The sequence below is a fragment of the Chiroxiphia lanceolata genome, chromosome 16 (assembly GCF_009829145.1).
Source record: "Chiroxiphia lanceolata isolate bChiLan1 chromosome 16, bChiLan1.pri, whole genome shotgun sequence".
In the NCBI taxonomy this organism is placed as follows: domain Eukaryota; kingdom Metazoa; phylum Chordata; class Aves; order Passeriformes; family Pipridae; genus Chiroxiphia; species Chiroxiphia lanceolata.
Genome location: NC_045652.1, coordinates 479,654 through 550,291, shown reverse-complemented (window position 1 = coordinate 550,291; position 70,638 = coordinate 479,654). Strand labels below are relative to the sequence as shown.

At 49.3% G+C, this 70,638-nt stretch overlaps 1 protein-coding gene and 1 long non-coding RNA gene across 6 annotated transcripts; one reads left to right on the top strand and one right to left on the bottom strand.

Moving 5' to 3' along the window:
* Nucleotides 1-32,278: 32,278 nt before the first annotated feature.
* On the bottom strand, nt 32,279-33,971 carry LOC116794894. Its single transcript, XR_004359908.1, has 2 exons — nt 33,457-33,971; nt 32,279-32,764 (listed from the first exon to the last, which is right to left on the bottom strand). It is a non-coding gene; the product is annotated as an uncharacterized LOC116794894 (long non-coding RNA).
* A 420-nt stretch (nt 33,972-34,391) lies between these two features.
* On the top strand, nt 34,392-64,033 carry TBC1D24 (TBC1 domain family member 24). Of its 5 annotated transcripts, XM_032703933.1 has the most exons (10): nt 34,803-35,695; nt 44,462-44,565; nt 45,525-45,737; nt 47,519-48,553; nt 50,727-50,744; nt 55,126-55,284; nt 57,139-57,202; nt 59,236-59,331; nt 60,009-60,243; nt 61,917-64,033. In XM_032703933.1, exons 4-10 carry the CDS (start codon nt 47,595-47,597, stop codon nt 62,069-62,071), a joined length of 1,686 nt encoding a protein of 561 aa, XP_032559824.1. In that variant the 5' UTR covers nt 34,803-35,695; nt 44,462-44,565; nt 45,525-45,737; nt 47,519-47,594; the 3' UTR covers nt 62,072-64,033. The 5 variants fall into 5 exon arrangements, with proteins under 5 accessions (XP_032559826.1, XP_032559828.1, XP_032559825.1 ...); XM_032703934.1 differs by lacking the exons at nt 34,803-35,695; nt 44,462-44,565 and adding an exon at nt 34,409-34,458; XM_032703936.1 differs by lacking the exon at nt 50,727-50,744 and having other exon boundaries at nt 34,802-35,695.
* Nucleotides 64,034-70,638: the final 6,605 nt, after the last annotated feature.

Below are 70,638 nucleotides of genomic sequence, written 5' to 3'. Positions count from 1 at the left end.
AAAAGCAAAGGGTGGATGAATCACTCTGCAGAGTGGGCCCAACAAGGTCAGCTTGGCTTGTTACCCACAGCTGACATACTCTGAGCAGAGCTCACCATGGAGCCAGCCATGGGGAAATAAGAACAGGGATCTGTGTCCAGGGCTCCAGAGCCAGAGGAGCTGGGACCAGAGACACCACCAACACCCTGAGCTCTGCTGCTCAGCTCATGGTCAGACTCCCTTCCTCCTGGAAAAGTTGAAAGGAAACAAAGTTTTTCTTTTATTATCTTGGATCTGACTTGCACAGTGAAGGTGCTCCAAGGCTGCCTGTGCCAGCACGTTCACAGAGTTTCCCAGCAGAAGAATGAAGCAAGACAAGGGAAAGCTCTTTGATCTTTATGCGCCTGATGCTTTGAGCCAAGGAAGCAGCCAGCATGGAGCTGCCCTTCCCATCCAGGTTTGTGATCGTTCCTCCTGGCCATGGCCTCAGGCAGCAGCACCGAGCCTCAGCCCCTTCCCGCTGCCAGAGAGGCCTCACTGCAGCAGGGCTGACCACAGAGCTCTGACCTCGATTCTGCTGCTCACCTCAGTGCTCTGCTTTCCTGGGACAGAAGGGAAATCTCCTGGTAATCCTCTTCCAGGTCTCGGGCTGGAAAGCATATTTAAGTGTGAGGTTCCCCCACTTATATGATGCATCCGTAACAGGCAGCACAGCTGCTTCGCCACCATAAAGCTCTGGAGACAGAGGATGCCAACTGAACAACAGCCTTTTTGGCATTTAGTCCCTTCTGAACCAGGAAGGTCACTTGGGGAATTCAAATTGTAATCTGAATTTTGAAGATTTCATAGTACCAAGGAGGATTCTGTGCTGTGTTTGTCCAGCTCTTCTTGCAAACCCCATCTGCCCCAATGAGAATTTGAGGTTAACCTCCAGAAAGGGAAAGGTTGAAATTCCCAGGCTGATGGCCAGAGGTGAGGGGTTGCTTCACTCTCGTGACCAGTGACAGAACGCGAGGAAATGGCATGAAGCAGAGTCAGGGGAGGTTTAGGTTGGATCTCAGGGAAAGATTCTTCCCCAGAGGGTGGTTGGGCACTGAACAGGCTCCCCAGGGCAGTGGGCACAGCACCAAGGCTGACAGAGCTCAAGGAGCACTTGGACAACGCTCTCAGGGACATGGTGGGATTGTTGGGGTGTCTGTGCAGGGCCAGGAATTGGACTCAGTGGTCCTGGTGGGTCCCTTCCAACTCAGCACATTCTATGGTTCTATGATGCTATGATGTGGACTATTCAAATACCACCATGAAGGTCCCATCCATCGTTAGTGCATGGGTTAGATCACCCAAGGCAAGCAACAGCTCTGGTTGAGCAAGCCAGCAGCTCTTCATGCGGTAAACATGTCCAAAGAGCCTGAACCTTGCCAGATCACACAACACAGATGCTGCAAGCCGTGGACCCTCTCTAGAAACCACCTCACATGGAGAGAGAACTCAGCAGCTACAGCACCAGAGCAAACAGCTCCCTGGAGCGATCCTCAGAGCCTCTGGCTTCTGCCCATGGCATAGCCCTGCTGAGAGCTGCCTCACTGGCAATGGACTGCACCCACCAGGACCCTCCAGTCAGAGTGTCCCCTGGCCACGTTCCCCTGCACTGTGACCACCCTGCACTGAGGCCCCGCTGCCAGCTTTGTTCCAGCATTGGCTGCATGCAGCGTTCCAGGACCTCCTCCCGCTGAGGGATTTGTTTGTGCTATCTGAGCTATTCAACAGGATATGAGCTGCCTGGCCTGCAGATGCCCAGCACACAAACCTCTGCTGAGGGACTGATGCCCTGCGGGTACAGTGCTGGCAGCTTAGGGCTGCCCACCCCACTCCCCAGAGCTGGGAAACCCTCTGCCAGCCCCCCCAAGCCCTCTTGATGTCTGAAGAGCCCTCATATTCTTCAGGACATGGAAAGACTGCTTCCAAGTTGTACTGAACATGTTCCCACATTGCTGCCCAGGGAAAGGGCCAAACGCCTGTGGAGCTGAGGCCCACAGAGTCATTGCACCAGTGGCAGCTGCAGAGCAGCCGGAGGGTGGAGGCAGGCAGAGGTGACCAGCAGCAGGGCTCTGCAATCACGACTCTTCTCAGCCCTTCCCAGCACGTTAGAGGGAATGTGGGAGCCCCGGCCAGAGGTGAGGGGCGGCTGATGAACGAGGTGTTAACACCTCGGCAGATGGTTCCAAAGGCTGCACCACGCTTGGGGGGTGCAGACAAAACACAGAGGTGAAGCCCAGATGTTTAACTTCAGCATCTGGATGTGATTCCTAAACAGAGACGCTCACGTCTGACCGTTCTGCCTGAAAATAGATGGTTTGTTTGACCTTCCCTGTAGCCTGCCCCAATATCTTCTGGGTCTCTCCTAAACACACAGCAGCTGCTCCCTCCTTGCTGGGACAAGCCATGTGCCACACAAGCGCTGCAGGCATCCCTGCGGGCACAGCAGCAGTATGGGTGTGGGGAACATGGCGTCAGGGGCTTCAGGGCAGAGAACAGCACAGAGCAGAGCCACCAGTCCAGAGGAAAGTCCAGTGGGAAGGAAAACATCCCTCTGCACTGCATCGTCCCTGTTTTGAGCTCCCACTCAGCACATTTCAGAGCAGGGTACTAATCCTGGGTGCCCACCCTGCCCAAGAGCCTGGCTCATGGCCTTCACCCTGCCAGGTGTCTGCTCCTGCCCAAAAAGCCTGTGGGAAGAGAGAGGGATGGGACTGTAGAGTGGGACTGGTCTGCAACCCTGTCCTCTTACCTTCAGCCCCTGAAATCCCTGCCTGAGACCCACCAGAGCAGCCCAGCTGCCCGAGCACCCCTGGGCTCACCCAGGTACCCTGGGACTCAGCACAACATGGATCTCATTTCACCTCAGCAACATCCCATCACCTGAAGCAGGGACTACAGCTGGTGCTTCCTAAGACAAGGAGACACAAACCTGCTCAATGCCGCGGGAGCATTGAGCTTGGAGCAAGGACCGGCTTGGGGAGCAAGGACCCACTTGGGGAGCCAGGTCCCCAGGACATGTTGAAGCCAAGCAGTGCCCTTCAGGGATGATATCTAATCTTGGATCAGAGACGCCACACGCCGGAGAATCCACCACACTCCTAATAAATGGAAATAGTAGGCGCTGGGTGGTGCTGAAGCTGACAATGAAGATAATGATTAGTGATGACGGGCAGTACCAATTAAGGCTAATCTGCCTAATGGCCAAGTCTGAGGGTAGTGCAGTGTGACTGATGGTGACAAGTGATGGCAGCTGGAGGAGGCCACAGTGACCACAGAGATGTCAGACAATGCTGGTGGCAGATAGAGTGAACAAGTGGTGACACAGTAATCTGTTACTCGGGTTGTTTGTAATCCTGCAGACACATCTGGCTCCGAGCACCCCGTGGTCCTGCAAGGCTCCTGAAGGATCAAACAGGGAGCACTGGAGGCCAGACCCCTCTCTGCAGCTTCCCGTGGGCAGTGTGTGGTGCAAAGTGGTGGCACAGTGTGGTGTGGAACATCAACAGCCGACACCTTGGTCCACTCCAGCCCAGCTCCACCAGTGCCCTTCGACTCGCCAAGAGCAGGGCAGAGCCAGCAGGGCACTGCAGGAGGTGTCAGACCCCACAGTGCAGCGGGACAGGGACCCTGAGGTCCCACTGAGACCCAGCAACCAGCTGCCCACCACGGGGCACCCACCCTGGCACAGCCCCTGCACCAGCCAGTGCCTCACAGTAGGAGCAGCCCCATGCCATCACCACAACAGCTCCACGAACCAGGAGCAGTGAGTGGGTGCAGCCAGGGTGCCAGCACAGCCAGCCCGTGAGGGTATGGGTGCACTGGGTGCTGTGTGGCTGCTCACAGCCCAGCCTGGTCCTGAGCATGTTGACAGCACCCCTGTGCCCTCCTGCCCTGCCTGAAGCACCGGGCACAGCAGGCAGGAGGGACAGAGGTGCCCTAGGCAGCAGAACCGCAGCGCACCACAGCGCCGGGGCGGCGGGCGGGTGCGAGCCAGGCTGGCCCTCGGGGACTGGGGCAATACTTCACACGGGAGACAAGGGCAAAACATGTCAGCTGGCCACGATAGGAGCAGTCACACAAAGCAGGAGCCACTTGCAGAGCAATGTGTTCACTGTCATCAGCCTGGCAGCACAGCAGGGCCCAGCACCTCATGCCCATCAGATTTATTCTCTGCCTGAAGTTAAAGCAGGGCTCAGGGCCAAACAAAGCTGGGGCAGATCAGCCAAAAGCTGCCCAGAGCTCCTAGCAAGCTCCAGAACAGCTGTGAAAGGCGGAAGCTCCGCAGCCCAAGAGCTGCTCACCAAGCCTGCCAGTTTGGGGTTAGAAAGGCCGGTTTTATGGCCATCTCCCCAGGATGGATCTTATGGTGGTGCATCCTGTCCCCACCTCTCCTCAGGCCAGCTCTGTGGTCTCAGGAGCTCCTGATAAGCCTCTGCTGAGCCAGCTGAGCGCTGAAGCATCCCTTGACCGTGCCAGCTAGGCAGTGAAGCGTCCCTTGACTGTACCAGGACCTTGTGCAAGGTACAGGAAGGAACGATCCTGCCTGTAACAGGAACATCAGCTGCCCAAACAAGGTGAGGAACAAAGGATAAGTAATCAGCCTTGGTAAATCATTTACCTGAATCACAGCCCGAGTGAATTGATACCATTGTTATGAGACCTTTTCACAAAATGAGTCCCAGCCCAAGTGGAACAGTACCATTGTTCCTGGAAAAAAAAGTCCTGTAGCTACCAATTCAGGAACTGGCCAGGAGGGAAACTTACCAATGACTAAAGCCATTCATCTTGTGACCCTATAAACATCGGTCCTAAGTGGGGCCCTCCTGTACCTAAACAGGGCCTATCAGTACCTAAAGGGCTTACAAGAGGGCTGGAGAGGGACTTCTTGCAAGGGCATGTAGTGATAGGGCAAGGGAGAATGGCTTCCCACTGCCAGAGGGCAGGGTTAGGTGGGATACTGGGGAGAGATCCTTCCCTGTGAGAGGGTGGTGAGGCCTTGGCACAGGTTGCCTCGAGAAGCTGTGGCTGCCCCATCCCTGGAAGTGTCCAAGGCCAGGCTGGATAAGGCTTGGATTCACCTGGGCTAGTGGAAGGTGTCCCTGCCCATGGCGGGGGGGGGTTGAAATGAGATGAGCTTTAAGGTCCCTTCCAACCCAAACAACTCCATGATTCTATGGTGATGAACAAGCTCTGCCCCCTAGCAGGACCGGCCTGCCCGTGCTGCAGCTGCATCCACCAGACACTGTTCTTGGCACTTCCTTCTCCAAGAAAATACAGGGAGGCAGCTGATAGAGCTGGGAATACCTTGGTGTTCCCGTGAGGATGTGGCTGTATCCCAGCTTGTAAGAGTTCACAGGGACTTGGAATGGAGGCTGGCAGTGGTGGTACAAGCCCAGAGCCGACTTGGCAGCGCACACCACGTTCCTGGCAGGAAGCACCAGTGAAGGATGCAGGCACCTGCAGCCCCCATAGCACAGAGGAGCCACAGGTCCCCCAGTTCCACATCCCCACAGGCTCGGGGTGCTCCCCGCTGGCAGTGATGGGGATGGCAGGGGCACGGCAGCACAACACTGCTCCCAGCTGGAGCAGGCATCTTCAGAGGGACGTGCCCCATTCTCACCCCCCACCCGCTGATCTTATCTGCCACAAGGCTCCAACACACTTCAGTCTCAATTTTGGATCTGCTCTGGTTTTAATTTGGGGGACGGTGCCGTATCCAGTGCTGCAGCCCTTGATTAGCACACGCACCGACACACACGCACACACCGTATTGCCAGACTCAATCACACATGTTTGCTCGAGACCTTTCCGAAATCTTTGGATTCAGACCAACTTTTCTTTTCTTACATGCATTTGTTGTAGTCCAATATTTATAGTTTACTTAAAATAAATGGCTCCTTATGTTTCCTGCTTCCCGCTCCTTAGGCGAGGGTCTCGTGGGGTTGCTGCCTGTCTTCTTCTCTCTTTCCTCAACCTTCTGCTATTTTTTTCCTCTTCCATAAACATTTTTTGAGCAGATTCTACATTTGCCAGATGCTGCTGAGCCTTGTTCCAGCTCTTTTCAGTGGTTCTGGTGAGCAAGACAGTGGTTCAGATTGAAGCAGACAGCACAGTGCACAGCGGGGCAGCTGTGCCACAGTGCCTTCATGGAGCAACATGCTGGAGGAGGAGGAGGGTGAAGATGAGGAGGACAAGGCAGGGTGGTCTCTGGGTCATGGAAGCCCAGCACAGATCCTGCCTATGGTGCAGACTCGCTTGCAGCACTCGGATGTGAGGATGCAGCACCCGGACTCATGGCTGTTGCAGGGAACAGAAGGGGTGGCAAGATCTCCATACCTACCCTTGCTACCCTGCTTGGGTTGTGAGCGTGGGGCTCCCACCTGCAAGACCCCACTCCAGGAGGGACCCTCTCCCCAGCCAAGGCTGGGGTGCAGGGTGGTGGAGCCTCATGAAGCTCTCTGCTCCCACTTGGGCCAGCTCCGAGCAGGCTGCTCCTGGGATGCTCCACTCAGGTATCTCCAAGGACAGATTCCCACCCTTCTTCATCTGAGTATCTCCAAGGACAGGTTCCCACCCCTTTCCAGGCTCCTATTGCAATATTTGAGCACCCTCACAGTGGCCTTATGATTTTCCCTACAAACACCGTGTGTTTGTAGGGAATTTCCCCTATTCCAGCTCCTGCCTCTCACTGTCTCTCTGTGCACCTTTGAGAAACCCCGGGTGCAGCCTCCTCTTTGGCCTTGGATGCCCAAATGCCCTGTGCCTACAGCAAAGGGGATGCCAGTCCTCAACAAAGGATGGAAACCTCCCAGGAACCTCATTGCTGGGCAGGCAGGTCTGGGGGAGATAGGGAGGGGGAGCCAAGGGACTCCATGGGAAAGGAGTAGTCCCCAGGCTGCCTTGCAGCATCTGTGGGTGCAAGAGGCAGGGATGTTGCTGGAGCATCCCTGCAGGCAGCGGGAGGATGGAAGGATTAAACCAATGTTTGCATGGCCTTTCCCACCCAGCAGCTCTTGGCAGCTCTCTCCATCGCTGGGGCCCACAAGCCCCATTTGTTTTGGAAGAGCTGTTTGTTTTCCGACCCTCTGCTGTGAAGGGAATGCCTTCACTGCAAAAATCATCCTCCCTTCTTATTTCAGGCCCTGGGGCTCCACTAGACACCTTCCACTAGCCCAGGTTGCTCCAAGCCCCATACAACCTGGCCTTGGACACTTCCAGGGATGGGGCAGCCACAGCTTCTCTGGGCAACCTGTGCCAGGGCCTCACCACCTTTCTTGTAAAAAACTTCTTCCTAATATCTAATCTAAATTTCCCCACTTCTCGTTTAAAGCCATCCTCCATTGTCCTATCACTACAGACCCTGCTAAGAAGTTTGTCCCATCTTTCTTATAAGTCCTCTTCAGGCACTGGAAAGGGCTCTAAGGTCTCTCCAGAGCCTTCTGTTCTCCAGGCTGAACAACCCCAAATCTCTCAGCTTTTCGCCACAGTAGAGGTGCTCCACCCTCTGACCATTTTTGATCCCAAAAGCTTCTTCCAGGCAGAAGCCTGGATGTAAAGGCAAGACTGTAGCCTGGCTTTCTCCTGCAGACACACCATCCTGTTGGGAAGTGCTCCCAGCCAACAGCACCACACAGGGTTGGGCTGTTTCCGTCGATCACAGTTACATTTTTCCTTTTCTTTTATCCTTCTTTTCTTTCCGTTCTGTTTTTTTCTTTATCTTTTAATTTTTTTCTTTTCTTAATTTTAATTATTATCATGCTTTATTTTTCCTCTTTTTTTACCTTTTTCTTTTCCTTTTTCTTTTTTCCCCTTTCCCCCTTTTTTTTCTTTTTCCTCTCCCTTTTCCTTTCTTTCTCTCCCTCCTCTCTGCTCCAGCTGCATGCAATCCACTCAAAGACCAGTTGACTTTCTCACACCCATTAATCATTTGCCAGCCTGTCCTTTGAGCGGGGGCTGCACATGATCTCAGCAGCACCACAGGCTTGGGGGGGGCAGCACAACCTGCGTCCCCTGTGGGGTGAAATGCCAGCAGATGAGCAAAAACTCTCCCAAAAATGCTCCTGCAGATTGTATGATGATGGCCTAAATGGAAGTGCCTCCTCCAAATAATCCTGCTGGGAATGGGGCCACCAGCAGGCACTGCCTTGGCAGAGCCACCACACCAGCACCCAGAGGGCAGCTGCCAAAAACCTTCCAATCCCTGGGGATAAAATGTCATTAGCCTGGGCAAAGTGTGACCTCAGCTCTGGGGGTCAGGGTAATTTGCACTGCTGGGTGTTCAAGTGCCAATGACACTTGGTTCACCCAGGGGCTGAGAGTTGTCCCTGTCCAGTTTACCCTAGAACAGGCGGGAGGTCCCAGGGATGGGCAGCCATCAGAAGAACACTTCTTACAGCAAACCCTGAACAAGAAAGGAGCATAGACGAGCCAACCAGTATTTTCTGGAGTTCTTCTGGGTAAAGGCTCCAAGGTTCACGATGGAGGAGGGCAGATGACACCCAGGTCGCTGCTCAGGGCACATCCCAAGCCTCACGGCAAACCAACTCCAGTAGCTTCAGGGTTTATACCCAGGAGCTCAACAAGCATTCAGGTGCCTTTCTCCTGGTCTTCACTGAGCCCCTGGTCCTTGCCCAGCAGCAACCTTGGTCCCAGTAGCACAACCCTCTTGGATAGGGGGCTCTGGGCTGGGTTGATGCCACCATCCCAACAGCAAGAAACAACACCCAGAGAGCCAAAACACCTCGAGTCCTGCAGACTGTTCACTGCGGGCTGAGACCACATGAACCAGGCCTGAGCATGGACTCCTTGGCCACCCTCCATGGCCCTGAAGTCCTCACACAGCCTGGGGGCACCAAGGGCCTCTGCTTCCCCTGGGGAAATCAAGACTCCTCATAGGACAGGATTTGGGATCCCAAGCGAGGCCATGGAAGGCAGCTCACACGTGAACTTCCCAGACCCCTGAGCCACTGTGCAGTGGGATGGCCCCATGGGAGCTGACAGCCCTCCAGCCACTGGGATTGTAGCCAAGATCAACTGGAGCAAAGCAACACTTCCTGGAGCCATGGGGTCAACATAACCCCTGGCTGTCCTGGGCATCCTCATGGGGACACAGCCGAGTGTGGCCACAGTCAGCTTCACACCCTGGGAAATGTCCTCCACCCATGGACTGTGGCACCCCCAATGTGGCCCCAGGGATGGGCACAACACTGCCTGCTCCCCTGGGCCTCTGACCCTCCCTGACTTCCACAGCTCTCAGCTCCTTCTCTTCTGGCACAAGGAGCCTTCAGAAAGGGTCCTGGGCATCCAGTTTGGAGGGAAGCTAGAGCCAAGTGCCTGGGGCAAGCCACAAGGATGCTGAAGCATTTGGGAGCATGGGGGCAGGCCAGCAGGACCTGGCAGGCGATGAGACGGGAGGACAATACAAGAGCCCGTTTGTGCTCCTGGTTCCCAGCCCCCCTGCCCTGCCCCATGCCATAGTAAGGCTGGTATTCAGGAATTAATTGATGTAATTAAAGTGTGGCATGACTTTGCCATGGCCTCCGAAGGCGGTGGCAGTGGGCCAGGGTCTGCGGGTGGAGGAGGAGCCCCTTGCATGCTATTCTTGCTATAGAAAAAGGGCAGATCTTGGGTAGATCTGAGGCATGAAATTGGTATAAAGGGATTGTCAGGAAAGCGTAACAGTGCCAGGCTTGCCGTCATCAGCAGCTGCAGGGTGATAATTCATCCCAAGAGGCTGCTGCATCCCATCCCACCACAGCAGCACCTCTGGCAGGAGGTGCCAGACCCAACACCAAGAGGTGTCCAGGCATGTGCCAACCCAGCTGGGCTCCATGGTTGCTCCACTCCAGTTCTTACTGTAGCTCCTGAGCATGGACAGGGTTTGGACATGGGGCTGGGGGCTGTGCTGGCAGGTTGGGACCATGCACCAAAGGACAGGGGTGTCTCCAGCCTCTCCCTTCCCCTGCTCCAGCTCTCAGAGGAGGCGCGATTCAAGCAGTGACAGTAACAATATCCCAACACTGAGAGCACACAGGGTGAGGAAACAGAGCCTGGCCTTGATTTCTGACCGCTTGCCCGGGTGGGAATAATTTTCCCACTGGGGTTCCTGTGTCAGAGGGCTGCCAAGCCTGGGGCTAGCCATGGCACGCCAGCTGGAGCCCTCCCAGCTCGCTGCCTGCCTGGCAAGGCTGTAAGCAACCCCTGGTGCTTCCAGCAGTCGGGGGAGAATGGAGCACTGCAGCCCAGGGGAAATGGGATGCCACAAAGGGCTCTGTGGTGAGCTGGTGACAGGGGATGCCTTGTTGTTAATGAGGTACAGAAGAGAACACGAGATCCACCCCCTCACCTCCCCAAGAGCACTGGCTCTGCAGCCATCCCAGCAGCTCTCCCTGGGTACTGGAGCAACAGCAGGACAACCCAGCACTCGACACATCTCCCCATCTAAGCACCGAGCACGTCCGTGTGTGCTGGAGGGAGTCAGGGTACAAGTCAGGGTGCTGGGCCACAGGCAAGCAGTCAGATCCTGCTAGCACTGGGGTCTGGTTACTGCAGGGGAGAGGAGTCCATCCCTGTCCCTACAGCACAGTGACAGCATGTGGACGGACCTCTGTCCTCTCCTGAGAGCTCCATGGCTCCTTGCACTGCACCATCTTGTCCATCCACCCTCCTCAGCATGGTCCAGACAACAGCCCAGCCTGGCCAGGAGGAGGGACAAACCAGTCAGCTGGGAGACAAACAGCTCGGGTGTCAGCATCTCACCAGAGTATCCACCCCAGTAACCCCTGCAGCCTCAGGCAAAGGGCTGTGCTCTGCTTTCCCCTGGGAAAGGGAGAAATGAGCATGTGCCAGCTTATTTCAGACTGCCATAGAGGGATCACAGTTGTCCCTGTGCCAGAGTGGCACCTCCAGCCAGCCACTCCATCCCACATGAGCTCTGGGTTGGCAGAGCAGGCAGGACACTGACACAGCTACAGCCACTGGGCTCACTGGGCTGGGGACAAGCCAGGAGAGCAGCACCTCTGCGGACCCTCCAAGATCCAGAGCAGCAGGAGCCACTGGGTTTCTGGCACTGCTCCACCATCTGAAGCAGGAGGGAGAGCAGACATGAGATCAACCTCCAGAGCAGCCACCGTGAACCCAAACAGAGCCATCCAGCTGCACCACAGAGAGTTGAGACTTTCCCCATCCCTCCTTTCCAAACCCAGGGGCCACTTCTCCTGCCACTGCCAAAGCCACACATTGGCTCCTGTGCCTGCAGAAGCCACAGCCCGAACGCCCTGCACTCTCCATCCTCTCCCAGTGGCTCTCAGACGCTGTGGCTTGGCCCGTGCCCTGCAGACTTGCGCCAGTAGCCCAGGGTAAACAAACAGCCCTTGCTCCAGGGCCACTGCCTCCTGCCACCACAGCCACCTTCAGCTGGCCTGGCTGTGCCACAGCACAGCTCAGAGCTTCTGCAGGGTCCAGTCCTGGGGGGGGGCTGTGGGCTCAGGTGCCACCATGGCTGGCACAGAGCAGGGCTGAAACAACTAACAAACAAGGAATGTGGCTTGGCCTGCACACCGAAACAGAGATGAGCTGCTGCAAAAGCTGAATCCCAGCGACACAGTGGAGCAGGGAGGAAGGGGATGGTGGAGCTGCCACACACTGATGGGGAGCAGACAGTCTTGGCAGACACCAGATCCCACCTCTGGGTGCTGGGGAGGGGAAGCACCCCGAGGTGCAAGCAGGAGTGCCCAGCTCCGGCCGTGGGATGAAGGCAGGTCAGGCTGGGCTGGAGGACGTTGTGCCATCCCCTTGTGCCACAGCCAGCACTGCCAGAGGCCACATGGCCGAGCACACACAGTGACAGCAGCAAGGGAAGGGCAGTAAATCATTAAGCTGCTCTGGCTGCTCTGTTAGACCCCAGACTGGAATCTCCGAGCACCTCACCCTGCCCATGACTGCACGAGGGTTGGAGCTGGGGTCTCGGAACCCACCACCCTCTCCCTTGTGCAGACCCTTGTGCTCTGTCCCAGGGAGCAGTTGCCTCACTCCTCGGGCTCATTGTCATTTTCTAAGCAAACAGTCTTGCAAGTGCAGCTTGGAGCAGAGCATCTGCTGTGAAGCTGGGACTGGGTTATGTCTGCAGCCCTGATTCTTTGGAAACTGCTGAAGCAGACGAGGGAAGAGTTCCCGGTCCCCTCGAACGCACTCGACCTCCCCGGAGGAGCTGGCTGAGTGAGCAGTTTGAGCAGGAGAAGACTTGTGCTTTATTCCCAGCTCTGCCATTAACTCGCTGGGTGGCTTTGAGTGAATCACTTCCCTCTGCCTGTGTTTCCAGCCAGGAAGTGCCAGCCGGGGCAGTTGCTGCTCCCCAGGCACAGGGTGGATGTACCTGGCTGGCTGCAGGATGGGCAGCAAGGGCACAGCGTGGTGGAGAGGGGCAGCTCTGGGCTCCATCAGGACCCTGAGGACCAGGACATCCCTGCTAACAGGCCCAAGGCAAAGCTGGCTGACACCCTGAGCCATACCCAGCCTGCTGCAGGCAGAGCGTGGACAACACTGCCTGCCAAAGAGGTTTATTCCCTCTCTCCCCTGTGCCCCCCCTCTGCCATTCCCACATCCCTGGAGCCCATCTTGTCCTTGGACAGACTCACATGCTCCATCAAGCCAGGACAGACAGGACTCCCACACCTTTCTCCCCAATGCCATGAGCCTAGTTGAAAAGATCCAGGTCAGACCCAGCCAGACTGTCCCCAGGATTTCAGATCCTTTGGAAAAAAAGAACCTTGATGCTAGAAATAAAACTTGAAATGTTCTGGACCTTCATGATGACTCAATGCTGCTAATGGTGCACGAGATCTGTATCTTCTGGGCTTCTGTGCACAGATGCACAGCACCCAGGGGGCGGCACCCACAGACCTGTGGAGTGTTGTTCCCATGGCTCTGGGCAGGGCAGTTGCATCCATCAGGTGTTTGGGGTAGGGATCACCGGGTTTCTGGAAGAACTTCCAGAAGAGGGGCCTCTGGGACACTAGAAGGGGATGAAGTGAAGGTAAGAAATGCAGGAACTGGTGGGGAATGTGTATGGGTGTCCCAGGCCAGGGCAGGTCAGGAGGTGCAGTAGGCAGTTGCTTGGAGGAGAACAAGGGTCAGTCCATGAACACAAATCCCCCTGATGATATTGGCTCACAGTTTCCTTCCACATGGCCTTACCCAGGGACATGCAATCCCTGCATTTTCCTGAAGAGAAAACTGTGACAGCAAGAGGCAAGTCAGATATGGAGGTCAGCAACAGGGTGAACATGAGAGCAAGCTTGGAGCACCCTGCCCAGCCCCTCCACCACATACAGCCTTCCCACAAGAGCACTTTTCCCCTGTGCAGGGCACAGAGGTGCCCTGGCAGTGCAGCCAGGCACCAGACCCTCCACAGCTCAGGATGGAGAGCCACAGAGACAGAGAGGGGAAAAATGCACCAGAACACAGGAAAAATGCACCAGAACTTGGGGGTCTTCCACAGATAATGCAGATACTGGGGTCCTGGGGGGAAACAGGACAGGCAGGCACCTGCCAAAGGGAACACACAACAGTCCCAGTGTCCAGCTCTGTCCACAGGACTACAGAGGTTTGGGATCAGCTCTCCTGTGCCCCAGGCTGTGGTGTAGCCCTGGGCACATCAGCCCCAGTCCCTGTGAGGGCACTCCACATACCATGGCAGCTGGGTTCTCTGCCGGAGAGTCTGCAGTCAGCTCCTGGCACAGCCGTGTCCTGGTGGAGCCCAGTGAAGGCTCAGGGCCTCCTCTCGAGGCTCCACGGGAGTCACCTCTGGCAGATCCACTCCCAAATTGAACAGTCTGTTCCCCTCCATTCCCCGCTGGCAGCAGGCAGGGCAGGGCTTTGTGTGCACTGGGCAGGCAGTGGGCAGGGTCAGAGCACCCTCTGTCGCTGCTCCTGATCCAGCACCCAGCTCCCAAACTGGAAAAGGAGAAAAACTCCCAAGGTCCAAGCTTATCACTCATATAACAGGCACAGCAAAAGGAAGTTTTTAAATCCGGTCCACTTCTCTAAGCGGATTTGCATTTGGCATCTCTTTCAACAGGGGCAATGAAAACAGACTTTGATATAATATGCTATCATTTTACAAATAAAAACAGACCACAGTTGCCAAATAGATCTGAGCATCTTAAAAGTGCTCTTTGAATTAAAGAGACGTTGCCAAATTCGAAGGGCAAGTTCTTAGTTCAGGAACTGGCCTGCATCAATTAGACAGGAGGGCAGCAAGAGGAGAGGCAGGCCGAGCAGCCCGGTGTGCTCAGCGCAGCTCTCCGTGCACGCAGCTGCCTGCACACGTGTCTGCTCTGCACCGCTGCTCCAGCAGCAGCATCCCTGGCTGCCGGGAGCATGTCCTGGGCCCGCTCCCGCAGCACACCTGCCTGGGAGGGCCGGGCTCCCGCAGGAACTGCCGCTGGCCGTGCGGAGCCGAGCTCTCCCACGGCTGCGGGGCCAAACCAGGGATCCCACCTGCAGACAAACCTGGGGAGTGAGATCCCCTCGGGGACCGGGCCACGGCACAGAGCTGGGAGCCCTCGGGGTTGGATCAGAGGGGATCTGCACTCGGGTGGAGCAGCAGCTCTCCAGCCCTGAGCATCTGCCGTGACGCAGTTGCTGCAGGGAGGCAGCGGCGAAGCAGAGCCGCCCCCAGGCTGTTCCTGCCCTCCTCAGCTCTGCAGGGCCCGCCCGCAGGGCTGTGGGTCAGAGCATCGGGGCCCTGCTCTGCGGAGAGAATGAGGGCCCAGCAGCTGGGACAGATACAAAGCCTGTCCCTGCACATTTCTGTGTCTGAGTCACTGGCTGATGCTGGCTAACAATACAGGGAGTTATCAAAAAAGCAGTTGTCGAAAGGGATAAGTCTGATTGTTCTTGTCCCTGTCTGCCTAAACCTGTCTGCATACCTTCACACCACGTCGGCACAGTCCCCAAGGCTCTCACTTCCCAAAAGTCAGCAGTTTGGAGGGCTGCTTTGAGGAGTCCCAGCCTCCACTCAGTGTGCAGGAATATGCAAAGGATCAGCTATCACTCCTGCTGGCCTTGTCCCCTGGGGAGAGGGACCTCTGTGCTGGATGGAGTTGCCAAACTCTCTCCGTCCCAGGACTCCCAGTCTCAGCTCCTCACAAAGGGGACTAAAATTGGGAGAGGTGAATCATCCCCTTCCTCACCCCCAAGGCAAAGCTGGTCAGGAATTTTCCTAAAGGAAAATCCACTTGTGCCCAGCCACACTTCTCAGCTCTGTGACCTTTAAGATTGACTGTCTGCTGGGAAAGCAGGAAAAAAACAGATTTGTTTGGTTCAGTTTGATCCGACTTGAAATATTTTTGGTTGTGGTCCTGATCCAAAGTGTTTCATCTCAGATCAGTTCCACATTAATCCATAATTCCCTGGCAGACTCCGCTGCCAGCAGCACTGTAGCTGGGATGCTGCTCCCTCCTGGGGCCCTGCTCCTGTGCCAGGGTGGACCTCTGTGGCTGCCCCTACCAGCCCTGGCCAGGTGTGCCATGAGGGTCACAGGCAGGAGGTTTGTCTGGAGGTGCAGGTCCCCAGATGTGGGTGCAGGTCTGTGACAGCCACCTCACACTGTTCCCGAGCAGTTCAGTGCCCACTGTGCACTGGCTGAGGATTTGGCCTACGGAGCCTCAGGCTCAGCGGGAGGTTCCTCTGAAGCAGCTCCTCACTGTCTTTTAACTTTTTTCACTTCTCTCTGCTCGAGGACCATCCCATTTCTTCCCAGCATTTGCCCCATCCCCAGCAATCTTTGCCTTCTTGACACTGTACCCCTGCCCTACTCATATGGCCCTGTGAGAGCACTGGGGGAACCTGAGCCCTGCGTGAACCGACATAAAACCTTTGCTTCCTCTGGTGCCTGGCTGCTCTCCTGCCGTAAGGCACTCACTGTTTCAGGACACACAGACTGAGGGCACCGTGTCAGAGCTGGCGGCAAACAGGGGCTGCAAACAACGGGGGGCTGTGTGTGCCTGCCCCACAGCAGCTCCCCTGGGCAGCCCCGGCTCCAGGCAGACACATCCCGGTGCAGGAGGTGTTGATGGAGCCACGGGCCTGTGTGGGGCCTGCTCACAGGAGGCTGTGTCTGAGACAGAGCAGGGCTGCTGCAACCAAGGGAGACCTCTGCCTCTGCAGCCAGAGACCCCAGGGCAGTGTGAACCCGGGATGCCACATGGCACATGTGCTGTCCCTCTCCTTCAGTCCTGGGTTTCCTCAGCCACCAGCAGAAAGGGCTTGCAAAGCATAAGGATACTGTCCTTCCCCCTGGTGGGATGCACCTGTGGGTGTGCACACAGAGAGAGCTGCTCTGCAGCAGGGTCAGCCCCATGTGTGTTTCTGCTGGACATGCACACCCTGCCCTGCCCTGAAATCACGAGGGAGGCCTCAAGCATCACTCACCTCACTGCCATTTGCTGCAGAAGTTTGTCCATACATCAAAACATCCCAGCCAGTCTCAGTGGCATTATCTGGAGGGTAGGAAGGAGCATGCCAGTAAACCTCTGTGCCACTAGTTACAGTCTCCTTCCTCTAACTATTACAGAGCAACTGCAGGTAATGTGGGAGCATGTCCTCAGATGGGAGGGAGCAGAAGGCATGCTGAAGATGGGGACAAGTCAAGACAGTGGCCTTGGGTGGAGGTAAGGTGTGCAAGGATCCTGATGAACACCATGAACCTCTGTGGTCTAGCACAGCCTGGAGCCCACAGCCAGGCCAGTGCTTTCAGAGGGGGAACATGTTTCCTCCAGCAATACTTGCAAATTGTATTGCAAGTATTGTAATAACCTCAGCATCTCTGTTTCCCACTATCCTGCAAAATGGTTTTATAAATGGATAGCTCTTGCCATGGGAGACTGGTGTGCACACAGCCCCCAAGAAAGATTTTTAGGTTGGTTCTGCAGAAAAATCTTACAGTCTCTGGGTGTTTCAGCCTGCCTGACTGAGATAACAGGCACACTATCATCTCATGCAGCCGAGGCTCCCAGGAGCAGCATTAGGAAGGCAAACATTTGGATGCTCTAGGTTGCTCTCCATGGCCCCACGGCACATCTTTGCTGTCTGTTTGTTTCTAAAACTCTCCTGGTCTCCAGGCGGCTTCTGCACAGAGCTACAGGACACACATCTACACACTCCAGCAATTTATCATTTGAGTACCCAGCTCTCTGAGCTCATTTCCTGGTAAAAAACTCACTGCATTTCTCCTCTTTGAGTCTGAACACCAACACTACCTGCCACAGGAGGGGAGCATGACCCCGTAGATAAAGACCCCTTGTGCCATCCCACCTCTGTGCTGGAACATCCTCTCCTGTGGAGGGGGAGTTCTTATTTCATGAAAAGGTTGAGGCTGGAAGGGACCTCCAGAGCTCACCTTGTACAACCCGCTCCAGGAGGAGGGAGATCCACATGGAAAAGCAGATGGCTCTAGGGCCAGGCTATTCTGACATGCCCACAGGCAGCTGCCACAAGACAATGGAGCCATGCTCACATGTGACTGTGTTACTGATGCTTGGCACGTTGCTGCCAGCTGCCATCCATGACTGTGTGGGTGCTGCAAGCCGTGGGAAATGCATGGAATGCTGCAGCCATGAGTTGGTTCCACAAACAGCTGTGTGACCACAATGCACAGACCTGCTGAGCAGGGACCTGTGCCAGGAACTGCACAAGGAGCCAGACAGCTCACAGGCAGCGCCAGCGTGGCATGAACCACCTCCATCCACCCCTGACAGCACATCTGCTCCCATGGCAGCACAGCACCAAGGAGGCTGCGGAGGGAGATGAAGGATGGGACAGAAGGGCAATGGATGGGCACAGAGTGGTAGAAGAATCATAGATCCATGGAATATCCTGAGTTGGAAAGGGACTCAGAAGGATCATCAAGTCCACCTCCTGGCCCTGCACAGGACAACCCCAAGAATCCCACCATGTGCCATGAGAAGAACTGTGAAAGGGAGACTTCTAGTGTGATTGGCCATGACAGAAGACAAGGGACCAGAAAGGGTATTTTTTGTAACATAAAAATAAGGTCTTTCAGCTCTTCATCTTTGCTACCTCCAAGGCTTTCAATGCTGAGGACTGAGATGCACAAGATAGTTCAGAGAAACACCAGCTGTGCCTAAACTGTAGGACCCAGGAATTCATTTCAGCACTGGTATTTGGTGGGAACCAAATCACATCACAGTTCCACAGCAGGATAACACAGTCATCCTTCCCACCTGGTGCCAAAGTCAGTCAGTCCAGGCAGCAGGAGCTGAGCAGTTAGGTGCTGTCCTGGACTCACACACAGCCCTAAGCAGTGATAGACCCTGCCTTTAGCAAGACCTCAAGGTGCTGGGCAGATGTTTGCAGAGCATCAGAAACATGGAAATGATGTGCTGGGGAGCTCAGCCAACTCTCCTCCTTCAGGCTTAAAGGAGGTCACAGCCTGCCCAGTTGCTCATGGTGTCTTTATTCTGGCTTCCTCTTAAAATGTTTGCCATTCTTTGTCTAGAAACACCCTTGCTGCTCGAAGCAGTTGTTCTTCCTAACTCAGCAGTAACTCACTTTGTATTGTTCTGTTTATGTTTCCGAGGACAGTTTGACTGGTTGCCCTTATCTCCTCTGTTCTTCTTAAAGAGCCTTGAATCACACTGGGGCAGCATCTCTGCTCACTGTTTTTGTGGTTCAGAATACGTTGATTGTGGTCACTCACACCAACTGTGGACTGTTTGACCTGCCCTCTCCCTTGCTGAGTTTTGGGGGAAGGAAAGATGGGCATAGAGCCTGGAAGGAAACTGTGACATGCTCTAATCCCATAGTTTAGGCATAATTTATTGGTGCAGGGTAAAGAAGCAAAGTCAGGGGAGGTTTAGGTCAGATATGGGGAAAAGGTTCTTCCCCCAGAAAGTGGTCAGACACTGAACAGGCTTCCTAGGGCAGTAGTCACAGCCTCAAGCTTGGCAGAGTTCAAGAAACATTTGGACAATGCTCTCAGGCTCAGGGTGGGATTGTTGGGGTGTCCTGTTCAGGGCCAGGAGCTGGACTCGATGATCCTGGTGGGGCCCTTCCAATTCAGAACATTCTAAGATATTATGATTCTGCTGTGCTGGGGAGGGAGACTGACTCCCAACTTTTACTTTACTGCCACAGACAAAAGTCCTAGGTAGTCAGGAAAGCCAGACTATTTGGGTCACCTCTCCCAGCATCTTCATCCTCCTTGCTGGAGTCCAGTGGGAAGGACCTGTCTGGAGCAAGCCCACCCCACCAGGGCCAGCATAGTCACTTTGAAAGGCTGCAGCACCTCACTTCTGTGTCCCCATTGTGTCAGCAGGTCTTGCTCTCTGTTGTCAGAAGCCCAAGATCAAGCATTTCTTCACTCAGTTTTTCCTCTGAGTACCTGATCTTTGAACCCCCGGTGCAGCAGGATGTGCGGTTTCAGTCCAGCTGCTGAACATCAGCATCTGTTTGCTGGTTCCAGTGGCACAGAACGAGTTTACACCAACAAAAGATCCCATCCAGGAAGCAGGAAGCATTGTTCTCATTACCTCTGCAATGCTTTTGGTCACAAGTTATCCCGTAGGGAATGGTGGAGCTGGTTGTTTCAGCCTGGTTTCCACTGGAAACAAAACTTAAGCAATCATGCCATTTGTGTTTGTTCATCCATCCCCAACAGCTTGGAGCCCATCGGCAAATTTCACCCAAATAACACTGAGATTTCAAGAAGCCGATGTTCTGACTGGACCTGTGACATGAGACCCTGGTGTGACTCGGTGTGTGTGACATGAGATCCCTCTTTTCTACCAGTTGCGTGGCTATGAGAGCTCAGCTTCTATCAGACACCAGGAAAGAACACACAGGGCTTCCCCAAATGCAGAAACACAGAGCTTCCTCATGCAGGAACTTTGGGTGGGACTCACTCTTTCCAGGACACCAGAGGATCCACCAGAGAAGAGAGAGCCCTGGGAGAGGAGGTTTGCTGCCTCTGGTTTTGGACTGAGGATGTCACCACCATAAAACAGAGAAGTTAACACTAATAAACAGAATGACTGAGAACACCTGTACCTGATGGAAAGAAGCAATGCCCCACCTTGGGAGATCAGCACTCAAAAATGCCAGGCAACATCAACCATGTCCCAGAACAGCATAAGAGTCAGGATTTTCTCACCCTGACAGATGAGGTTTAGAAATAATGGTGTCTTTTCTCCAGGCTTCACCAAACACTCACAAGGAAATCCAGGGGAAACGATGTCAGTGACTGATGTGCCCACTACAGTGCTTGAGCTGGTCATAGGAAGAAGCACAAAAATAATACAAGTTCACTGTTTATCTAACATCAGCCACAGGCAAAGTCAACAAGCAGCCTTGGTATCTCTCAGGAGACACAGAGCTGACAGCCCCAGCCTGCCCTCAGCAGACATGGGACACATTGACTTTGGCAGCACTGCCTGCTGCCTGCTGTCATGTCAATAAACATCCCCATACAGATATCTGAGGGAGGTGAATGCTCCTGGGACATGGAGAGGAGCAGTGCTTGCTATAAAAAGGCAAGGGAGGGTGAAAAATCAGTCTTATAAATAATAACACCTCCCTCTATGATGTGCCAGGAAAAGTAGGAGCACTGATGGGGGAGGCAGTCCCAGATATTGTCTGGAAGACACGGTATTGGCTGTACTGCTGTGCAGCTGGGTACAGCTGAGAAGGTGGTGATGCTGCTGCTGTTTTCCTGTGTGCTTCTAAAACATCCTTACCTCACCAAACAGTGTGAACCACTCTGGTTGCTCATCTCCAGGAACACAGTCCCCATATGCCAGTTTGCAGGGAGATGGATGCAGCTCTGTACGAGGCTGTGGCTGGAGATCTAACCCAGAGCAGTGTTCCCTCCAGCCCACACCTCCTCTCAGATCCAGCCCCTTTCCCACCTCGGCCAGCAAAAGTAGCTGACATAGCAGCTTACACGTGCCAATGCTGTGATTACATCCTGGTGATACTGGTACTGTGGGAAAAACTATGGCTCGTGGTGCAAATTTCACTCTCTGAGGTGTGACTAGTCTAACACAGTCCCTTCAGCTGCTCACTTGGAGAAGGGAAGCTTATTTCCACCATCTTTGAAGAAAGAGGGCTGCCTGAAATGGAAGCAAGAAGCAAATGAGCAGCACAGGCGGCAGAGAAAAGCCAGGCCATCAGCCCTGAAATGTTGAGCACAAGACAGGCGACAGCTCGTGAAGTGCCCTCTGAGCAGCAGCTGTGCCCTCTGGGGTATCAGCTGGTTGCCCCCAGTCTCACTGAGAGTGCACTCTAAGCCATTAAAAAGGCACTAAACATTATTAGTCCTGGTGTCAAAAAAGTATTGAATATCTCTGCCTTTTCCATGCTCTTTGTTTCTAGGTCCTCTGCCCCAGGAAGCAGCAAGCCAACACTTTCCTTAGTCTTCATTTTGTGTCTGGCATACTTGAAAGAGGCCCCTCTTGGTGTCTTTCATGTCTGCTGGCTCCAGCACTTTGGCTTTCCTCATTCCATTCCTGGAAGCTCAGGCAATGCCTCAATGCCTGCTGTAGGTAAACTGTCCCCGTGTCTACCACTGCCCCTGTGTCCGCTCTTGGGTTCCCCCCAAGCACTGCTCTTACATCAAGGAAGTTGGTCCCTGTCCAAGATGCTGCTATTTCAGTGGATCCAGGAAAAAAAGGCAAAGTTTCAGTGCAGTCTATCCAGGGGGAATCAAGAGTGAAATTCCACTCTTCCCAAAACATCTAAGCTGCACATACAGTGCAGGACCATTTTAAGAGCAACAATGCCCCCTGCCTGTCTCCATTCCAGTGCTCTCTTCCCATTCCTTTGAATTTTCCACCTACAAATCAGTTGATTTAGATCCCTTCTCTCATACCACAGCTAGGACATGCAACTCCAGGTTTAGGGGAGATGGATCTTTCAGGACTGAATTCTATTTCAAGGTGCTGGAGAGTAAGAGTGGCTTCACTGAAGTTTCTGCTGTTCAGCCTGAGCCAGGGCTTGGTCAGGGACAAGCCAGGTCCCCTTCAGAGGCCGACATCCTCAGGAGCACACAGAAACTCAGCTCCTTCTGTTTCCAGCTTCATATTCCATACTAGTAACTCCATCCTGCACTCTCCTTTCAACTCCACCACCTTTTCCAAACTCCCACTGTGCAAAGAGAAGATGCTGAGCTCTCTAGGGTGCTCTGCATCTTCTTGCTCTCCAAGGGTAGAGCCTTGTCTTGACTTACTGCTTTCTCCAAGGGGGGAACATGAGCAAAGATGGAGGAGAGGCAGGCCCTGGTGCCAAAGGAGGGCTGCTGGGCTGGAAAGGGTTTGTGCAGTGAGGTGATACACTCAGAGCCATGACCTGGGTCCCCACAGGGAGCTGGCTTGTCTAAGTACCCTCAGAAGAGCACTAGGAGGGTCTGAACCCAGAGAAGATCATTGAGACTCCACGGAACAGAGCAGAGGAGCTGCCAAAACTACTCTCTGGACAGAAAAGGGGCTGTGGTAGGATCATAGACAACCCTGACGCAGAGGAAACCGGGCACTGGGAACCTGGAACAAGGGACTGGGAAGCACAGCAAGGGAAGAGTTTGGGGTGATGAGTCACAGGCTGAGCGCAAACACAGGCACAGGCTATCACGCGGTAACCAGTTCCTGCGTGTCAGCGTTGCAGTCCATGTGCATTCGCTTAGTCTGTGCAAATAAGGTCATTTCAGCCAGCTTAGTGCGGTTCTGCCACGTTGGCTAACTCAAATTGACTTGCATGTGCCATGGATTAAGGGTGTGCACACAGATGCCCCCCATGCCAGCTGATGTGCAGCAGTATATTCCTCTGTGACAACTTGTCCAGTCTGTCCGCGCCTCCAGCTTCAGAACAGCTTCATCGGTGGGACAGGGAAGGCTCAAGGAAAAGCGCTTGGGGTATGGTAAGGTGGTTAAGGAGGTCACACAAACCAAGTGGCCAGTCGGGTTATGCTGAAGCACAACAAGGACCCATCCCATGCCAGTTCAGCCTTCCACCTTGGGCATGCCTTCTCCAGGACCACAGCTCTCCATGTTCCTCTCCTAGGCTGGAGCCTACTGGGCTTGGAGATGGCTGCTTGACAGAACTGCCTCGTTAGGAGGTTTCGCAATCAGCTCCCTGTGACTGCATTAAGCGGCCTGCATCATCTGTTTTGACTTTGCTGGATTTGTCTGTGTTCAATATATTTCTCGCAAGGGTCCCAGTTCAGCCCTCATTGACGTCAATGGGAGTCAGTCCATTCCCTTCAGTGAGAGCAAGAGCTGTCCCTTGGTGCTTGTATCTTGGCTGTTCCATTTCAGTACCCAGCTCCGTACACTCTCCTACCTTTCCCATCCTTTCCACATGGCTGGCAGCTCTACCCTCTCCCTTCTGGCTGAACAGCCAGATCCTGTCCCAGACTCTCTCCTTGTTCCCTGACACTGTTGTTCACCACAAATCTTGATTTTCTGAGCACCTTCAGCATCATATTTCCTCAGCTGGGCCCTCAGCAATGTTTCCATTTCCTAAATTTTGCCAAAGCAGGTTTTGTTGGTTGGCCTCTCCACCTGGGCAATGTCCTCCTTCGACAGCACAGTCATCCAGCTGGACAGTAAGGAAGGCTTTCCCTTCAGTTAAGTTTATTTCCACATTAGCTCGAGGGTCAGTTCCCATCCTAACTTAGATCTCTGTGTGGATGATTATCAAAGAGGAAAGCTGGACAGTCACAGGACTCTGAGAATCTGTTTTCAACACCACGCTCTGTTAAGGATACCCACTGAGATTTCAGATAAGCCATTTAAATTCTTCGCTCCCTCCTGTAAAACCGGGAATTGTGCTCCCCTCTCTCCAGTGTTTTTGGATGGTGAGATGTCCTCATAGTACTTTTGAGACCACTACTAAAGCTCACGCAGAGAGCTTTACATCCCCAAGCCTTTCTGAGTTAGCACCACCGCGGTTTCTGAGACACTTCAAAAATGGACAAACAAAGATACAAAATATTTGCTGATCACCCGCTAGATAAACCTTTCACCACATCCATGGAGTGTCAGAGAAGAGGCAGGACAACACACACCATGCCTTCATTGTTCCCAGCCCTTTCCTAGAGCACTCACTCCAGCAATGCTGTGGAGAGGATCCCGCACTCAACAGCTCCATGGCGTGACCAGTGCAGCCCTGCTTACGTTCGCACGTTCATCCTGGAGCCAAACTGTCTGTCTGATTTATGTTATCCTAAGGAAGATCTTGAGTTAATGGCACCACATTTCTTCAGAGAAGACCCATCTCATGGCAAAGGGAAAAAGACAAGGAAAGAGGGAACCACGGGAATTCTTCTCCTTCCACATCCCAGCTGGGCTTGGCTGGAGCTGGCTCCAATTATGCTGGTGAAGCCCAGCACTGCGTGCACTTCTGAGGCTGCCACAATGACTCCCAGTGCCAGAGATGTGCTCTCAGGCAAAGTGGGAAGCAGATGGGCCAAGACGGCACCCCCAGCTCCTCGGGGCAGGCACGGTTGGAGAGAAGGGGGTCGTTTCTATCAGTCACAGAGATTCTGCTGGAAGGGGTTGGCTTCCTGTGGGCTCCAGCAGTGAGGAGGGAATGGCAAAGCACTCAAACAGCAGTCAGCCAGGGTTCCAGGGGAACACTTTCAAGATGTGGTCTGTCCCACTTATAGGCACTGACAGAGAATTCAGCCTCAGGAGCAACCCTATATCCCACCAGATATATAGGCAGATATAGAGGAGACAATGCTTCAAAGCTGATGGTGTCCAGGGTCCCCCTGCACATCTCCCTGAGGATCTGCTGAGGCCCGTTAACTCTGCCACAGGGAAAGCCACTTGGACTGAAGTGCTCACACTCAGCTCTCATCTCACAGGCAAATCCCAGGGAATGAACTGCCAATGAACTGCCAGCTCTGGCACTCCCTCAGCCTTTACCTGCACAGCACTGGTACTGGCAGGGGATGGGGACATGCAGTGACACGGCTGTCAGACTAAGGAGGAACCAGGGATGTGAGAAAGGAGAAGGAGGAGGGATGGAAAAGGTGAACATCGGCTGCCAGAGCCTTGCTCAGGTGGGAGCTGGGCAGAAATGGCAGTGAATCCACTATTTACGAGGAGTAAAGTGCTACAGAGCACAGCTGGGCCTGGACTACCTTCACCAACACCACAGCCTGCCAAGCTCCTAATAAAACCCAACATGGGTTGACTTGGGTTCTCATGGTGCTCCAGAGCAGCAGCTTCCCCCTCCCCACCTGGGGCCCACATGCGCTGTGAAGCAAGTGCTGCCCCAGCATCTCACCACATCCAAGGTCTCCAGGGCTTCCCCACCCACCTCCAGAGCCAAGAGAGCAGCCCAGGAATAGTGGGTCCATGCCCTCACAGCTTAACCTGCCCTCCACAGCCCCACCTCTCCACACACACCTCCCCACTCTGAGCAGGGATGGAGTACGCCCATGGTCTGTTGTTGTTGGTTTTGGCACAGCAGTAGCAGGCTGCTTCCAGCAAGAGTGGTATGAATAATTGCCCAATTAACTGGAGGAACTTCCAGATGTGTGTTTGCTTTCATACCCATCCAGCCCCCCTCAATCCCACGTGCCTGACGCTGCAGAGAGCGGTGGGGGTGGGAGAGCCCCGGCTCTGCGAGCTCGCACAGCAGCGTGGGCAGGGCTCGCTCGCTGCCTGGCTCAGCTCCCCTTTCCATCCCCACCTCCCTCACGCTCTTTAAATGGGGAAATGGTCTTTTTTTAACGACCCTGGGGAGAAGGAGATTTGCCCTGCCTGCCAGAGCTTGGTTACACATGCCAAAAGCCGAGTAAGCAGAGAAGAAAGTTGATCCCATGTTATGATTTTTATCAGGTGCACATACAGTGAACCCTCTTAAGACGGGTATTTTTTGCCATTTCCCCCTGCCTTTTCCCACAGAACAATCTCGCACTCAGCAGAGGTTTTATTATTAGCCAAACTGCTTTCACCTTGCGGGACACTCGGGAACCTTTCAAGGTTGTGGTTCTTCCCTGTTATCAGCAGGATCCGATTCTAGAAGCACCACCCGTCTGCTTCACACCGGCTGAGAAAGGGAGGCTCCTTCTAGGATCCAGGCAGAGATCTGACCTGGGCACAGGGTGTCTGGAATTAAGTCAACAGAACAAGGCCAAAAGGTGGCTCAGACCCCACAGACGATGTGAGCTTCCCCCCATCCCTCCCTCACACGAAAAGTGAAACGGGTGGTTTTCACCTCTGATTTTAGTACCCAGTTTGGCACCTGAACACCTAAGCTCCAGTGAGAAGAAACAGAAGCAGCTTCAGAGCAACCTGCTCCACCCGATAGCGCTTAAGACAAATGAGCTGATTCACTCACAGGAGGCTTCAGTTTCTCCCCACTGCACAGCACAGATGGAGCTCAGAGGACAGAATTATACCAGATGGCAAACTTCTAGACAGATACTGTTTGGGGAAATAAATGCCATCCAAAACACAGTCTCTGTCCAACCACAGCAGGAATGAAGCAACTCCAGTTCAAAGCATTCTCCCAGACCAAAACCTCAGCCCTGAGACCTTTCAGACAAAATGTCCAGAAATAACAGCAGATAGGGGTGACGGCTCTGGAATTGGCATTAGCTTGGCACTGTGGGCTTTGTGCGACTCCTTGTGTCATCCAGCTTCCAAAGCTTTATCTTCCAAACCTTCAGACAGCAAGCAGCAGAGAGCATTCAGGACTTAGCAGCAACATAACTCCAGCCAGAACATCTCCTTTAGCTCCAGCACATGGATGCACACATGGCACTGTTGAAGCAGAAGGCTCATAAGACCTGCTTCTCACCCAGCAACTGGCAAAGTTGGAACCGAGGAAGGAGGATGAACTTCCACGTGATCCTTTCCCGTGGTGTACAGAGAGCCAGGCTCACTGCAGGCCAAGCAAATGCTCTCTCTAACTGAGCAGCTTCAGGGAAAGTGTGCTCCTGAAGCCAGGAAATGGTTTGGATGATGCTCTGCTCCCATCCTTTGAATCAGGACAAGTGGACAGGGCAGACAGCCAAGCTCAAAATACCTTTGAAAGATGAACGATGATGTTTTCCTGAGAGGAGCTCAACAGCCAATATTAACTTTTCAATCATCAGCAAATAGCCCACTGTCAAAAACTCTTTTTCGCGCCAAGTTTCCATACCACCCATCACAACACTGGGATATAAAGTCCCATTTCTCACAATCACTGGAAAAGTCTGTGCTGCCAGGAATGACTTTCCCTTGCCCCTTAGATTACTATTCAAATCCAGCCCACCTACAGCAATGACAATTCATTTGCCCCCTTCTCTCTACAGCACATTTTCAGGTCAAATCCAAACACAGAGAAGTAAATGATTGGGTTGTTTCATGCAGACAGAGCATGAACCAGTTTGCTGGAGAACAGCTGTCCAACTGCAATGCCTGCCTTTTGGAGGAGTTACTCACAGCTCTTATGCTTGACCTGCTGCACATAGGACAGCTTCTGCCACATATGTGGGAACATGAGGGAGATCTGAGATCCTGACCTGAGGGGTGAGACTGTGCAGGACCAGAAGTGGTAAAGATGGGGAATTCGATAACTGCCCAAAGGGAGGAACTGTGCGTTTCCTAAGGACAGCAAAAGCTCACATCTGTTCCGGGCACTGGTGTCTCAACTCTGCCATCGGTGGGGTAGGGCACTGAGCTCGCCGCCCACAGTGCTGCTGTCAGAAGGCAGAGGAAGCTTTTAGACCGTGCAGTATTTAGCAAGGGTGGAACAACTGGCTTCCCTTCCACAGCCATCACCCTCCCCACCACCCCGCAGGACTCTAAGAGGGCCATAAATGTTTTCAGCATGGCTCTTTACCAAGCATATGCCATAAATTACAGTCCTGTGCCTATAATAAGTCAGGTAATAGCGACACTTTTTTGTCCTGCCAACTGCACAAAAGGTGGCAGAGGGGAGGGAGGAAGGTGGGGGGAGACGCCTATTAGCACCAGGCTGGATTTTACACGCGATGGAAAGTGTTTGTTCAGCTGGAAGTGAGAAGGGTCCTTAACCCAGAAGCGCACACTAATGCAAACAGAGTGTGTGGAGGGTGAGGGGCACAGCACAGAGCAGCGATTCACACTCCGGCGCAGGTGCAAGGGCTGCAAGGACCAGGCCTGGGCCAGAGCACCCACCGAGCCTGCTTTTGCTCCAGCTCCATTTCACACCTTATGGAAACACTAATTGCAGGCTCTGCCTTACCTTACAGGAGAACACAGGCAGGTGTGAAAGCACCCAGTGCCACAGATTTTGGTGTAAAGCCCACTTGAGAGCTGAGCCAGGGACCTACCCTGGCCCTTTGGCTGGAACAGACAGGATCCCACTCCAGGCAGAGGCCCTCTGGGCACCACACCCTCTTGTCCTTCACCCAGGAAGGCTCAGCCTATTCTCAGGTCTCCAGAAAGCAAAGCCATGGGTTCACAGCCTGGTTTTGCATTTACTTGTCCAGCCACCTCTGCTGTGAACTCTTCCGGTCCCTCACTGCTCCCACTCCATCACCCTACAAGGTAAATGCACTGAAGACCCAGAGCCAGATGACGAGGCAGAGGCACAATGCTATGAGGGACCCCAGTCCCCAAAAAACAGGTCTTGCTTTGCCTGGTGAAAGCCAGTGAGTCCCCTGAGAAGAGACAGTGATGTGTTTGGGCTGGTCAGAGCAGTGCAGGGGGAAGGAAGGGACCAAGCCACTATCGAAGAGAGTGCAGAGCATAAATCAAGGAACATTTACGTATCCATCCATGTCTGTAGCACATAACTCACCAACAGTCCCCGGAGTTTATAGGATGCACCTCCACTTGGGAATAAACCAAACTCCTTCAGAATAACCTTCTCAGGAAACGACCTTGGAAAATAAGCCATTCCCTAAAATCCCACAGGTCATCAGGCAGACACTCCATGGATGCAGGCAAACTGTGACATCCAAAATCCCTCTGCAACGAACTCTCCTCCTCCAGAGAGTCAGGAGCTGGCAAGAGTGCCCCAAAAGTGCCCAGCAGCCAGAGGGGTCTCTGTGGACTGGACCTTACCAGGTACCAAACACCAGAGCAGTACCTGTAGGCAAAACTGGATGCTAAAAGGCAACATCCCCCTCTGGAATACCTGGTGTGATATGTTGAGAGTGTACTACACACCACCACCCAGTCCCCTCAGGGAAGAGGGGGATTAAAGTCATCCTAAAGGAAACCTGCTAATTCCTTCCTCACAAATCCGCTGTCCAAATCAAGAGGATCACCCAGTACTAGAAGTTAACCCCTCTCATGGTATTCCTGGCACAATGTGACTGCTCACCCCTAAAAGGCAGGAGCTGCCATAGCTGAGGCGAGGGAAGGGAAAAAAAAACAGGAAAAGGTGGCTGCAATCCGTTTGGTGTCATTAAAACATCCACCAGCACTCTCCCAATTTTGGGACCATTGGCTTGAGCCTTACCCTCATTGCCAAGAGGAACATCAGCAGTTCATCCAGAAGGGCAAAACCAGGTCTGGCTGCTGCAGGTGGAAGTGATCCACACCACTAAGCAAACCTTCCATTAAGATGCAGGCATGTGATAGGAAAAGGATTTACTTAATTATCCCATGGTAATTCCCTGTTTCACCCACAGGAGGTCACACTTTGCCAAGGCTTATCAGCTTTCCATGCAAACAACCCAGTGCAAACCACTGCTGTGGGACCAGCAAAGCCACGGTTTTACTAGCCCTTAAGTTTTGGCCCAAGTCCCTTCGGTGCATCCTAGCATTCTCTGATGATCCTCCATCTGCTCTCCAGCCCACCCTACCAGCGCTAAGCCTTCTTCTCCAAGGCTGTTGGGACACCCATGAGGACAGGTCTCATGTGGACTCAGCCATTCCTCACTTTCTTTTCTTGCTTTCACGTCCTTCTCCAGTCCAGCCTTCCAGTCCCTCCACTGCCCCTGCCAAAAAGCTTCCATTACATCCAGTGCCTAGTCGATAACTCCAATCTCGTTTCACAAAAAAATGAGAGATACAACTGCATGAACCAGAGAGATTTCTGTTCCTATATGCCTCGGGAAAATGAATGCTCAGGGGGAATAGCATTCCCACACAAAAGAATGGTTCGGTATGAGCTCACTTGTCTTCAGAGAACAGAGAGAGAAGCCACCTTCAAAACACAAATCCATAGGTATACAGGCTTCACCCAAAGCTGCACTTGTGGAACTTGATGCCACCTGAAAGTGTTCCCAAGGAACACTTATATCCTTTTATGCAGGACATAAATGAATATCCTCCTTTCATCCCTAAAAAGCTCCTGCAGATTCACTGCCCTCAGTACCCACAAGGTCACCAGGTCTTGCTCTCTATTTGAACCGTTACAGGGTTTAATACTTAGAGCCTCAGCATTCCTTGGCTTCTGTAAAGCTGCCAGCAATGAACACCTTTCTCCAAGAGAAGTAGATGCACTCAAACGTGTTTGCCATCAGCCATCAACCAGCTACTCAAGCAAGGTTTTCACCCTTTCTCTCACTCATAGTCACAGTCCAACAGCCTGAGTACAGGCTGACACAGATCACTCATGCAGCCTCCAAAACACCCAGCACCCACTCTGCACACATCATCTGACATTTTTACAACCTCTACAAGCCCACAGACTGCTGTCTCCTTTTATCCTGCCATTACACAGGCCCCCCTCCTGAAGGATGTCCCCATGCTGATCTTCTCTCTGTGCAGGGCTCTGCCTCCTCAAACACTACCCCCTATGGCACCCAGACTACTGGAATTAGGTAAAACCATTGGGCAATGCAGAGGCTTTGGCAACAAAAGTGTGACCATCACACTCCTAAAATGTCTCTTGATAGTGCACCACTACACTCCTAAAATATCTCTTGATAGTGCACCACTGAGCATCAGGACAGAAGTTTGGAGAGAGCCTTCAATTACTGCTACTTTCAGTACACTGAGAACATATCCGGCTAAAGGGTATGTTCAGTTCCAGTCACAGTTTACATTTCAGCGGAGAAATTATTCCAGGAATCCAATCCCTCTCCCTGTGCCTGCTCTTGCTTTCCTAAAGCCTGTCAATTCCCAGCTTTTTTTGCCTCCTTTTTTGCACCATGTGAACACCTTCCCTCGTCTGCCATTTCCTGAGAGGGACATGGGAATACCAGCCCTGCTTTCCCTCAGAGAGGCACCATGAGCCCAAATATACAGACTACACAGGCCCCACATACTACAGGGAAAGGATCTATAAATGCTGAAGACAGATGGAAGTTTTTCATCCTCCTACAAAATCTTACCAAATGCTGCCCACACTTATCTCTGTTCCCACACCTCTCCATCCACTTTCATCCTCTTCTAAGCCTGCTTTCCTTGCAAGCTCAGCTTCATTTAGCACAGGGAACATAATCCTTTCCATGTGTGGAACTGCCCTCTAGGACTCTACAGCGCTTACAAGTGAATATAAAATGATGTACTATATTTCCAACTTAACATGTGAATAAACAAATGGCTTCAGGAAATGGCTCTGGCATGTGCCCCATGACACCAGTTCATTGCTCTCCCACAGCAGCATTGACCAGTCACAAGGAAGCCTGGAAGGAAGCACTTCAGGAGGGCTGTTCAGTGCTTCCCACCAATTTGGAGCTTAGACCTTCCTTGGAGCAGTGGAACTGCCCTGCCTGGCCACCAGCACAGGCAGGGGCACGGCAGTGCCCGAGACCCCACTCACCCTGTCACAGTGTGTGCTGTGTCCCTCTGCAGGACTTAACAGGGACCTGTAAGAAAGATGGGGACAGACTCTTTCAGCAGGGCCTGTAGCAATAGAACAAGGGTGATGGTTTTAAACTAAAAGAGGGAAGAGTGGTGAGGCCCTGGCACAGGTTGCCCAGAGAAGCTGTGGCTGTCTCATGCCTGGAAGTGTTCAAAGCCTGGTTGGATGGGGCTTGGAGTAACCTGGACTAGTGGAAGGTGTCCCTGCCCACGGCAGAGGGTGGAACTGGGTGATCTTTTAGGTCCCTTCCAACCCGAACAACTCTAGGATTTTATCTTGCCTTTAATCACTGCCCAGTAGCTTTAAGGTAAATACAAAAAAACCCTCTTAAGATCCCCGTTTAAAATCCAGCTGCAATGGCTACAAGTCCTCTGTGTGTTCTATGTTTCATTATCATGCTTTTTACTTTCCTTGTGGTCCTTTGTGGTTTCCTTAAGATTGTAAATCTTCTGGGTAAGGGATTTGTTATCTCTTTGGCAAGATCCTCCGTTACCAAGCTGTGTACATTTACAACACCATATAAAAGATTAGGACTTTATTGGTCACTGAAGCATTGCTAGTTAATAATCTTTAATGTGGCAGTTATTTATCCAGTCGTAAACAGAACACTGCTGCCAAGCCAAGTCAAATAAACACTATGGAAATCCTCCATCTTTAAAATGAACCAATTTCTGTCCCGGACATTGTAGGCTTTGCAAAAAAGCAGTCACATTGTTACTGAGCACAAAAGTAGTCAAATTTTAAAGCTTTCCTAAAGCAATAGTTGTATCCAGTATTTGCCCTGAGCTTTTCCCAGCCCACATGGCAGAAACACAGCCCAAGGCCTCCTCACCCCTCACTGTTGTCTGTGGGATGATGACCAAGGAGCCAGGCAAGGGCTAGGGCTGAATAACTGCAGCCTATGCTGTGTATCCTCTGAGTTATCTCCGTGGATGGAGATCTGCACAGCTGATATCAGGAAAGGCTCAGCTGGCCGGAGGAGCAGGTCCTGTGGAGATATGGTCTGGCTTTGAGGAACAGAACAACAGAGAACAAAGTTGTATGACCAGAACTTTGAAGGATACCATGGGGAAAAAAAAAAAAAAAGGTAACTTTTTTCTGATTAAGAATCATTTATATATTAAAACACACACCCTGCATATGCTAACAGACTTAATTAAGTACATGCTCCCACATATATGACTCATCTAGGCTCTCTGCCTAGATCATGCTATACGTGAAGAAGGAGCAGGGGGATAAGATTGGGCTGTATATATGGAGGGTGAAAATTTCACCTAGTTAGGAGGAAGACCCAAAAAGACCTTGGAGACAGTTGATGGGCTACTCTCCTCTCCCTCCTCCGAAGGCTTCTTGCGAGGTTTCTGCATAAGATTATTATTACTTGGACTAACATTATACTACTGTTATTGTTAGAGCTCTATCACAGCTAGTGCATTTATCCAGGGCAATTCCAAATCTCTATTTCATTAATGGGTTGGGTTGGAAGGGACATTAAAGCTTACCTAGTCCCAACCCCTGCCATGGGCAGGGACACTTTCCACTAGCCCAGGTTGCTCCAGGTCCCGTCCAACCTGGCTTTGGACACTTCCACAGCAGCCACAGCTTCTCTGGGCAACCTGTGCCAGGGCCTCACCACCCTCTCAGTAAAGAATTTCTTTCTAATATTTAATCTAAACCTACTGTCTTTCAGTTTGAAGCCATTCTCCCTTGTATTTCTGCTGCTTCAGTAAACCACACTATTCGTGAATTTGTGATGGTGAAAATTCTAATAGAATATTACCAGATTCGCAGTTTGAGAACCTGTGCTTGCGGAAGTTCCTATCGAACACAACCACTTACAGTGCAAACTGTTATAATCAGAGATAAGCCCGGCCACCCCCAGCCCCTCTGATCTCCAAAGACCAGCTGAACAAGGGTGTTTCTTTCTGCCAAATTCTATACCCTTATCACAACACTGCTCCTACCGCCCTGTCTGCCCACACTGCCCCTCACCACCACCCACCAGCCCTCACAGTCCCCATCACCTCTCACAGCCGCTCATCATTACCCTGCATACCCCCTGATCCATCACGTCCTTCACTGTCACCTCTCACAGCCTGATCCTTCAAAGCTCCCACTATCCCTCACAGCAACCTCTCACAGCGCCCGCCATTAACCCTCACAGGTCCTCACCGCCCCCATCACTCCTTACAGGCCCTCATAGACCCTCAAGCACCCCCCCCCATCCCTCACACCCCCATCACCCCTCACAGCCTGCTGTCACCTCTCACAGCCACCCATAGCCCCTCACAGTTCCCTGTCACTTCTCACAGCCCCTCACAGGCCCCATCACCTCTCACAGAGCCCCCTCACAACCCCTCACAGCCCCATCACCCCTCACAGCCCCACGGCCCCTCACAGTCCCTCACAACCCCCATCACCCCTCACACCCCCCCACCATGGCCCCTCACATCCCTCACAACCCCCATCACCCCTCACGCCGGCCCCCCCACCACGCCTCTCACAGCCCCGCCCGCCCTCAGGGCCGGGGGCGCCTCGCTCGCTCCCGCCCGCCGGGGACTGCGTGCGCGCGCCCGTCCCGCCACCGCCCCCTCCGCGCAGGCGCGGGGGGCCGCGCGCGCCCCCGTCCCGGCGGACGCGGCGCGGCGGCGGCGGCGGAGCGCGGAGAGGGCGCTGAGGGCGGTGAGGGCGCGGCTCCGGGGGAGGCCGGGCGAGGGATGGAGTTCGGGGCCGGGCGGCCGCATCTCCTCGCGAGCGGCCAGGCTGGACCCCGGAGGGGGGCGGCCCCGAACCGGCCTTCTCCGGGCCCCGTGTCCGGGCCGCGGGTCGCCCGCCGTGCCCGTGCGAGGCCGGGCGGGAGCTGCGGGGGGGGCTGTGTCTGCCTGTGGGCTGCGGAGCCTCCCGGAGGAGTGGGTGGCCACGGGGGCTCTGGACAGCGCCCAGGGGCTGCTGCGGTTGTGCGCGGGTTAAATGACCTGTGAGTACCTTCCAGTGCCTCCAGTGCGGGACCACCCTGTTCCAGTCCCTGGAATGTGGGAAAAGCTGGGGGTGAGGCGGAGAGGATCCCCGGTGGCTGGTGGTGCTCGCCCAGAGCTCACACCTGTCTTGCTGGCCGGGGCCCTCGGAGGAGCGGTGGGTCCTCTAAACCCAGCACTCGTGTTCTGCGGCCTCTTCCTTCAGAGTTTTAAGATCTCTGAAATGAAAGTAAAATTTTGTTAAGGGTTTGTTCTCACGTTGGTCTTCCTCCAGGAGCTGCTCTATGAAAACATACTATACATATATATATATATACACACCATATATATGTATATGTCTGTACAGCCTGTCCTTCAGTGAAAATTGCTGCTGAGTATTGGGACTGCCAAACTGTTCCCCACCACCCAAGACATCAGATTTAGGGTACCTGCCGAAATGCTTCTCTGCCTCTCTGGGCCGGTGAGCAGGAGAGCAATAGCCAAGGGGATGCAGCATGTCTAGGGGTGTCCTAGGGCAGTCAGGAGGGATGACACCTTGCAGGTGCCGTCTACCTGTGATGAGAGAAAACTGGGAGCTCCTCAGTGGACTGTATTATATCAATCCTTGCATTTTTATATGTATATAGTATTTTATCCAATTCCTACAGGAAGCTGGAGCATCTCAAAGCTTTTTGGCTTACAGGAAAATCCCAGTAGGATTGTTCAGAGCATCCATGAATACCCAGAGCACAGAAATTACATGGGTCACATCTAGGGGGCTGTATTACAGAAAAGGGAATTCCTGTTGTTGGAATTTCCTTCTTTTCTGCAATCACTAGCAATTAGACTGTTGCAAAAGACTTCTCTTCAAGATAGTTACTCGGGAACAGCACTGACAACTTGAATCCAAGGACTTCAGCAACATTTATGGTAGCTCTTTGTTCCTTCGAGCATATGTGATACTTGTATCCTTTGTAATTTGCAAAATGGCGTGGATAGTATTGCACAATAATTAGCTGTTGGAATCCTTGTCTTGAATGTCGTTTCCTGTCATTAATATTTGAAAATTAGCAAGGTGTTCCTGCAGCCAGGAAAAGGAAAAACAGCTTTCCCCTGTCTTTTTTTTTTTTTTGCTGTTAATAATTAAATGCTGCCAAGTAAATGTTTCTAGCAGGCTGTTTGTGGATCTGTCACATATTAAGCACGTCTGCTCTTCCAGCTTCAATCCTTTGATTGTGACCTTTGTTTCTCCCCTGGTTCCATTTGCTTATTCATCTCTTTAATCTGAAATCTGGAAGGGCCTCCATCCCCTGATCAGCCTTGTCATTTGGACTGTAAAGAAAAAATGAAAAAAAAAAGCTATCCCTGCAGTAAAAGTGACCCCTGTCTGTATATTTAAGGCAGGCAAGCAAAAGCAAACCAGTCCACACTGCACACGTAGTCTCACCATCTCCAACACCAGGTTATTGCAATCTGATAATGCTGCCCTGGCATTTGTTTGGGGGGTCACAAGTACCTTTCCTTTAGTGCTGAGCCACATACATCAGTGACACAGCAAAATTATTGGAAGATACCACGAATTTCAGGGCTTGCTGTTCTTCTGGCTCTGTATGATCCACTCATGCCCCTGCCTGTGAGGTTGAGGAGGACATTAGAACTGCTGCTGTTGGGCTATGGCTGCAGAGCTCAGACACATAAATGTGTGTTACCACTCCAAACAGATAAATTGTGCAAGGTCTGAAAGAAAAATATCTCCTTATATTCCATCTGTACACAGCCTTGGATTGGGATTGAGGACTAAAGAACTACAATTTCTCTTAATTTTTTGGGTAGGCCTCTGTTGTCAGGTTTAGTTGCAACAGTCTGACAGGTTTGCATGGGTGCGTTGGGGGAGGTCCAGTGGATTTGTCATAGGAAGGGTATTCTTGAGCCATTTCCTGCTTTGTACTTGACCAGACAGTCATGTGACCTTTCTGATATGAAAATGGACCTCATTGCACTGTAATTAATAATTGACTGCCGTGGAGTCCACATGTCTTGGTGGAGTATGTGCTGGAGATGTCCAGCTCTGCAATAAAATGTTTTTAATTCTCTAATACTATATATGGAAGTGCTCATATCTGTGGTGTTCACACCTCGTTAGTTTTAACATAACTCATTTGTTCTCCTCTTGCTTAAACTTCTTGAGGTTAGAGGACAACTACCTGGGCTTTCAGACACGCAGCAAAGGACCATGAGCTGTTGATTCCCACTGTCCTGGGAAGGAGATGCAGAGAAATCTGTGTGACTGCCAGTGTCTGTGATAATGGGGGTGCTGGGGGTGTAGGCAAATACATTATCAGCAGAACACAGAATGGTTTGGTTGGAAGGGACCTTAAAGCTCATTCAGTCCCACCTTCCCAGGTTGCCCAGGTTGCTCCAAGCCCCGTCCAGCCTGCCCTTGGACACTTCCAGGGATGGGGCAGCCACAGCTTCTCTGGGCACCCTGTGCCAGGGCCTCACCACCCTCACAGGAAAGAATTTCTTCCCAATATCTAATCTAACTTTCTTTCAGTTGAAAAACCCTTCCCCCTTCTCCTGATGATGCACCAGCACTGGATTGTTTGTTATATTTTATGGGAAAACTATTTGAGGGAGAAATAACCTTTACACAAATTTGCTGTAGTGACTGTTTTCAGGAAACTAGTGCTGGGCTATTTCCACATCTGTTGGGCTGAGTATCAGTCGTTTGAAAAGAAAAATAATGTTCAGATTAGGACAGATTTTTCTACCTAAGAGGACAGGTATCATCCTCAGCAAGTCAGATGTGTAACCCCATAGTCCATTGCGTATCTTTCCAGTTGGGTTTGTTTCAGAACTGGTCTTCTAAACACTGTAAACTGCATTCTAAACCCCCTACCTGTGCAGCAAACACCTCTTATTCCCAGGAAGAGAGACATTTCATGGAGATTGCCCATTTAAATGCAGGCTTTTGTACATCCTGTATAGAGGGGGGGAATTCATGACACAGCTGCCACAAGTAGTAATCCTGCTTGTTATTTTAGAGACTGAAATGAGTTGTTTATGCTGCAAGCACTTTAATAATATGGTTATTAGCTGTTCTTCTCCACTCTGAGGATATTGTCACCTTGTTTTCTGTACCACATTCCAAGTATGAAGGTTGGGAGCCATGCAGGCAGATACCAGTTTTTGGTTTTTAAAGGTTTGGAGGTCACTGGTGCACCTGATGCACATCAGTGTTGCCCAGTGCATTGCTTAAAAAACAGTCTAATTTTTACAAACATTTTTTCCCCTCCCAAATAGGCCCAGGAGAATGGAATAAGTTATAAGAAGATCTATACAAATTAAAATTCAAAGCTAAGACTAGAAGATTAGCAATGTACACTAATAGTAAGATTATAAACTTGGCAGCCAGTCTGGTTTTTTTAAAATGCCCTTTGAGTTTAAAATCATAATCAAAGTATGCAGGACTAGTTTGGGATTCTACACTGATCAGTTTGTTCTTTATGAGAAGCTGTTCTGTAGCTTTGCTGCCGCACAGGAGTGTTTGTTGCTAATCTTTTAATAGCGCCTGAGTTAGAAAGACAACAGAATCAGTACCCAGATGAAGAATTGTTGTTCCAGTTCCCTGAAATGCAGCTGTTGCTGAACTTAGGTCCTCCTTTAGCTGTAAAGTGTAGTTGGAGCTGGTTGGTATCTGAATATCTTCTAAGTGTAGGATAACCTACACTTTTTTTCAGGAAAGGGTAATCCATTATTGGCATACAGATTATTGAAGCTTTCTCCTGAGCAATCTCAGAAGAAAGGAACAAAATCTATAGGGTTTTGCAGAGATGGAAGAAAATAAATCCTGAGTAAAATGACAGCTTTAATTTCTATGTGCTCATCTTACGGTAAATCGACTATTTTTTTCGAAAGAAAACTGCTACACCCTTACACAGTGTAAGAGAACAATGAAATAGTCTGAGATTGTAAGATTTTCCTACCCTGATTTTAGCTGCTGGCTGAAATTATGGAAGCACAAGTCTACCCCTAGAATAACAATTCTCGGGATAACTGCTGGCATGAATAGAGTATATGTCCCACTGGCTTACTACAGAGTCAAGGAGTGTGTGGCAGTGATTTCCATAGGCTCAGCAGAGATTAAGAACTTGTGTGTTCCACTGCACCAGGGTTACTGCTTCATCCACCCGTTCCCTAATTTAGGTATCTCTTAAGCTCTCCAGCACTGCCATTAAGGCTTTGTATATTCAAGTATTGCACTGAGGGGTCTTAATCAACTATAAACATATCAGTTGATTTAACAGAAAAATTAATTGGCATAAGTTTCCACACTGATACTTGAATTGTTTTGATTAATTTGCCTTTTTGTTTTGTTTAAAGAACAGGTGGGGAATTGGGACATTGGGCCTGTTTCCTTAATAGTCTTTAGATGGTACCATTCATATTTTGAACCTTTTGTAAAGAGCAATGTGCACGTTCATCTGTGGGGATGTATTTTTGATAAATGTGAATATTGTGAGAAATTGAGCATTACTTTTAAAAATAGGATGTATATGTCCGCATACTGTATATATAAAATATGTACAGTGCAATGTATGTTTTGTGGGTGTGTATATGTATTTGAAAGGAAAATTTATTTGTATTAGCAAGTTACTGCTGAGACTATGATGAGCTAGTTCTGCTTGTACATCACTTGAGCAGCAAAGGCTTCCCTGGAGCCTGCAGACAAGGCTTCCTGGTGCTACCATGGCCCAGCACAGCAGACGTATTGTTAAATCCTACATGGAAAAAAGGCTACTATTGTATGGAACAGAAGGATAAAAAACAAAAACCCCACAGTTACAGTATGTCCAGATCATGACTTGAGAGGTTGTTTGGTAGGAGAGGCTTTGTCACAAGTGTGTTCCTCCCCATGGAGCAGCTCCCATCCCCTCCCTCAGTGTGAGGATGACCATGGCAGTCTGAGGCCAGGGATAAGCTAGCAGTCTAGCCCCAGGAAGCTGAGGGGTTTGTTATATTCTAGCTTGGGCTGTGTTAGCTCTGGGACCTGCACCTGCTGCAGTTTGGGGTGCAACAGCGTCCCAGCAGCTTGGTGGTTGCACAGGGAAAGACTGGCCCAGAGTAGAAAACCCAGTGATCCATAGAGAAAACCCTTGGTCACAAAAACCGGTTGAAAAGGAATAATCACATGCTGTGGAGACTGCTCAGGCAGTGGGAGGAGCAGGTGTAGGAGGTGTGAGCTCTTCAGCCCCTGAATGGCTTTGTCCTGCTAATGAAAGCCATGGACATTGCCAAGGACTGGGAATCGCTTCTTGGCAAACCTCTCTCCTGGGAGTACCCTTTCCTGGTATCTCAGATTGTGCCTTCTGCATGAAAATCTCCCTGTGTTTCCATTCATGCTGTCAGCTGCTTGTTCTGGACTAAATGTGTAGGAAATAAAACCTGATTACATGTTACCTGTGGAGTACAGGTACCTGTACCTTCTGGTTTAGATAAGAGAAAATAAATCGGTTTTCGACATAAACCCAGTGCAGACACCGTGTCTAAGAGGAGAACATTTCAAATCACAAATATTAAATATGTTTTTCTGCCAGTAAATGTTTGTAGTGGAGAAAGATCTAGAGGTGATAGATGTCAAACTGACAGAACACTCAGTGCAACAGAGCAGGAAAAGGGATTGGTTTATTGCATATGGATTTGGTACCATGTCAAGTGTTTCACTGACAGTTGCACTGTGTCTTTGGTTCTGTGTAGCTGACTGTACTTCCAAATGGAGAAAGATATAAACTGAAGGTCTTAGAGGAAGGAAAAAAAAAATAAGAACGACTGGAAGACTGCCTGTGAATCAGAGTTTGCTGTTGAAGGGAGACATGTTTCTAGTTACTCCTCTTCTGAAACAAAGGGAAGAAGAATAATTAGCACAACATGAGGAATTTTTTCAGTCTTACACTTTGGAAGAACCAGAAGGAAAATACAGACGATGTAGTAAAAAAAATTATATTGATTTTTTTGCACTACTTGACAGATATCTTTTTTAATGATAATTTTAATACATCATGTAAAATAGTGTTGCTGGCTAGTGCAGTTTTCTTTGTTTGACGGGAAATAAGATAGGAGTTATCCTCTTTAATTTCATTAATTGTTTCTTCTGTGTTTTTATGATGTAGGCAGGAGAGACAGCTGCTAATCTGTGGCTTTGATAACATTTACCTCCAGTATCCTCTTATAGAGCTCTGCTCTTAGCTTTTTGACCTTTGTGGAACCATGAACCAATTTTTCTCTTCCAGTTTTTCAACAAGAACGTGTTGTGGGTTTTGCCAGACTTTCCTCTTGCTTGGTTTTGTGTGTTTAATATTGTGCCTTTATGGCAATTTTACTGATCAGTGCACCTCACAGGGATTGAGCATCATTGTGTCATCCCAGCCGGATGGGAATGAGGGGCTGCTTTCTATTGAAGTGCTGTCAGCTTGAGTGTATTTAGATTGGATGTTGGGAAGAAATTCTCTGCTCAGAGGGTGTGAGGCCTGGCAGGCACAGCTTGGCCAGAGAGGTTGTTGCTGCCCTGTCCCTGCAGTGTCCAAGGCCAGGTTGGATGGGGCTTGGAGCAACCTGGCTTAGTGGAAAAGTGTCCCTGCCCATGGCAGGGGGGTGGACTGGATGAGCTTTCAGGTCCCTTCCACCCATAGAATCATGCCAGGATTCTATGGCATACACATTCTCCTAAATATAAACTACTGTCACTTACCTACCCAGCAGTGAAGAGGTCAGTGTGTGTCTGAACTTGAGACTGTAATGAAGTGCACAACAAATTAATTACAGGTAAGTTAAAGACTGTTTAAGGAGGTGGTAATAAGTTCCTAGGACTGAACACATGGGATTCTAGGACAGACCTCTGTGACTGTGCTTTGTATGCAGCATTGATATCCTGAGAGAAATCATGTAGATGGCTAAAATTATTTGCCTGTAGAGTACTCTGATATCAGGTCTTTTATCAGTTATTGAGAGACCAAGAATTTCTAGACTTTGTCCTAAAAGAATACGAAAAAACCAGCAGGAAGCAGCTCCTAATCCCCTATCACATTGTTGGTAACTCGTATTAGGATATTATCAGGGATTTTCTCCCTGGTACTCAGCGCGTGCTGTGCACAGTCCCCAGGGCACCGCGCAGAGATCGAACTGCATTTAAAGCAGTTAAAGCAATCCATGTCTCTCTGTGTGCTCTGCCAGAAGGGATCGTGTGTTCCCAATCTCTCCATGCTGTTCTCATGCTAAATGGAGTGTTTAATCCCAGCTGTGGAGCACCCAGCTGCCCTGGGGAGAGGTGGCAGAGGACCTCACTGAGGCTGTAAAAGTGACAAACACATAGAAGTGACAAACCGTGCTTGTGAACAGGGTTGTTTGGGCAAAGGGGAACTGTGGTGTCCAATCTCGTTTCCAGATCCACGGAGCAGAGATGTCAAGGTGTGCTGCTCTAAGTCCAGGCTTGGGAAAGCTGCGGGATGCACTGGAATACTGGGAAACGAGAGGGGAAGCTGCCTGCCCTGTGCCTTTTGTTCTGCAGTTACTGCTGTCTTGCTGTGTTGCTCTGTGCTTCTGTCAGACTCTTCCATGCATGAAGGAAACATGTCAGAGGTGATTTGAGTATTCCTCATGGATGGAAATCATCTACTCAGACTTTTGTGGTTAATTTTCTCATACTGGGATAAGGAGTACTTCCAAGCTGTCTAGAGGAAGCAGTTCTCATTCTCTCTTCATGTGCCTTCTGCATGGATTAGTCTAACAAGATTATGAAAAGAGTAAATTTGAGTCTTTTCCCTGCCTATCAGCAGTATAAAAGCAAATGATACTCTGCAGGTCTGGAGGTTTACATTAGTCTTGATTTGCAGGGCAGCAAAAAGGAATATTTGCTTTCTGTTAGCAACTTATAAAAATACATGCCAGTATGTGGTTGTTCGTATCTGCTGTATCTGTACATAGCAAAGGGCTGAATCCAGGGTGGTGTAACTGCCCACAGATAAGAAGAAAAATGTTATTTTCAAAGTTTGGAGGTACCTCTTATAGAGCAGCTACATTAGATTTAAATTAAGTGTCTTAATAAGCTTTTAAACTGTAGTCAGACTTTCAGAACACGAAGTTGCAAGAGTACCTAAATGGAATAGGGGGCAAGGTTTTCCTGATTAATCATAGCTTGAGGTTTTTTAGGACACTCTTCTGTGTTTATTAAAAGCAATATCAAATCATGTAATCTCAGGCGTTAACTAAAGTTGGAATTTATTTTAAGAAGTTTAGATTGTAAATATTTCGCTACTGCAGAGTACTGGGTGTACTCTGGATTTGACTGCAGTAATTGTCCTCTGGGTTAGTTGTACTTCAGATATTTCAGTTTGCTATTTCTCACATTTTGGAAAGAAAAAACAAGGCAAACAAACAACAAAAAACCTCCTTTAATAATAAAATAATTCTTTTCAATAATAAAATTATTGAAGTCCCCAGACATGTTATCTTTATAAAAGCCTTATATTCCCCATAATGAAAATAAGTCATAATTCAAATCTTTTTTCCTGCTGATGTGTTTGTAGACACTTTCAGAGATTTGTTCTTCACAGGCAGTATGGGAATTTGCCTGTCACGGCTTGGCTTCACTGCTGGGTATTTTATACAGATTCAGGCAGTTTTAGGCAGTCTTCTGAAAGCAGCCCAAAAGACAATGGGAAGAGCTAAGGGAATGAAATGAAAAATGTGGCTAGACTAGCAAGCTAAATATTTCCTGAAAATTCAGTCACTGACTTGAACTCATGCCAGTTACCATGGTCCTTGCTCGGGTTTGAATTGTAATAATTCTTGCCTGCTTCATAGTTTAAACTTAACCTTGAAAATTTTTGCCTCTGCTGCAGGCATTGTTGGCAAATCTTCAATATGCATTTTTCTAGTTGTAATTCTCACTTATGTGCTTGCTTTTTTTTTATATTGCACTTACCTGAAGAGCTCCATTATAAACTAATAGATCTAACAATCTCCAAATTGTGGGGCAGGTACTACGAAAAAAGTTTTTTCTCCTGTTTTCTGTTCTCTGTTAATTCCTGCTGTTTTGTGCAAGTCAGTCTGATGAGAAGGATAATGACTGCTTCCCCTAATAAGGAATACAGAACTTTAGAGCTTTGTTGTGCCCAGAGAAGCTGTGGCTGCCCCATCCCTGCAAGTGTTCAAGGCCAGGATTGGGTGGGGCTTGGAGCAACCTGGGCTAGTGGAAGGTGTCCCTGCCCATGGGTGGAAGGAGATGAGCTTTAAGATCCTTCCAACTCAAACCATTCTGTGGTTCTATGTTATTATAAGTAATGTAATTTTTTCTGTTGAGTTTTTACTTGTAGTTCTGTTCTGTCACGTACTTGACAGCAGTTCAGTTCTGTGCAGTTCAATTGCTGATCCTCCTGTTGGTCCAATGTCCAGTTAGAAGTATTTACCATAATGTGGTGCTGGCTTCTCTACAGCTACTTCAGCTGTAGAAGGAAAGAGTTTTTGTTGCAATAGGGGCTGTGAATCTTTCTGCCTGCCTTTAACCACATCTTCAGACAAACATTTCATTCTGAAATGTTTTTTTCCCTTCTGCCTGTGTCTTACCCCTTTATATGTGTAAGCAAGGTAGTTTAGGTGAAGATGGGACTTTGTGACACAACTGCGCTCTCACACAGCCATCCTTCTCTAGTTTTACTCTTTAACTGAAACTCCAGCCTTCTATCCCTCCAAATATGAATCTGCACTGCCTAGTTGCTGCCTTGTAGTGGGAGGGATGGGCAGGAGACAGCCCTGACTCACTGGCCCTTGGCTGCTGAGGGTGAGACATCTTCTGTTTCCTCTTCCCACCAGCCCAAAGTTAAGCATTGCTCTTCACATGATTGCCAGAAGAGAGAGAACTTGTCCTGCAGGACGGAGGGATGGAGGAAGACTCAGAAAGAGTGGGAGGAGGAGAAGAAGGCTGTCTGGAATTTTCCTGAGATTATTTTGGGCTCTTCTCCTTTGGCAAGTAAATCCTCCCCATTTGAGGCCTGCTGGCTTACAGTAGCTGCTGGCACAGTGTCAGGAGCTATGCACCATTACACTAGAGCACCACGACTTCTGTTGGTTTGCAAGCAGAGTTAAGAGCTGGTCATGCTCTGGCAGCCTTGACAATGCCCATTTGCTTTGCTGTCACTTTTTCTCACAGCATCTCGAGCTGTGAAAAGCATATGCAGCCAGGCATACTTGCAGACTCAGCACAGTTATCCCAGCCAAATAATGTATAAAACTGTGAGCTCAAATCAAAACCTCTGGCAGTCTGACTGCCATCCTCTAGCCATGGATTTCAGTGAGCTTCAGGAGCACATATTCATCAAATTGGTAAATTCCTGGAATGGGTAGTAACTGCTAGAGGGAAAAATGACTGATGCAGCCTCTAAGTATGCCTGCATCTCTGGATGATGGAAAATAAGACAGGAGAAGAAAGTTTACAGGAAAAAGACAGACAGCCAGATGTATCTCTGGGTATCTTAGAAGTTGTCTTATATGATGGACTTTTACTAACCTTCCCTAATATAAATCAAGCAGCTCCCAAGGGATGGTGGCACAAGGTAGGAGCATGTTGGAGAATCCAGCAAGAACAGGGCAGTGATAGTTTCTATGCTAAAGTGTCCATGAGCAGAGTGGCTCATCTCCGTGTCCTTTGGCCACTGCAAAAATAGATTGAATTTCTCTTCTACACAGGGACCTTATTCTAGGATTTTAATTAAAAATACTGAGTGTTTCTATGATTCCCAGGTGGAGAATGACAGAGAAATGTTAACTTCCCTGGAGCTGACGTTGGCTCTGCAATGGACTGGTGTCCTACTGCACCTCCTGGAGACACACACTCATCTCACACCAGGGCCCGTTGCTGAACCCTGGGAGATCTCTCACTGTCAGGACAATGGGTTGTCTCATGTAATTACAGTCTGAGAATTAGCTTCAGATGTGGAAGAATGCAACAAAATGGTGAGCATTTTTGTATTGCTCTTACACTGTACAAAGACGACTCAAAAAACCCCTGAAATATGGTAGAGAAGAGCCATCCAAAAGCCTTTTCTGAAAGGCTCCTGTGTGTTGCTGCCAACTTTTAAAAGAGGAGATAAATTTTGGAGTTTCAGCATGTGATTCCAAAATACACAGATTAGTATTTAGTCAGAATCTAAAACTGTCTGGATTAAATATATGGCAGCTTCAGACAAAATGCTCAGTTTACTTTCCTGTGTGGAAACCAGGAGGGCGAGCTCCCTGCCTTGATAGTGTATCTACCTTATGAGTTTCAAATCATTTTAAAGCACCTGATTTATGGAAGACCATGTGATAAATGTCAAGTTCCATGCATTTTCCAGTCTGTCAACACAGGAATGACTAAGGGTTCTTTGGAAGTCTTCCAGTAACAGCTTTTGTTGATTCAGCCTTGCTATATAATGTCTTAATTATACAAAACAGTTTCATAGGCCCGTTGCATTTTATAGGGATTGTCTGCCTTTGCAGAGTGTGCAGCATCCACAGCCATGTTCCCAGCTTCAGTCTAGCACTGTGGGCACGTTGGCAGAGAGGGTCCAGCAGGGCAGACCTGCTGTGATAGTGGAGGTTATTGTATCTCCCCATCTGGTTCTGCACTGACTGATTAAAGCTGGTTCGGGTGTGGCCATTAGTGGTCGCAGCCACACTGATGGGACACAGCTGTGCCCTAAGCCTACAGTCAGCTGGTAGATGAGGTAAACACGGGGTGTGAGGCAGCGAGGCCAGAACCTGATGTACGCCAAGGTGTCTGTGACATCTCCAGTGCAGGGGACAGCAGGCCCTCTAGTGGGAGAGCTGCTGTGTGCCTGTGTGACAGGGCATGGCCTGTGTCCAGAGCACCACTGGGAACATGGAAGTGCTGTAATGAAGCTGTTTGAATTTGACCCTAGCATGTACTGCAGTCAGGAAGGGTGGGTCTGTCCTGCACTAATCTTTGCTGTGGCACTAGTGATGATCTGACTGATACAGAACCACAGGATCACTGAGGCTGGAAAAGACCTCCAAGATGGAGCCTACCCTGTGACCAATCCCCACATTGTCAGCTGGACCAGAGCACTGAGTGCTACATACAGTCATTTCTTGAACACCATCCAGGGACAAGGACTCCACAACCTCCCTGAACAGCCTGACCACCTTTTCCATGAAGAAATATTGCTTATCCAATGAAAAACAAAAATCATACCAGATTAACAAGCTGATCTCAGTGACTGCGTGGTCACACAAGTACGAGCACCAAGAAACAACTAGGAGCGCATGGCTGTGACTAGTAGGAGATCAGATCTCACTGGCCACACAGTCTCAGAACAGTGTAAACTACTTCTGAGACTGCATCCTTCTAGTATGAGTAGTGCTTAACTTCCCCAGAGAATTGGAAAGAGAGATTGCAGATTGAACAGACCTTACAACGGATATTTTGAAGTGAGAGTCTTCTGTTTTTTAAGTGAGATGTGAATATAAAGATCTATGCCTCAGCTTAATTTCCTGGGGAAGATGTCCTCAGGATCAGTGTCTTGGCTGGACATTGACCAATTACTGCAGTAGTAGTTACTGACAATGCAAGGAAAGTTGGGCTTAGAAATAAAGAGGCATCTTTAACTTTCTTTGCTGTAGAAAACAGTTTTGCTAATGCAGGAACAAGTTGAATGTATGTGTCTCTGTTCCTAAAGAAAATGGGAGATTACCTGTTACTCAAACTTCTATTTTTTTTATTGTTCCTTTTGCAGAAAAATCTGCAAGTCCTTCAGTGACTGAGTAAGGTCTCCGTTCTCATGGTTTATCTGATTTACTTCTCCTGGAGCCATGGATGAGTACAGTCGCTTTGTGGACTGGGACAAAATGGATGTGAGTGCCCAGAGCCAGGACACGAAGGAGCTCAGCTGCACCGAGTTCCAGGAGCTCAAGCACCTGGCCCGGCAGGGCTACTGGGCCAAGAACCACTGTCTGAGAGCCAAAGTGTACCACAAACTCATCAGCAGCATCCCATGCCGCACGGTGACCCCAGATGCCAACGTGTACCGGGACATCGTCGTGAAGATTGTGGGAAAGCGCAGCAGCAGCTCCCTGCCCCTGCCGGAGTTTGTGGACAACAGCCTGGTCCCCACGTACTGCCTGAACGCAGAGGGCGTCGGGGCGGTCAGGAAGATCATCCTGTGCATCGCCAACCAGTTCCCGGACATCTCGTTCTGCCCGGCGCTGCCGGCGGTGATCGCGCTGCTGCTGCACTACAGCAAGGACGAGGCCGAGTGCTTTGAGCAGGTCTGTCGCATCCTGGCCTGCAACGACCCCTCCAAGCGGCTCATCGACCAGACCTTCCTGGCCTTTGAGTCCTCCTGCATGACCTTCGGGGACCTGGTGAACAAGTACTGCCAGGCAGCCCACAAGCTGATGGTGGCCGTGTCCGAGGACGTGCTGGAGGTGTACTCGGACTGGCAGCGGTGGCTCTTCGGGGAGCTGCCCATGGCCTACGTCGCACGGGTCTTTGACGTGTTCCTGGTGGAAGGGTACAAGGTTCTCTATCGCGTCGCTCTGGCTCTTCTGAAGTTCTTTCACAAAGTCAGAGCTGGGCAGCCCATGGAGTCCGACAGCATCCAGCAGGACATCCGAGCCTTCGTGAGGGACATCGCCAAGTCAGTGTCTCCGGAGAGGCTCCTGGAAAAAGCCTTTGCTATCCGCCTTTTCTCTCGGAAGGAGATCCAGCTGCTGCAGATGGCCAATGAGAAGGCTTTGCAGCAGAAGGGCATCACAGTCAAACAGAAAAGGTAGGGGCTCACCGCAGGCAGCCTGAGCCACCTCCAGAGTTTTCCCAGTCAGGCAACCCTGGGGCACTGCTGGGGCGGCTCCACTCATGTGTGCTAGTGTCCTCTGATGTTTTCTCTCTGAAGAAAAAGCCAGCAGCCCCAAAATTAAGCATTAGTGAGAAGCGTAACTGAAATGTTATGACACAGGCGGAACAGAGCAGTTTCTCATAGCTTGCTCAGTGATGAATTTATACAGGTACATATTAATTACAAGTATTGCATCTCAAAAGTGTCTTTCTTTTTTAAATTAAAAGGTATTTTAGCAAAGCTGGAAAAAGCACTGATAATTTACTTGGAAGAAACATACACAAACAACTGTGAAAATTAATTCTTACATGTGAGATTAGCTGTATAAAATGTCAAATTGATGCTGCCCAGTACTGTGAATTCAGCAGTTTCTTTAGTGTAAGTAGGTGCTGTCCCAGCTAGGAACATTTTGCCTAACTGGGGAGTTATTTTAACAGAGCAAGGATGAAAAAAGTCTCATTTACAGGTTACTTTTTAAATTAATTTGACTGCAAGCCTCCTGAAAGTCAAGAGTATCAGTCAAAGGTAGGAGCTGATCTATTTTGTAACAGGTTCGTGTACTATTAGAAATAATGATTTTGAAAGAAATGTGGGAGAGAAGAGTGAGTATGCAGGTCCAAAACATGATTGTGTCATCACAATTCCTTTTCAGAAATGAGGGGAGGAAAAACCAGCTGTGGAACTAGGGAATGAAATCCTGCTCCACTGTGGTAGTAAAAGCCATACTAATAAAAAGCCTAGCTGAAAGACCTCTCCATGGATATAGAAAAGGTAGCAATTTATTAATCTAATCAAAATTAGCATCCTGCCAAGTGCAAATGTATGTGCAGGTAAATGCTGGTGGTGCATGTGCTGTTTCTCCAGAGGCCTCTGACAGCAGCAAACTTCTCCCAGCCACTTTTGAAATCTGACTTTAAGTGTTGGACAGTTTTATGAGCTGCCCTGCCCTCTGAAGGGAAGGGTGACTTCTACACTCCCTGGGTCAGTGAGTGTGTTCTCTAGAATTTGGTATTCTATAGGCACAGTCTCATTTTCTCTAAATCTTCAAAAATCCAAACGTACCAACCCCTGATATAGTAGGATCTTCCAGCTAACTGTTGCTGAGTTAGTTGTAAACAGATACCATTCCATGGAATGGAAATACACACTGAGCACATTTCAGCCTATAAAATAACATAAATCTTAGCTGAACCTCCTTCATGTGTCTAAGCACATGTAAAGTTCCCTCCAGTCTTCTGCAGTGGTTAATTTTTAGACTCACAACTTGTTTACAATCAGCTGCTTCATTTTTCTGTCAGATTCAACTATTTCGGGGCCTTTAGCCAGTGGATTGTCACATCAGGGAGAGTTCAGACCGGTGCATTTGAGACTCACAACCAGGAGTGTTAACTCTTCCAATATGTGTCTTTTCTTCCTGTTCTGAAGTTCAGGAGAGTTGTAATATCCTTTCTGAGTATATTCTTTAAAACAGAACAAGAGCTTTAAAAAAAAAAAAAAGAAAAGAAAAAAAAACTCCACACCACAACTAACCACAAAAACCCCAGAAACTCCTGCTGTGTTACATGTCGCAGAGAAATTCTCACTCACAACTGTGGTACCTTTAAAGCGAAATACAGTAATATACCCAAATAAAGCCAGTAGCTACTGCTACACCAAGCAGAATTGCTACTGAAAGGTTTGTATCCTCTCTTGGCTACTTTTGTGAACCCACTGAAACTTCTCGGTGTCCTGGGGAGCTTGGCTCAGTTTGGATCCCAGCATGGGCAGATGTGGGCGCAGAAGTGAGCTGTTCTCCAGGGCTCCATAGGATGCCAGTGAGTTCTCTTCTCCAGGTCTGTTTGGTCTGTGCGAGGAGATGATTTATTTTCTAATCACATAACAAAAAAGGGGAGGGGGGGAAATAGAAATATAAATGTTTTAACCTGTCTGATTGTTTTTCTCATGCTTGGTGACTCAAATCAAACCTTGCTTTGTTTCTCTCCAGGCTCCTTTCACTCACTTTGTCACGGATGTAGGAAGTCACTGATCTTTTCTGTCTTTTTTTGTCTTTCTTCTTGTACATTCTCCTCTGTCCATTCCATCCCCACTGCACCCCTCCTGTTTGCAGCCTTGCACCTCCCAAAAGGTAGGTTAAAACACTTGAACCCTTTGTACTTTGCTGGTTTCCCCTGTCTTTGGCTGGTTATTTGTTCCAAGGCTGTTGTCATCGCTGACATTGGGGCAGGAGAAGCAGGGCAGCAACTGGAGCATCCCATTGCTGTGCCACAGCTCCTGAACACGCTCCTGCAAAGTTAGTTCAAAGCACCTGCAAAGCTGTAAGGGAAGGGATCGTGGCCCAGGGAGTGAGCAGAGCACTTCAGACAGCAGCACAGCTGTGCCCTGCAGAGTGGGAAAGAGTAATGAACATGGTGGGATCATGGTAATGGCTATAAAGGGCCATTATAATAATGGTCCTTTCTACACGAGAAGAAAAGGTGGTGGGGTTTTTTTTAAACATCTCAAATAACATGTTTTCAGAGCTGCTGGGTATAATCCCACATCCAAACCTGGTATATGCTCTTGCATTAGATGTGAGACACACACAACTTTTTTTCTTCTTTGCAAGCTTTCTGAAGTTATTTGAAAAGATTTTTTGAGACTGACCCCAGCTTGGCACACTCCTAAAAGTAACCTGTCTTTATTAATACTAGATTATATTTATTTTTAAGTAGGCTGAGGTGTTTTAGAAGTGAGAAGACAAGACTCTTTTCCTGTGTCAAGGAGGCCAGAATTACTCAGCCATAGAGCATTAATGGTCAATGAAGTCATTCATCAAGTCTTGACCTGGAAAGTAAATCTTAAAGAACAAAACTCAGTGGATTGTGTTGTCTGATTAGAGGAGAACTTGGAAAGGAAAAGACTGGCCTGTGAGTACTAAATACCACAGATGTTTGGGTTTAAATTGATGCATTTGAGAGTCCTCTGGCCTTGCTGCAGGTGCCCTGAGTTAACTTTAGTGAGTGATGGACACTAACATTTATACTAATTTATAAAATCAAAGTTGGAATTAATTTTCTTGTGTTTTCGTGTTTGAAAGAACCTCTTAAGAGACTTATCAAAGCATGTTTCATACCATAACTTCTGTGTTGAGGATTTTACCCCTTATAAATCAGCAGACTGTTAATTCCAGCCAAGCAAACCTTCAGCATCTGTGTATTATTTTGCTGCAGTTAAATTGTTCTGAAAGCAGCAGAAAGCCTTAATTTCTGCTAGGAAATAGATTGGGTTTGAGGGGGCCTAGGTAGGTGCAGATCAATGTCTGTTGACATTGATCTCTACACAGGATTAGGTTTCAGGTTTATGCACCACGAATTACTTATATTGCCATTTATGACTGAAAAAGAACATCTTCCTTTTCCCACACAATTATGCCCTCGCTGAAATTATAATGGAATTTAAGGCTAATGCAGCCCCTGTAAGATTTGACCCAAACCAGAATAGAGCAGGACGATGTAACTCAGTGAGTCATACCTTGGAGTGGGGTATTTGTTGTCATGAGCATATCACTGGGACCTTTGAGGTGTCTGAAGCACACTGTATTAATGATACAGCTGGAAAAAACAGCATTCCTAGTGAAAGCAGCAAATAAGCTGCTTTATTAAAAATTCGTTGTGCTGGGTTTCTAAATCTCATTTCCTTTGGTATAATAGCAGTTGAAAAAGTCTTTCCAACATCAGCAATCAATAGAAAGTTGTCATTCTCATCCCAGTAACTGAGGAAACAGTAATGCAGGGTAAAATCTTACTGAATTTGTTCAGTTCTAGTGGTAGACTCTAATGCTATCCAAATTTACTGATTTCTCAAACTGCTTATTTTTTTACCAGATAACCCTGAAAGACCTGTAGTATGGTGAAGGCTAAACTTATTTTTCCTCAGTAAATATAAACCAAAACGTTTGGTTTTTTTCTTAGTCAACTTGCGTTTGTTCATTTTCACTCATTTACTACTTTGAAAAGCAGCTGCCGAACTGAAGGAGATGATTTTCAATGTCATTAGATAAATACTGTCAAAAATAGGAGAACTAATACAGGTTAGATACTTGTAACTAGATGCAATTTTCTGGACCCTTCCCCTCCCCCCCCCTCAGCAGCACAGATGGTTTGACATAGGCACAGGCTGTGTGTGGACACTGGTATCAACACAGGGTCAGGTTTCAGTCTCAGGCACCTGCAGCTGTGATTTGTGACTGGGAAATAGCAGGTCATTTGATTTCACATCCTTTGGCCAAGTTACGGTCTAGGTTGAAATAGATGATGAGATTAAATATGGAATGATTTGCCATGATATTCAAAGGGAAGAAACTGTATTCCTGGGATAGTTTTAAATGGTCAATATAGTGGCAAATGCTTTCAAGTAAATCAGAAAGATCTGTTTGAAAAGGTAATATTCTACCTCCGTGGAAGAGTTGTGGGAAGACACAGGGTTCTGAAAGGGATGTGTTCCTGGAAAACTGCTGAGCTGAGGCTTTGAGTGGGGCTTGGGGAGGAAAGTCCTTAAACCAGCAGTTCAAATCAGCCAGAAGGAACAAAGGCAAAAGCAAAGGCACTCTGTGAGAACCTCTTAGGAACAAGAGCTGAAGTTTTGTTGCCCAAACAGCTCACGGAAGTGTGAAAAATATACAGACCATAAATACAAATAATTCTGAGGCTTGCCTGAGGTGTAACTTTAAAACTTTTGATATTTGCTACTAACTCTTAGCCTATTTATCATCATTACTTTTCCTCCAGAAATTCACTCTAATAAACTAGTTGATTGCCCTGAATACTTTTTAATTACTTAAATATGGAAAAAAAAATCTAATTTCTGCTGAACTGAAACCAAGGCTTTGTTTCTCAGCTCTGTTCCGTAGTGCCACCAGTTTTAGCTGCAGACCAGACAGGATCCGGAGAATGAGACCTAAAGTAAGATTCTGGAGATGTGGGTTCAAAGCTTGGCTCATACTTTGCTTCAGTGGATCTCTCTTGTGGCTCAGCTTGCTGTTTAAAAACACGAATAATTTCCCTAGTCAGTGATACTGTAAGTTTTAAAAGCCATTAAGAGTTACAAGTTCCTTCAATAGGTGCCCGTAAAAGTTCCTTGCTCATTAAATAACTCAGGGTAGCAATGCAGGGAGTGATTTGGTTCATTTGGCTGGAAGAAGCAGTAATTTTAGTATTTTTTTTTAAGTGTCTTAAGGAGTCACTTCATTAGAAATGCTGACACTAAGGCAGCTACAGTGAGTTTCAGAAAGCAGGTCCCAGTGTCTCCAAGCAAGCACCACTCTGAAGTACAGTACAAATGCTGCTGATTTTTTGGTACTGCAAGCATGAAAAATAATAAACAATTATAGTTAGTGTGTTTTAGAAAGTGAGCTAAACTGTCCAGATCCATGTAGATGTACACTACTGAGGGTGTCTTTATGTTCCATGAAACTGAAAGAAATGTGTAATTATCAGAAAAAAAACATCAGAAATAGGCAAATACTTGCACCCAAACCCTTGCATGCAGAGCATACTGATAAAGCTTCACTTGACTGCTGGCTGCCCAGTAACTCAGTGTCTTGTGCGAGCTCCTGTGTCGCTGCACCATATCCTTGGCTGTCACCTTTGCATTTTGAGTGTTTAACGTGGCAATAACACTTGTTTAATCCCCAGGCTCTGGGTTTGTGTGCTTGTTTAATCTGAGAACTGAGGGCTGGTTAAGATGATGATGGTTGTTACCCTCAAGTGTTTAAAAGCCATTAATCAATCCTTATAACTGTATCAGACCCCTCTGGGGGGCGTGGGGGTTTCCTTTCCATTGTCCATGTCCACCATTCCTTCATGTTCTCAGGCTCCATCTGTAACCATGAGCCCAGGAACTTCTTTGGTTCTTAATGAAGTGGAAGTCATTGCTAATGACATGTTTCCAAGAGGTGGAACTTTCAGAAAGCTTCAAATATTTTCCTTGGATTAAAGTTGCCCAACCTGGTAATACTAATTCCTCGAAGGTTTCTGAGGGCTTTAGGGATTCTCTAACCCCTGATACATGCAGGACCTGAGGCGGGGGAGGGAAGTACTACCCCTTCCTTTCAGATCCTGGCTGTTTGTTTTGGCATTCTGTTCTCTGTGCTTAAATACAAGTGCAATTCGAGAGAGAGACCATCTCAAATAGCAAATACAATTTGAACTATTTAAGGTCATGGTCATCCTCACTGGCTCAGCATTGTGTCCTCTGTGTATAAAGGTGCAGGCAACAGCTGCCATACAGAGGAATAGCTCCAGGTATTTCAGTCAGACTAGATCTCTGCCTCTCAGGATTATGTTAAATTGCAGTAATTTATTACCTTCGCTTGGCCATGGCCTTCTAATCCCGTGAGGTGGAGCTGTGAACAATAATTTATCTACTAGGGTCTGTTAGTGCTCAGCTATCTTTGCATGTTACTGTCCTGTAATCCAAAACTCGTTAAACAAAACTTGTTTCTCAATGTTTTGTGTTGTATTTCTCAGGCAGAATGTGCACTTGGCAGTTCATGCTGAGAACTTCAAGTCAGAAATTGTCAGTGTGAAGGAAATGAGAGACATCTGGTCATGGATCCCAGAGCGATTTGCTCTGTGCCAGCCCCTCCTGCTTTTCACCACCTTGGAACATGGCTGTAGCCTGAGCAGGTAAGGACAGCCCTTCAAAGCTATCAAACTTCCATCAGTTCCCTGACTGTGCTGGTCTGAGACTGGTTCATTCCTCACGGGGTCGAATGGTTCAATTCAGTGGCAGATCTTCGGGCTCTTTTGACAGAAAACCATGTTGAGACTGACCCAAGGAATAAGGGAGATTCCTCTACATGAATCTGATTGTCATTATTTTTTAAGTGGGATAAACTAGATATGAGTTCTCCTTCCACTTGGCACAGAAGACTATAACCCTGCCCCAAGAGACTGTCATCTCCGGTCAGTCTCAAATGACCAATATCCTGAACTGCCTGCATGCAGGGTTGGGTCTGCGGCTCCCAGTGCACCTTTCACCTGCCGTTTTGACCCTCGCCCGTCGCTACAGGACTTTTTGCATGTGGGTAAAGCCTTCAAGCCTGCGCAATGGATTTTTTAGGTGAGACACAGTGTGTGCGGAACTGAACCCACCCTTTAATCCTCAGGTTCATCTGCCAGGGCCGAGCGAGCTTGGACGGTGGCAGTGAGGTCCTCAGGACGTAGGTTTGATTGGAATGACCTTCTCTTAGATGGGTGGCCTTACAGGGCTAAGCGAGCTCCATCTGCCCGGGTTTGGGATTGGAGTTGTCCTTCTCCTAGGATGACTGCCAGGAGGCTAATGAGCTCATCCTGCCCAAGAATGTATTAAATCTGGTCCTACGGTTTTGATCTGTCTGGCATGGGCGACTCTACTGGAGGCATGTACCATATAGCTTGCAACCACACAGGGGTACAGAGACTATGTTCCTATTAGAACGCTTTGGGCAAGTCTTTCATTTCCTGCTTTATTATCACCTACCTATAAACAAACTGAAGGAGGTACCCAGGGACAACCCTTTGTCCTGTCCACCGTTTCAGGATGTAACAGAGCAAAGCAAGTATATCCAGAACATGCCGAACCTGGGCAGTAGCCACAGGAGAACCAAAAACAGACAGACAGAACAAAGCAAACATTCTGACCCCAGTACCCATCCAGGCGGGGGTGCCTTTTATTGGCCCCAGCCTGGCGGGGACCCCCATTATTCTAAAAGAACCCACTATCCACCCTGACCTTATCCTTCCCCCACTGTGTTTCCACATATCTTCAGGCACACTACTCACCTGCGACATTTCATACGGGATTGTGCCGCTCTCCCTCCTGTTGGTCGGCGGACCCCCACGGCCCGCTTGACACACTACGCTAATCCTCCCCCCCACCCAACCCCTCCCCCCCAAACCTGGAACGCCAAACCTCTGTGTGCTCCGAAGCTTCCTTCTCCTCTTTCATGGAGGCACAGTACCTGCCGGCAAGGCTCCCCTTGTCTCTCCTTTCTCCTGCAACGGCCACGCCCAGGGGCACTATAACCCTATAGCTCCTAAAAATGACTGTCGTTGGCAGGTGAGGTACTGAGGCAAGGAGTGACCTGCTCTCCCAGCCCCATGTGCCTGAGGAAGAGCAAAAGCAAGCAAAGAGAATGCATCGCAATTAGTTTCTGTGAAGACTCAAAGCCCTTCAGACACAGCCGTCAGCCCTCTGGGTTGTTTTAATTCAAAATGCTGTAAAATGCTGCTGTTGGGATGGTCAGGTTTCCAGTTATTCTGCAGAGATATAAGCAACTGCAGAGAACTGAGTAGAGAACAACTGCTTGATAATATTCATTTACACTCAGCTGTATGATTTACATGGACTGTAGAAAGCATTTGCAGGAATGTTCTTAGTCTTCAGATGATTTTTGCTATGGCATCAGCTGGAGGAGGAGGTGGTGCATGATGCTGAGGAGGGAAGGAGCTGCAGTTGGTGGTGGTTGAGTGCTCATTTTTGTGTGCTCTGCGCTTCAGGTTCTATTCCCACAGTGAGGGACACGAACCAACTCTTCTCCTCATCAAGACAACAGCAAAAGAGGTGAGTGAAGTGAAAGAGAAGTGATTAAACTGGGGTTTGGGCAGTGTGCAATGCTGTATTGCAACACACAACTGTGTATAATAAAATGAATAAGCAAGGGTTGGGTTTGGTTTTTTAACAATCCATGCTTTAAATGATTCCATTTGTTGGTTATAGGACTATGCATTCTTGAGTAGATCTTGTAAACCAAGTCTTGGTCAGCTGCTTTTTCTCCTGTAACTAATGTGGGATGATGGACTAAAGTAACTCATTTTGCTCTTGGACAGACTCTGAATTGCAGAATCAAAGGGACAGGGTGGGAATTGTGTTAAACTCATGATGCATAGAAGATATTTTCTTTTCTCCAGGATATGAGGAGAGAAAGTAGCAGAATTTGAATGGTATGAATAATGCTACACTACATAATGTGAAAGCAAAAGCCTTAGCTTCATTTCCTTCTTGACTGGGACAAAAATAAGCCAGGGCAGCTGTGAGAAGCTGAGGAGGAGTGCAGACAGGTGCCTTGTTTCTGCTTTGCTGTGTGTGACAGTATCAGGCAGCATAATGTGAAAGCAGCAGCTTTAATACATAAAACAAGAAGTCTTCCCAGAACCTTCTCAGGAGGGCACACAGGAGCTTCCTGTGATGGTGCTGGTTGTCTGTGCCACTGTGCATGACTTTCAAATATCCTGTATATTACATTAAGCTGTTTGCAGCCTGTGGGCTTATATTCCTGCCTATGTCCCTGCAGGATGACTGTCCATGAACAAGCCCATTTCTACTCTTATTTGCAGCTACCTACTGCTCAGACTCTGGGTCATTTCATATTTCTGATTGTTTCTGGACATCCAGGCCTGCATTGACATGCCAATGGCTCATGGAATACCCCTGGTGTCTAAAGGAGAAAGGGGGGAATATTTGTTTATTATTTTGCTTCTTGTCCTGGATTATGTCGAAAGTCTTTGTAAGGGATGCTGGTTTTTCTAGCATGGTTTGCTTCTTACCTCTCAAAAAAAATATATACAGCAAAAAAAAAGCAGGAGAAAAATAAGGGGGGGTTCGTTTGGTGATTGTGGGTTTGAGGTTTAATGCAAAGGATTGTTCATCCTCTATTCATACATCTATAGTTACTTTTTAGAATGAAGAAAATTTGCCTTCTGGTTTTCTGTCTCTCATATCCATCGGGCATATCACATCAAATGGACTTCTGGGTCATTTAGATTTAGTTCTAAATTGAAATTTAACTTCAAATACAGATTTATCTATATAAAAAACTTGCTCTTCAAGGATCTTGTCCTAGGAGCTCTGTTTGTAATGCTGTTGAAGGCTAAACAGCAAGTGTTCTTTAGAATAATTCTGTATAACCATAACTGGTTTTCCAGTTTCTGGGGAGAAAAAAGCAGGGATGCTTTCACCCCGCTCTTGGAGCTTCATTGTGTGTGCATTTGGCAGGGATGTGTATTGCCAGTAGCAAAAAATTCTTCTCCTGCAAACAAAAGGCTCCAGAAAATCAGCTCAGCTTTCTGAGGGTGCTTCCCTTTGTTAGAGATTAGTGACCCCCCCTATGGTTTGCTGCTAAATATCTGAGCTAGTTCACCATTGGCTTAGCTAAGCTGGCATTGGCCTACACTTGGAAATGTAAGAAAGCCACCAAGGCCACTGTTTGTGACCAGAACATGTTCAGGCAGAGCTGCTCATACTGTGAAAACAACACTGTTGCTTTGGATGCCAAAGTGAGGAAGTGGGAGTCAGGCTGTACAGGTTTGGAGTGATTCGTGCTTTGGTATTGGGGTTCTGTTGGAACATTTCTCCCTTAAGGCCTCAGAGATGTGAAATAATTCATGAAACTCTTCAGATTTAGGGGAAACCACAGGTGGATTAAAGCAATTTAAATCTATCTTTAGACATGAATACTTGTGCTGCTTTAATCCACTGGTAGAGAGATTCTGAAACTCCATCTAAAACCTGCAGTTTTGGCCTCTGAAATGTCAGTATCAGTAGATTTAACACACTTCCTCCTTTGATGGGAAGCCTGACTATGCTGTCTGTGCCAGGTCTGTGGGGCCTACCTGTCCACGGACTGGAGCGAGCGCCGGCGAGGAGGGAACAAGCTGAGCTTCTTTGGGACTGGAGAGTGCTTTGTGTTCAGAGTGAGTACAATTTTATTGTTCCTGCCCAGTAGCAAGACAGAACCACTGTACTTGTGTAACTCTTACTTCCCTTTCGCTTAAGTTTCTTCCCTTGCGTGGAATATTTTCTTAAAAGATCATAGAATCATTGGAAAAGACCTTAAAGATCATCAATTCCAGTTGTCAATCCAGCACCAGCACCACGTTCATCACTAAGCCACATCCTCAAGTGCCACATCCACACAGCTTTTAAGTCCCTCTAGGGATGGTGACACCACCCCTTTCCTGGGCAGCCTATGCCAGTGCCTGGCAACCCTTTCAGTGAAGAATTTTTCCACAATATTCAACCTAAACCTCCCCTGGCACAACTTAAGGCCATTTGCTCTTGTCTATCTCTTGATACCTGGGAGGAGAGACCAACCCCCACCTGGCTCCACCGTCCTGTCAGGGAGTTGTAGAGAGAGGTGATGCAGAGATGAGAGATGTAATAAGGTAACTCAAAAATCACTCCATCATTTCTTCAATCACCTAAAAAGCAAAGGAATAAACAATACAACATCTGGCCTCAATAAGGGTTGATCCAGTCTTTCCCACTGCCTGTGCAGGTGGCGACCGAGGGTCTGGAATGTCCTTTGCTGAGCAGAGCTCTGTGCAGTGTGGGCACTAACTACAGCCCTGCTCTCTCTGCCCCTCTGCAGCTGCAGCCAGAAGTGGAACGCTACGAGTGGGTGATCATAAAGCACCCAGAACTGGCCACGGCTGGCCCAGAGACAGAGAACCACTCCTCCCCAGCTCCCAGCACGCTCTCCTCCAGCAGTGGCCCCTCGGAGCCCTCGGATCGCCTCTCTCCCTTCCTGTCAGCGCGGCACTTCAACCTGCCTTCCAAAACTGCCTCCATGTTCATGGCTGGCAGCAGCGAGTGCATCATCGTCGGTGAGTCGGTGTGAGAATCCAAGCGCAGATCCTACCCCAGCTCTTCCTGTCCACCTCAGATATGTGGTTAATACAGGTGACCCCTATATCTGTTTCAGTATCGCCACAGTTAGAGATAAAACTGCCCAAAACCTGATATTTCCCAGCAAAATTTTTCTGTGGAAAAACTTGCATGCAAGCATTTTAGAGAAGACTCGTGGCTTTAAGCACAGCCATTCCTTCAAACTGCCTCATTCAGGATGAGAAGTAGTTCTCAAAAAGGAACTTACTTTACATCAAGGCTTTTGAAACACAGACTAAACTATAAAACATGTTAATTCTCCAGGAACTTTACTGGATCTGTGGTGCTCCTGAGTCTGGCAAAATCCTTCTTAGTAATGTTGTCACCTAAATGGGATTTACAAGGAACAGGTATAAAACCATAGTTGTCCTTTTCCCAAAAAGCTTTACTTGACAGTTGTTAGGAGAGCAACTGGCCTGTGATTTCCTCTGTAATATCAAGTGTTGGCTGATTTCCCACCCTGCAGCATGTGCTCTAATCATAGACTTATGGAATGGTCTAGGTTGGAAAAGCTCTCTAAGATCATCAAATCCAACTGCTCCCCCAGCAGTGCCAAGGCCACCACTAACCCCTCTCCCCACATGCCACATCCACACAGCTTGTAAAACCCTCCAGGGATGGTGACTCCATCACTGCTCTGGGTAGCTGTGCCAGGGCCTGACCACCCTTTTCCATGAAGACATTTTCCCCGATATCCAACCTAAACCTCCCCTGGCACAACGTGAGGCCATTTCCTCTCATCTTGTCCCTTGTTCCCTGGGAAGAGAGCCTGACCCCCACCTGGCTCCACCCTCTTGTCAGGGAGCTGTAGAGTGTGATGTGTCCCACCAGCTCTTCCTATCAACCTTGGGTAAGGGAGTCACTTATATTTACCATATTCTACACTATAGGGAGGAATAAGAGAGATCCAGGCTTGGGTGGTAGATACAGAGAAGTGAGTGTTGTACACAACTCCAGCTGTGGACCAGAATTCCCACCCTTTTGATTCCTCAGATGTTTTTGGTAGATGTTCTTTGATGGTTGCCCTATAAGCAATAGGAGATCTTCCTTTTTGTTTTCCAACATATTTCTGTCTAACTTTATTTCAGTTCTCTGCATTTTCTGACTGTAAGCAATGTGAACCTTGACATAGACCCACAGATAATCAAAATACTTTTAATTCTTACATGTTTTATGGTGATTTAGAAGACCAGACTGTTACTTACTGATCTTGTTCTTCTCCCACCTTTGATTTTTGACTGCTAACAGAATTATTTGGTTTTTCTTAACTGGAGGGAAAATTTGCAGTTGGTTGCTTCCAGTATCCTCCAGCATTGAAAAACAAATCTTAAGTACAGGTATTTGAGTCAGGCTTCTTGTTCTTACTGAGCTGCATTACTTTACTTTATTATTATTAAAAGAAATTATCCAGTTCTGGTATTATCATTTAAAACCTTTACATCTGATCATACTCTTGTTACACCTGAAGACAGCTCTCAGACATCACTGAGGGATTCCAGTTACTCACATGAGAAAAGCACTGAAGTCTTTCCTTTATTTTGGTTTTGTATAGCTGTTTCCCATGCTAAGAAATGCAGAGACCCCCTCTGACCCTCTCTTTGTCTCTTCCCAGGAGGAGGTGATGGCCAGGCTCTGTACCTGGATGCAGATCTGAACCACGGGAGAACCAGCCACTGCAACACTTTCAATAACCAGCCATTGTGCTCTGAAAACTTCCAGATCTCTGTGCTGGAGGTGTGGGGCTTCAGGGACACCATGAATGGTTGACATGACTGTCATTAATCAACTAGGTTTTCAGTTGTTCTAGGATTCCCACGGCAAATTCCAAGGCAGGAGCCAAGTTGGAACATCATTTTTGCTGGGCTCAGTGCTGTCAGTCATTCCTAAGTGGTGCACTTGGATACAGGGCCTAGTTGTTTACTCTTGTTTTAGACAGGTCAAGGTGAAGTAATGTCAACTCCTTGTCTCTTTACCTCTAGAGCTCTGTATTCAGGCCCTGTTATTAGGTAGAAATGAACGTGTGATGATTTCAGACCCATCCTAGGAGGATACAGGTCCGTATCACGGGATAGGTTTGGCTTTTGTGGTTCCTCGGAGGCACAGCACTGGCTGAGCTGTGCTGCAAAGTTCTGAGCCACTGGCACCAGTACCTGGCCTGAGCCAGGAATATCAAATGTCTTCTCACAGGGAACACTGGTGACCTCAGATTTGATGTAGAACAGTAGTTCGTAAAACCATTGCCCTACTCTGAGCAGACTTTGTGCCGACAAATCAGTACCATTAAGTTATGAAGCTCTTAATTCACACCAGAACCATGATTGCTAATCCTCTCCTTGTACCAGAACCCTTGGCACGTCCCAGTTGTATCTGTTTGAGGAGTATGCCTCTGAGAGAGGCATCCGGGCTGGACAGTCATATCTCCAAGGCTTGATTTTGTTTACATTCCTACTCCATATCAGTATGATGACTTCAGACTGACTTGTGTGTCAGGCAACTGGAAGCCAGAGCATATCTGCAGTGCTCAGAAACAGCCCTTTCCTCATCCTTCCTGGGAGCTGAAATGGAGCTTTAAATCTGAGAATAACTGTGCTGATATCCCTGTGTGTTTGGGGAATTAGACATGGTGACACAGGAGCTTCATGCTCTCCCCACAAGCAAAGGAAGAAGATGGGAGGAAGATCCTGGAAAAAGTAGCAGTTTCCTGCCAGCATGTTCTAGTAGGTTCCGGGTGATGCAGAGAGGCTTTTGCTCATTCCTGAGCATTCCTACGGTCCTCTTTGGGCATGGCAGGTGGCATGTAATATCTGGAGGCAGTTTCCCAGTGTCTTTACCCAAAACTTGCACTGTCAACTGTGGAGCTTCTCCCACATGAAGCACAAATACATAAACATCAGTGAGTAGTCCAGAGCATACAACAGGATGCTCAAAGCTTCAGTGAGTAACTCACCAGTAAGATTTATCACAACAGGTAAAATGAAGGGAAAGAGAAATTGCTGATTCTTTCAACAGTTCAGTCTAAAAAATTGCTGTAAAGTGGGAGAAATGTTATTGCTACTTAAACTTGAACTTCATTAAAAGGAAAAATTAAGCATTAATAATGTTAAAAGTTAGGCTGGACAGGCTCACGTTCATGTTCAGAGGTGAGATTTTGGTGATGGTGGCTTGTCCAGCTTGGCAGCAGTGACAATCCCAAATGGCTTGGCAGAGGGCTGCCTCTTGCAGAGTATGTGAACAAACTTGGCAAAAATATGATTTGCTGCTTAAGGTGCCATTTTGAATTTTTGTCAAAATAACTCTCTGAAATATTGGCCTGTGTGCAGAACAGTTTAGGGTGTCTTTTGTACCATTTGTGTTTGCAACTGGATTCTCTCACCCTGTCTGAGGGTCAGCACTGGGCCTCCCTTTCTCCTCCTTCCCACTCAGTGAATTCTGTCCAGCTGTCTTTTCACAGGTTTACCATAGGCTTGATTGAACTGGGAGAGATAATTCATTTATACTGATGTATTTAGATGTATATCAGGCTTTTTGCAAACACTGGCCAATGCTGCCTTCTGTTATATTTTTCAAAGCCACCTGTGTCACTTTGCCCTTGCAGGTATCCCACAGTCTTCCTCAGACAAAAGAAATTACTCAGAACATGTATCCCATTTAGTAGGTTCTCCTCAGTGTAGGTGAGCTTTCACTTTTGTCTGCATCTTCTCTTTTGAGCTTATGTGAGGTGCCCTTGGTTAAAAAAAAAAAAAAGAAAAAGACCAACTCAAAAACACAGTAGCGTTAATTTCCAGGTTGTTGTCGGAAATTCCCTGGAGCTGTGTGTTGGCAGGATTTGTGGGAGTTGAATATTATGCTCCAAATGAATAGGTTTTATCTGCAGAATCTTTGCTGCAGTGTGATGGGATTTCCTCACTCCCATCCCCACTGGATGCAGCAATGGCAATACCTTATCTTAAGCCATACCTAAGAAACATGCCTCAGAAACATCCTCCTTTCCCTGCCATGTTCTTAGTGCACATCTTAGTGATTTGGGTGTTTGGAATCAGAAATAACTCCTGGTTGCTCAGAAATCCATTGTTGTGTGAGAATCCAAGGAGCAGTACTGGATACCAGGCACAGGGTTGGGTTGGTTTGATAAAGGCATCCTGTGGGACTGGTCTGTGTGGTTTGAACTGGAATAGCCTGGGTAAGCAAGAGGCTGCAACAATCCTGGGAGAGGAACTGTACAGTCCTGTGGCATCTTCACACAGTCCTTGTGTTCAGTAAAAGTGGATGTTCCTTGTCATATGCAAATCCTCATCTGTCATTCCTGTAGTGGTTGTGAGACACCTTAGAGGAACAAGACTTGGGCTTCTTTCCAGTACCAAAGAGGCATTTTTCCTCTCTGTAGTTAATGGCTGTTGCTGACCAAGTGTTTATCAAAGTTTGTTACAGTTTGTCACATGCAAAGCCCTTGAGGTGGAGGCCACAGGCTGGTTTTGAAGACAATGACTGCAATGGGCACCTTATCAGAAAGTTCAAGTTATCTCAAGTGCTCCAGCTGTGAAGTGCTTTAGTCAGTTGTTACTTGCAGCTCTGAACAAGTGTTGGTGTAGTTTGTAGTCCCTCTGTGGTCCCCCTGGCAGCAATGACAGCAGTGCCAGAGTCAGGGGATGAGCCCTTTGTGGAGCTGGGCTGGGCCTCAGCCACCACCGTCCTGCAAGAGCATGTCTGCCTTCCTGAGAACCTGCTTTTGCTGTGGCATATTCTCTTGAAAGCAGAAAAGATTCAAAACTCCTGACATCAGAAACTTGACTTCATTGTGAATGACATTCAGGCTTTTTGCAGGCCATGGGAACTGTTTCCAGCTGCAGCCAGGCTGGACAGACTTCACTGCTCCTGAGCTGCCGTTCCTACAGCTCCTGCACTTTGGCACACTCCCTTTTCTGATTGAAGCACATTAATCATCCTCCTGTTAACAGAGGCAAATTAACAAAGGGATGGGAAAAACTCCCATTTCCTCTCTGGTGACATATCTGAAGTCAAAATGGAGTGGGGCCAGTACTGTTCTTTAAAGAGTTAAACCATGCCAATAGAGATCTGTGGTTACCCACTGGAGGGGTGGCACATGCAGATCCTTCAACTCTTGTCTGTGTGTGTGTATTGAATTTGTGTACTTTCTCCTCGGAAATCCATCCTCATTTTTGATGGGAAGTGATGTCCTCTGCCCGCTGAGCACAGGGACACTGATGCCACGGCCAGCAGGAACCAAGGGCTGAGCTGCAGCTCCGGCGAGTGACATCCAAGGCGTGCGCACCCGGCTCTTGGGACGCCTTTGTGCCAGCTCTCTGTCCTGAATTTCAGACTATTCACAGTCATGTTGAGTGTGTGCACTATTTGGGGTGATGTTCTCTCAGATGAGTGGTGGTGTGCTGTTGATTTGGTTTTCTACCCTCCCTTGGAATCGCTGTCACTGTGCAGAATCTTGGATTATATTAAAGGTATTTGACTGTGGGGGCTGCTGACCTTGTCCTTCCTTCGGGTTTTTTCCTTCCTGTCGAGCTTGTAGCAAAAGGCACCCTGAAACAGAGAGACCTGGAGTGTGTGTTCTCGGGCAGGACTCTGCACTGTGGTGAGGTGATTACACGGTTCCTGATTGTTTCAGAACTCACAGGACTTCCACTGAGACCAGGTACCAAGCTGACTGTAAAAAAGCTCTTGATTGGCAAATTCTGACATGAGCCTTCCTTTTGCAGGGCTCAGGAGCATGGTTTGTCCCAGCCTAGCCTGAGTTTAAAATGCAACTTAGAGGCATCTTCTGACCGCCAACACCTCTAAGTTGTGACTACACAACACAGTGACCAAGGATGTAAATTTTAAAAGTGGAATTCCACTAAATTTTGGTGTTTAAACAAAACTCCTTTTTCCAAAACAAAAATAAACCCCCGCCATATCTACCTCATACACAACTCTGGGCTTCCCGTGCTTCCATACATGGATGTTTTCAAGAGCAGAGCTGTGGTTTAAGGCAATGCAGTGTGGAAAAGAGGGATTGCTGAGCTGGCAGAAAATTCCCAGAGGATTCTCAAGCCAGCTCTGCACTTCCATGAGGATTTGCTGCACAGAAAGCCCGCGGCCACTAGAGGTTCCTCTCAGCCTGTTCCTCTCCCTCCGTCACTAGTAAATCCATTCTTGCAAGCCAGAAGTCCCAGAGTTTAGTATACACTATCAGACTGTCCTTCTTTGTCAAAAGAGACAGGAGCAGGGAAAAATGGTGTGAATAGTCTTTGTTCACATGGTTTCCTTAAAAGTGACCTTAGCTTTAAACACCACAAATCACAATTTTACAACTCCCTTAAGGGCCTTAATAATGAAGGTGCTTAGTAGCAGGAAGGTGTAACTGAGGGTCGTGAGGAGCTGAGCAGTGCAGGCGACTGGTTTGGGACCTCGCAGTGACTGAGAGCTGTCCTTGGTTACATCAGGCAGTGGGAGCTCTGTCCTGCCTGGAGGATGGTGGGAAAGTGGGTGATGTCTCACAGGGCTGGGAGCAGCCGGAGCCTGAACTCCTGGGAAAGGCAGGCTGTGCTCTGTCTCACCGAGGTGCTGCAGCGTAAGAGCCTGATATTTGCTAGTTGTGCCTTTTTTCCTGGATTTTTTTGTGCAGGCTTTTTACCCGTTTCCTTGGGAGATGTTTTATAACCAGCTGGTAGCACCACATTGCCTCTGGCAGCAAACTTCAAGGATTTCCTGCCTTTTCAAGCCCCCTGTTGGGTGTTTCCAGACCTGCCCTTCCCAAGCACCGCTTTGGGCTGCGGAGCCTGAGGCGCTGGAGGGTGGTGGCCCCACTCCTTGGCCATGCTCGGTGCCATGGGCTGCTGCTGACTCTGATTTCAGGCCACACAAACAGCTGCTCCGTGGAGCTGGATCCAGACTTCAGCTGGGGGAAATCTGAGCGTGTTCCACTCCTGCTTTGCTGTCCTGCTGCTCTTGGGCAAGTGTGGATAAGGCACCAGGACTGTCTGAACACCCTGAACCCGGGGACGTGCCTCCCATTGCTGACACAGCTTCAGTTCGTGGCTTGCAATGTGATTCACCTCTCTTTCCGAGGCTGAGTGGTCCTCCAGAGTTGTGGCTGTGCCCTCCACCTGCCACTGACTGGAAGGTTTCTGATCACTCCAGCCAGGAGGAGGAGGAGGAGGCTGTGGCTCTGGAAACCTGGAGGGAGGAGAGGAAACCCAGCGAACCAGTGATTGGTACCTCATCCTCTCGGCCTGGGTGATGCTGGATCCTCTGAGCCACAAGCTGAGTGCCCATATTTGACCTGTGACCATTCCAGAGCAGCCCCAGGTTGGCTCCACCAGCTCCGCAGGCCCAGCTGGCTGCAGCCAGCGCTCTCCTGCTGGGACACAGTCCACTCCTCTTCCCTAAACATTCGTCCTTGTGCTGCGGAATCCTGCTGCCCTAAATCCCTCTGGGTCCATGTGAAGACCCACTTTTGCCCTCTTACTCTGGGAAGCTGTTAGCTGTGCTGCAGGGAGCCAGTCCCTTTCCCTGCACTTGGGCTTTTGCATCCCTTACCTGCTGCAGGGGTCTGAGTATACCCCGTGCTTGGCACACTCAGCTTCATAAGGCTCTGAATTCAAGCCCAACAAATACCACAAATCTAATCAGGTTGTCTGCTCTCTGAATCCTGCAGAGCAACAACTTGTCCCACAGGGAAGGGCTATGGCAGGGCTGGGACCCTGCTGGGAAGCAGAGCCCCCCCCAGTTACCCACCCTCAAGACAAAGCCAGAGGAAAATGGATTTCAGCAGTTCCACAGCTCACATAAATACTTGTGGATTCTCTTTTCCTCAACAACAGCCATAACCTCTCTCTTGGGTTCATTAGGCTTTTCTTGCACTCCAGGAACATCAGCCACAGATTTTACATGTTCTCCTGTGGGGGAAAGCATTTCCTTGCAGCCCCCCATGGGTTATGCCCCTGGGGTTGATTCCCACTCATAAACTGAACTCAGAGCAGTTCAGCTCCAAGGACTGCAGGGCCATAACTGCCAGCATTCCTGAGGGTGAGGGTCTCCTCGGGATGGTTTCCTCCCCTAATGAGCAATAACAGACTCATGAACAGATTTTTGAGATTGCAGAAGCGGAGACCACAGGAGGAGCAACTGACTGGCTGAGGAAATCTGATGAATGTGTTCGACAGAGCCCTGGGGGGGCAGGTAGGGGCAAGCCAGGGCTTTCCAAGGAAGAGTTGGGAGCACCTCTCTTTTCAGCCAACTGCCTGCCTTGTGCTCAGCCCTCTGACACTGTTGGAGCTGCCTCCAGCTCAGACTGGCCTCCTGGGGAGCGTTTCTAGCCCACATTTAGGAGGGAGATGTGCTGCTCCTTTGGCTGGCAGGAGCAGATGTTCCCTCCAGCCCGTTCCCTGGGTCAGAGCAACCTCCAGCCGGTGCCAGCCCCAGCTCCCAGGCTGTCCCAAGAGCTGTTGGCAAAGAAGAGGGTCCAGGGCTGCCTGAAGGAAGTGGAAGGGCAGGCGCTTGTCCTGTAAACCAGCACAAACAAGCTCCAGGCAGAAGCCTTTGGCCGGATTTGTGTCTCATGACCTTTGCCGTGATCTGTCTCTTGTGCAGCCAGAACCTTCTTGTAGGGGCTGGATCCGTGTTTCCTTGTACACACGACAAGGGTACGGGTTCATGGCATTGCACAGTCACTCCTGCCCTGCCTTCACACTGGTTTTCTGAGGCACAGGATGTTTTTAAGGGTTTAATGTTTAATCTGCACCCTACTGACAAGGAGAATTGCAGAGGTTACAGGAGCCTGTGAGGTGGCTGCCCAAGGTTCTTTTCCTTCCCAGGCTCCATGTGGCTCCAGCCTGGGCAATTTTCAGAAGCACAGGCATGTGAAATCCAGGGATGTGAATCCATGTGAAAAGCCACTTGCCAGGGCTGGTGAAAGATGCATGATGAACATCCCCCTGCAGGCAGCAGACCTGCACTGGGAGCACAGGGAAGAGGGAGAATGGGAAAGTTTTGCATTTCTGGGCAGAGTTCTGCAGAAACCCCCCCACAGGAGCAGATGAGTCCAGCAGTGAGCCCTCATGGCCCTGGGCACACCAATGCTGTGGGACCGGCTCTGTCCCTCCTCAAGCTTGGGATCAGGGTCTCCCTTCTCCCAAGGCTGCAGAAGCAGGGGTTATCCAGCAGGTCCCATGTGATGCCCAGAGGCAGCCACTGTCCCCTGAGCGACAGCTCTGCCCTGGCCCCAAACAACCCCGGTGTTCTCCAAAGGACCTGACCCGAGCCCATCCTCCCTGCTGCTGGTCCCTCACCATCATGGGAACCACCGGGGAGGATCTGTCCTGAAAACCCCTGGGGACCAAAAATCTCTGTCACAATCCCAAATATTCACTGCTGCCTGTCCTGCAGGCTGTGCCACTCCCGGTGAAATCCAAGAGCATCAGGCTTCCACCCCCCCACCCGACACCCACAGCTCCCCATGGGATGCAAAGATATCCATCGCTGCCAGGGCTGCTCCAGCACACAGGAGCTTCCCCACAAGTGTGGAAATGGGGAGGGAGGGCTGGGCCATGAGGATAAGAAGTGCCCAGAGAATAAAAACTTGCTTGGGTGAGCCAGTGCCTCAGCAGATGTTACTAACACACGTGTAGCCATCCAGGCATCCTGAAATAACGAGCTATTCCAGGCAGACCTCACTGCCCATGTGATCCTGACTGAGTCAGCTGACAGGAAAAAATCCCTGGATGGAAGAAATAGCTGTCCCTCAAAGAGGCCTGGGGCTGGGCAGGTCACCCCTCTCCTCTGGGCTCAGCCAGCCCGGAGCCAGCAGTGTGTGAGGGACGAGTGAGGACAGAGCATTGTGTCTCCAGGAGGGAGAGTGGAGGAGGGGCCAAACTGGGCTTGGGTTGAGGTGTTTGGCTGGATGGAGGCTCCCTGTCCTGATCTTAGATAAGGGACTGGAATCTAATCACAGTCCCCCATGTTGAAGGGGGGTGTCCTCCCTTTCCTGGCACATGCCGGGAGCATCTGGCCACTTTCTCATTCCAGGGACAGGAGGGTGAGGAGGGAGAGTCCAGTGCAGGACCAGCCTGTGAGGACATCATGGGCGCTGCACACATCCCAGCTGCCCCCCGTTTCCGTCACGGACTAAAGGTGATGGTGTTTCCCCCTCTCTCAAAAGGAATCACAAAGCTGGATTTATTCCCCCTGTAAAGCTTCCTGGTTTTATAAACCCTCAAAGCACTGCTGGAAAACATGGTGCCTTGTTGTCACCCGTGTTGTCACCTGGGCTTTGTGGCTCTCCTTACCTCTGACTTGCTGAACTATGCCTAAACTTTCTGAAC

Excerpts from the sequence above, each read along its gene's own strand:
- TBC1D24 (XM_032703935.1), top strand. The coding sequence starts at position 47,595 with ATGGATGAGTACAGTCGCTTTGTGGACTGGGACAAAATGGATGTGAGT. Across the intron at positions 55,285-57,138 it reads CATGGCTGTAGCCTGAGCAG|GTTCTATTCCCACAGTGAGG; the intron begins GTAAGGACAGCC and ends TCTGCGCTTCAG. Across the intron at positions 57,203-59,235 it reads TCAAGACAACAGCAAAAGAG|GTCTGTGGGGCCTACCTGTC; the intron begins GTGAGTGAAGTG and ends TGTCTGTGCCAG.